General features: G+C 38.6%; 2 protein-coding genes across 3 annotated transcripts; one reads left to right on the plus strand and one right to left on the minus strand.

Moving 5' to 3' along the window:
* Positions 1–882: 882 nt before the first annotated feature.
* borcs6 (BLOC-1 related complex subunit 6) lies at positions 883–13,494 on the plus strand. The gene is made up of 7 exons (XM_023288768.3): positions 883–945; positions 3,110–3,705; positions 3,954–4,140; positions 4,892–5,074; positions 9,276–9,439; positions 9,901–9,984; positions 10,461–13,494. The coding sequence occupies exons 2-7, from the start codon at positions 3,121–3,123 to the stop codon at positions 10,584–10,586; spliced, it is 1,329 nt and encodes a 442-aa protein (XP_023144536.2). The 5' UTR covers positions 883–945; positions 3,110–3,120; the 3' UTR covers positions 10,587–13,494.
* Positions 13,435–50,398, minus strand: si:dkey-72l14.3 (Glyco_hydro_56 domain-containing protein). 2 transcript variants are annotated; one of them, XM_055012984.1, is made up of 7 exons: positions 50,268–50,398; positions 22,657–23,292; positions 20,206–20,454; positions 19,032–19,178; positions 17,292–17,378; positions 16,403–16,609; positions 13,435–15,351 (listed from the first exon to the last, which is right to left on the minus strand). In XM_055012984.1, exons 2-7 carry the CDS (start codon positions 23,233–23,235, stop codon positions 14,962–14,964), a joined length of 1,659 nt encoding a protein of 552 aa, XP_054868959.1. In that variant the 5' UTR covers positions 23,236–23,292; positions 50,268–50,398; the 3' UTR covers positions 13,435–14,961. The 2 variants fall into 2 exon arrangements, with proteins under 2 accessions (XP_054868959.1, XP_035812461.2); XM_035956568.2 differs by lacking the exon at positions 50,268–50,398 and adding an exon at positions 38,338–38,771.
* Between the last annotated feature and the right edge of the window lie 21,691 nt (positions 50,399–72,089).

The following is a 72,089-nucleotide window of genomic DNA, read 5'->3' on the forward strand; positions in this document are numbered from 1 at the left end:
ATGGTTATGGTGAATGTGATGGTTTCACAAAAAAGTGATAAAGCTGCCAGTGTGGAAAGACGATCACATCCTAATGTACTTATATAAACCCAATGTACATTTTTTTTTCCACTTAGGTTTGGTCACCTGAGATGGTACCAATATCTGGTCTGGCCCATGGATTAACATGCAGGATAAACTATTCTCATCTCACACAGCTTGGATGCTTCTAAAAACAAATTCAAGACCTACTTTTTTAGTCAGGCTTATAATTGATTTTATTTCATTTTTTAATTACTGTTGCTATTTTTAAGTGCTAAATGCATGCATTGATTTCTCTATTTATTTACTTACTTTCACATTTTGGTCTATTCAATGTATGATTTATTACTCTATTTCTCATTTTTATTTTATGTCATCAGGCTATTTACCTTATCATTTGTTTTAAATTGTATTCTTTCATTTTTTAAAATTAATTTTGACTTATTTTTTTAGTTTATCTATCTGTCTGTATTATATTTATTTATCTACATTTTATTTTGCTTTAATTCATTTTGTGTTTTCTCATTGCATGCTGTCCCATATAAATAAAGTTTATTCTGATCGAGCTTAATGGTTGATTGATTGATTGATGGATACATGAGTTAAATTATGCTCATGATCACAAAGTCATATAATGTTTCCCTTTATTTAAAACAAATTTGATTGTTTTAAATAAAGAATAACATCAATGACTTGTGGGCTAAAAACAAAGTAGAATAAATGTGTTTTTAATGGAACTTGTCATATTATATTATATTGTTATGTAGTTGAAAAAGAAGTTACCATCTATTGACATTTTTAAATAATAAAGTCCAACACACCTTGACTTCTGCAAGGCGGAACGGTTCTTTTTGGATTCGCGGGGAAGCATATTTTGGACGGACTCGGCTGTTGCTTACATCTTCCAGGATTGAAACTGGTCTGGTGAGTGTTTTCTTCGTTTAACTGACCTCTGTGTCCTTATTGTGCGAACCTATCAGTCGATACGTACGAATATTAGCATTAAAACCCGTTATTGAGCTGCCGCGTCAACAGTAAGAAGCGAGCCGTGAAAACATTCGTGATTTCGAGGCCCAGGCAGCTAACGTTAGCCGCTAGCATCATTCAACAACTGACAGCGAGCTAGCGAGGCGGCTAATAACAGCAGCAGAGCAACTTCCTCATCGCTCACAGACGCTTATTTATGTCTTTGTCCTTTTCTTGTTGTTGTACCTGTTGGACTATTTAGTTACTTGTTTTTCGTGGGTGTTGCTTCCTTAAAGCCTTAAAAATGCAAGCTTATGTTTACTGTTAACTTAGCTCAGTATGCGCTAGTGTTGCTGGTGTTAAGCCAAAGAGCCCTGGTATTACGTCATTTTAGCCTCAGGAGAAAATATCTGATCCAAGAGTGTCGCAACCAGCTGCTGTTTTGATCCAGTAGTCTTGCTGAAGATAGAAATAGCAGGTGTATAAGGATTTACTATATGTTATGGTCAGATTCAGTCTTCACTTATGGTGAAAACCCGTTTTCTTGTGTTTAGTTTGTTTATGCACTCTACTCGTAAAATATAAGATGGGAAGACCTGAATACACTTAGTACTCCCATTCCTTAAACCTTCCCTCTAGTAGATAATGCCCCAGCTTTATGAATTGTTAGAAATTTATTCAGTTTCCAAGTAGAAATTAAGGAACAAGTAGTCATTGCACATAAAGTGGCACAGTCTTCTTGCTACTTCCAGGTGAGTGATTTAGAATAAACAGCATCTTCACAGTCCACCAGGTTTGTTTACTTTCTGGAGCTGCTTCTGTTAACTCTAAAATGTCTCAGCCACAAGGAAAACACACCAAATGTTTTCCTGTTGGCTGCAAGAGTGAACAAAACAGTTCTGATGCACTCCCAGTGCCTTAGGAAATGAAAATGCAGACGATTACTTTTTAGTTTTGATGTTGATGTCCTCACAACAATTCCTTAGTGTTAGCTTGCTGTATGGCTAATGTTACCATTAGTTTTGACCATATACTCGCCGGTCAGAGCTCTGTGGAAACTGTAAAGCTGAAGGACGTTCAGAGATGGTGGAAGCCGTAAGTTTGATTTGAAACAAATAAACAAGTACCGTGTGGCTAACAGTGTTTTCATGTCAGCTGTTGTGCTTCAGTGCAACTTAAACTCAGCCGGTGTTTACAACTATTTGCTTCACTTTGTGCTCACATATACTGCACTTTAATACAGCTGAATCCCAAAAAATCGGTTGTCATTTACATATTTTCTTTTCCTGTCATCAGATAACAGAACAAGTATGAAATGATGACTGAAAGCAGCCTGTTAGCACTACACGTTAACCTGCAGTCACATCGTTGTTTCCAAGCTGCAGCTCTGCACCGCTAAACTAGTGATTTTATAACATTATATAACTATCTATATAACATTATCTGACAAACACGAGCTAAAAACAACAGTTGTGCAGTGAATTATAAAATGTGAAATGATTACAGAGAGAAAGTTCGAAGTGATAGAAAATCCTTGTCCCACACACTCATTCATGTCTGTATTGACTACTTTTGGTCAAATTTTTTGCTGCACAGCCTATGCAGAGAGAGTCTTCTTCCTGAAGGTGGCAAAGACAGCAGCAGCTACAGACACTAGAATAGTTCATTCACAACAGGGCTACAACCAGGCGTTATGCAGTCATGCTGAACTCTTACTATTGGATATTGAACCTCAAAAGTTAAAGGTACCGCCTGAAGTCTGTCCATTGCAATTAACAGTGAAAATTATGTAACTGCTTGGTTAGATTGTTGAGTTTGTTCACTTATTTTTCAATCCCATATTTCATGATTTTAGTCATGGACTATTCAAACTTCTGACTATATTTTTTCAGTCAAAGTACTAATTTAGCTGATAAACAAGCAAGGTAAATGGGTTAAAGCATGTTTATGTTTTCTAAAAAACAAAAGATAAGACAAAAGCATGAATGTGGTTACATTATTTCCTCCATTAGTGATAAACATAAAACACTTTTGATACATGGTTCAACCAACCAATTGGATTATGGGTTGGATTTCCAGAAGCAGGCTTCCAGTAATGTCCCTTCTTTTTTTTTTCCATCAGCAGGTGGAGGGATGAGTCTCTCCCCTGTGATTGGCACAGAAGTGCCAGAAACAGCCAATGGGGTTGTGACACCTGTTGCTCTGGAAAACAGTCCTCATGTTCCTGTCTCTGTGAAATGTGAGGGGAGCAGATTACCTGGTCCTGGGGAGGAGACAGTGGACAGGTCCCTCGGACACACGGAGAATCATGTTGACGGAGAAAACAGAGTGGACGATGGCAAAAACCACTTGTACACAGAGATGGATGTTAATTTTAGAATATCTAGTTTATCATTACAAGCCGAACTGCCCATCACTACTGTGACAAACACTGGAGATTCAGAATCCAAAGACACAGACATTTCCGAGGCCTCTAAGACTCTGGATCCCCCTGATGGAGTTCTTCTGTGGGACTCGGCACAGTGTGGACAGTCCAAAGACTCATCACAGTTTAGAAATAATGCCACTGCAGACAGACAGCTGACAGAAGCACACAGAGGCACAGACAGCCGGGAGGACGAGGAAGATGGCGAGAAGGAAAAACAAGATGAAGAGGATGATGAGAAGAATGAGAACAAGTGGAGGAATCAGCATGCGGGAAGGAGAGCAAAGGCAGAGGTTAGTGAACTATGTTTATTTTTCTGATGTTTCATGTCTATTAAGTTGTGTTTACCAAAAAATCAGCATTGGAGTTAGAAAAACACAGTTAGCAGATGTAATGAGAACAGTCTCTTCTAAAGCCATAACAGAGAAGATGATTATAGGGTGTCCAGGGAATAAACATGAAAGTTATTTGTCCAAATGTCTTACTTGATTTCTTGCTTCTCCTCTCTTTATTTTCTTCACTTCGTCACCTACGTCTACAGTCTTCCCGACACTACTCCTCCTCAGCCCCTGGTCCGAGTACCTCCTCCTCTTCCTCTCCTCCACCTCCTCTTCTTCCCTCAGACGACACCCCCTGCCCCCCTCACATTATGGCCCAGGTCTGGGTCCGCAACGTCCGGGGGATGCAAGACAGCAAGAGCCTGGACGAAATCAGCCAAGCGTGTGGAGGTAGATATCTGTCAAACATGTCTTTTTTGTAGTTTGGCTCTTTCCTCCTCTGTTTTCTTGTCTAAACTGACAGATATGTGTAAAACCTTGTTCACTAAAGCAGCAAAGCAAAATTAGTTGAAATTATAAGTGCCGCTTAGGGAGTAATTACTAGACTAGCTGCTGTTTTAATCACAAAGTCTGCACAACAGGCCTTCAGCACTGACAATTTAGTTAGAATTTTATCATAGCGGTGAAATAATTACTGCAACTTGTAAAAGACAAGAGAAAATGTCTTGTAAATTATTCAGTTCATGCCATTAATTATGTATTAAAATATGGCATTTTGAAGCTGCTAAAACGTCAAAATTCACACTACATGGTGCATAAGCTTTATATGTGAGGTCAACAGGTCATCACAACTAAATTATAACTCGACAATCCTTGAAAGAAGACAATTGTGAGGTGACAGACCTTTATCTTTGTCCTTACGAAGACAGATAGAGCTGGCTAGCTTGAAATGAGCAAACAGCAATTCCATTAAGAAAATGCAGTATGATTCTACCAAGACTTTCAAAGGAGAAAGCAGAAAATGGAGGTCACAGTGGTTTAGTATTTATTTCCAAAGCTGTATATGAAGGAGGACTCTCATATTTACACATACCATGCTGATACTAGCATTCTCTGCAGGTGCTTTAGTATTTATTTCCAAAGCAACAGCAGTAGGGCTCCCATATTTACATATACCATGCTGTTAATGCATTCTCTGCAGGTGGTTTAGGGGCACGAGGAGGAGGAAGAAGTGGCCAGTCAGAGGGCCGACGGGCCACCATCTCGTCTGCACTGGAACTAGAAGGAACAGTCAGCCATGAAGGAGACCTGACTAATTTTATCACCAAGAACCTGGAGCAGAAGATCAAAATGAGCTCCAAGCCCAGTTTGGACTGCAGTGACTGTGAGTACATCACTGCAATTCGTGATCCAGTTAGTTTCCCTTGACATTTTGACATAAACACAGATTTAGTGCAGGGATTGATCAATATTATTAGGGACGATACCGATTATTGGTAATCAAGAAAGTCCAATAATTGAAATTTGGAACCAAAATATATTAAATTTAATGTTTAACAGCATGTGTTGCCAGGAAACGTAAAATAGAAATAAGAGTGATTAAATTAGGGTGCTCTCTGTTTATGTGAGGTCAACTCAGATTGATGAGTTTGTTTCCTTCTGTTGTTGGTCTTTTTTTTTCTTTACAATTTTATCACTTTTATTGCCCACTAAGATCCACATCTTAGAGTTCTATTAATTATTGTTTTCCAGATTCTGTTTCAGGGTAATTTGTGGCTGCTTTCTAACCTTGCTGCTATCCGTTAGCATAGCCTTAGCCACTGTGAAAGAGGCTAATGTCCTGGTTTGTGGCAACAGCTTGTGTTTCTTGTTCAGTTTTTATTTCTGAGACCACAGAGTGACGACAGACAGAGAGAAGAGGCAGCATCAGACCTGAAATTGCGCATTTAATTTATCATTTATTGGTCAATAAATATACAGATACCAGTAATAGAAAAAATCGGCCACAAAGGCGATAATTGGTCTATCCCCCTTTAGGTAGAGAGTGTAAACCTGGTGAAATTGGGTTAACTTGTGCTGGAATGACTCAGCTGTCTTGTGTAGAAGCTTTTATTGTCGCTCGATATCAAGTAGAACCAAAGATGTCATGACTCAAGAGAACAGTTCCCTTCAGTTCAACTTCAACGGAGTGTATATTACTACCCACACATCTCTTCATACAGTCAACCAAGTGTGCTCTTTAGACATAACACAGAATCCCTGAAGCTCCACATATCTCCGTGACCCTGGCTATCGCCGACTGTGAAAGGAGTTGATTACTTCTTAGAGGCCTGTGTGTGGCCTTTGGAAATACCACTCTGATGACTTATCTTGTATAAGGCCATTGATGGAGTTAGAAATGATCCTTTGATCCACTGTCCACAGCTGAGAGGATGAGGCTCTCTCGTAAGTGTTTGTGCACAGAGGGAGCCTTTTTTCTGTGTTTGCATCAGGGAAAATATTTATATATATTTCACCTGCGATATTTATGTCTTTATCTTTATACTCAAGGGCCAGAAGGCTGTAACAGATGTTGTATTTGTAGAAGGAGGTGTCAGAAATACTATTTGAGCAGGAAGTAAAATTGTTGGAACTGCAATGAGAGATTGACAGATAGTTTTCCCCTGTAGATGCTAACAGGCTCGGTCAGCTGCAATTCATCATTTATGCATAGATGTGGTCATTCCAAGTCCATGAGAAGTAATGGAGAACTGGTGCGCTTACTTAAACAAATTAATTGCTGTGAACTGGTTTACATGAATCAAATAATACCTTGCAGTGTTCATACAATGCATCAGCATTGTGATTTATCACTTTTCTACTTCTGAGTGTAGTCTTTGATTCCTTTTGTGACTTGCTAGTGTGCAGTAGCTCCAGTTAGCATACTGTTTGGCACAAGACAATTTTCTTTTCGTTCATTTATCAGTTAATTAATGTTACTATTTGATTGTTTGTTGTGGCTGAGTAGGTTCAATAATCAAAATGACTCTTACAAGCCAAACATGTGAAACTGATACAGGAAAGGCTGATATATTTGGTCAATGAGGAAGTGCACTATGTAACTATGAATAGTGTAGACAAATGTAGAAATAAAAGCTATAAAATTCATCCACCCATTATCTGTACACCGCTTAATCCTCATTAGGGTCGTTGGGGGCTGGAGTCTATCCCAGCTGACTTAGGGTAAAGGCAGGGGACGCCCTGGACAGGTCACCAGTCTATCACATACAGAGACAAACAATTACACTTGCATACACACCTTCAGACAGTTTAGAGTTACCTATTAACCTCAGCATGTTTTTGGACTATGGGAGGAAGCCGGAGTACCCGGAGAAAACCCACGCATGCACAGGGAGAACATGCAAACTCCATGCAGAAAGATCCCGGGAAAGCCGGGACGCGAACCAGGGATCTTCTAGCTGCAAGCCGAAAGTGCTAACCACCAATCCACTGTGCAGCCCTGTAACATTCATGTTACCACATTTGAAGTTTTTAGCTCAGAGAGAGAAATCATTAATCATCTTTGATTGTTACAGAAATGTTTTTGTTTTCTCTGGCAAATATCAAAATACACCTAAGAGATCGGAGTTATAAAGAGAAATAGTAGTGAATGTAGGAGTGACTGTGAATATAATGTAAGCTGTAATTCTAGCACCAGTACGTAATAAACATTAAACATTCAGTTACTCAGGCAGTAGTGGCCCCGACAACAAACAAGTATCAAAATGCGCAACAAAAACAATTCTGATTGCTATTAGGCCTTGTTAAGCAGGTTTGGCAAAACAGTACTGTTTTTACTCATTTTTAGGGTCCGAGCACCAAAGATGTGAAGACCCTACTGAAACCCATGAGTTTCTTTTTCTTCTTGTTTTTTCTTGTCTTTTTTCAGACATTGAGGCATATTGATTGTTTTTAACCCATAGTTTCCCAGGTCATTATTTTTAACTGGTTGTCTTACAAAATTGACAGTTTGGGAAACATTTAAAAATAGGGGAGTTTGTGGTCAGAGAAACCATCCTTCAGACAAGCAAATTACAGATTTGCTCACAGAATCCTAACTAGATACCTCTCTTGGTGAGATTTTTTTAGCTGAATCATTTTCCTTTGCTCTCCCCATCTTCCCGCTTGTTCCTGGCTGATAAATCAGTCTGTGTTTGAAATGCTCGGCTGAAACTACAGGAGTTTCTGTCTGATTTATCTTCGTCTCTCTCTCGGCAGTCAAATCTGGTTTGGGATCAGTGTCTGGACTGATGTTTGGCTCTGATTATTTGGTAATGTGATAAGATAAAACTTTGTTAATCCTGAAAGAAATTCTTTGAAGGATTCACAGATCGAGTCTGAAACCTCCTGAACAGTTTGCAGTCTTATTGCCCTGATAATATCAAACGGAATTACAATCTGGATGGCTACGATTATTGTGCCGTCACTGGGAGCAGCAAATGTTGTCAAGCAACGCTACACATTCTAGCTCTTGAGGCTCATTTTGCTTTCTGATTTTGTTGTTTCTCACTGTGAGGTATTATCATAACAGCAAGTTGTTCCACCACAGACTCTCTTTGTTTACTTCCCTTTGAGATCACGTAAGGCAGTGATCTGACCCTTTTGGCACAAAAATATCAATAGTTTCCATAGTGTGTGATGCACCATTGTTTTCCATATTTGTACTGTGTGCATGTCTGAGATTAGAGAGAGGAATATCTGTTCAGTTTCTGCTTATGTGCATCATAATCCTCTAATCTGAGCCCGGCATAAGGAGACAGCAGAGATTCAACCCCAAGAACGGATATGTTTTCTGAAAGGTCATGAGCTATTTCAGAAAATAAATGATCTCTTTAAGCTCGGCATCTTGACCTCACGGAGCGTGTCCATTAGCGGCCGTCCGTCTTGTCAGATTTTCCAGGAATCGCTGCCCTGCGCTTAGAAACCTCTCCTGATGAGAGAGTCGACTCAACCGGCCACTCAATTTAAACCCAGGAACACAATCAATATAGCCTCTGTAGAAGCTCATTCCTTCTACCTGCAGATTCAATTAAGATGGATGACTCAGAGACTTTGCTTAAACTGGATGGATTTATTACCGAGGTCCTGCTGCAGCACGACAGGAAACTTTCCCAGAGATACAGACGCATCCACTGGCCCCATGGGTTGTGTGGATTCTAAGATTGAACAACGCAAGACACAAGGCTTCCTTAGGTTAAGTGCAGAATTTGTTTATGCACTTGCTTTTTTGAAGATGGGGAAATAATAATAATTTGTCACTAGCTGTTGTGTATATCATTTTTCTTTTGTCAGTTTTTTCTTTTTTTAACTGCTGTGCTGTGTCAAATTGTCAGTCAACAGAAAAATAATGGTCAGCTTATCCAGTCATTATCATTATTATTGCTCATGATAATCGCAAATGATATCAGTTCAAGCTTCTCAAGTTTGTGGATTCTTGTTTCTTTTACATTTTCTACATTACACTGTTAACATAGTCACCAAATTAATAAACTAGTAGCTGCAGCCCTACTGTTGTATATTCATCGTCTAATGTCTTTTCTCTCCAGCGGACTGTTCAGGTCCCATCTACCGAAGCCGGGGGTTGTCACGGAGACCGGCAGACATCCCACCCATTGATCCTACTGTCCTATTGGACCTCCAGAGACACACCCAGGAAGTGGCGCACAGCGTGGAGATGATGATGCGAAGCCTCAATGGAACCATCCAGAATGTGAGTCTTTGAAAGTGTCGATTCTGTTTTCAAATGACCCCAGTTTACATTATATTGTGTGTTTAGATTGATCATTTTATTGCAATTTGTGTAGTACAATTACTGTGCAATATCACAGTTTTTTGTACATGGAGAATAACCCTGTGCATTGTTGCTGTTTTCCACTTTTGGGAATCTGTACAAGATCTAGATTTCCTACAAATAGAAAAATCTATGCAATATCAACAGAACTTGCGTGTATTTTCTTATTTACTTTTATTTTTTTTTTGCTTATGTTCCCTACGGTTTTGTACTGTACCCTTTGCTGCTGTAACACTGCAAATTTCCCCACTGTGGGATTGATAAAGGATTATCTTGTTTTATGATATTGTATTGATGTTTATACATACATACATGTTGTTGTTGCTCACTTCTTTTGTTTCTCTTTGCACTACTGATTGATCTGTTGTCCGTTGATCTAGATGACGGCTCTCAGTGTGGGATACATTCAGACCTACAGAGACTCTGTTGACAGCCTGGGAGAGTCTGTAGACATGAGTATAAAGGTATAATGTGTGTTTTTCTGTATGTTTTTCTCATGTAAAGCATCATGTGCAGTAATTGTGGAAAATGTAGGAAATCATAAAACACTTTCACTACAAAACTGGTCATAAATTGATGATAGATGGACTTTTTTCATGTTTTTGTAAATTTATCTTAACTTTTCTACAACTTCTCGAAGAGGAATGTTGTTCTTGTTTGTTGAATATTGTATTATGATTATTAGATGAAAGAACTTGGGGAACAAGTGTAACAGAATGTGTTTTGTAGAAGACTTTTTGTACTACACTGAAACTAAATTATTAATGGTTTGCAGAAAACACACTATCACAAGCATGTTTTATGTCACCAAAGCCATCAAAGCCACAGTGGAAACTGTTTTCATAGTTTTTATTCTTGTCAAGTTTGCATTGTTTTGTCCTCCTCTGATATGTCTGAGTTCTATTTTAAAGCATCATCTTTTTAATTTTTGCTTCCACAGGGCATGTACACGCTGATGGCTCGCTGTGAGGAGTTGGATCGCTCCATGCAGCCCATTCACACCCTGGCGGCACAAATCCGCGACATCAAACGCACCCTGGACGCTCTGGAGGCCATCTGCAAGTAACCCCCACCCCCGCAAAAAAAACGTCCCGGCTGCAAAAATCTGACGTCGAGCACATCCCAAGCGAGGATGTCAGCAAGCAACTCCATCCGTCACCAGGTAGCACACACACACTCTGCAGCAAAGACTCGGTGCACCTCTGGAGTCCCAGAAACCATTGCTACTAGGCATGCTGGATGATTGGCGCTCATAGTTCCTCTATTCATCGTTTGAAGACGACCACGTTTGTGTTGTGAGACCTCAAATGAATCATGCTTAATTCGCTCTCGGGCTGAGTTTTTTCTTCGCTTTTTCAAAGCATTTCCTCTAATCAAGTTGTCAAGAAACATAATCTCATGAAATTAACCTCGTTTTGGAGTCACTTTTGCCCTGCACACAAACTGAGAAGATGACGGGATGGATACCCTCGTTTTTCCACGTTCACCGTCGAAGGAGTTTGTTATTACTCGTCCAGCCTGCTGGGTTCAGATTGCACTAACCTCTCCTGCCCACATGGGGGTGATGTTTCTGTCTCTGTCTCTGGAGGGGCAAGATAAACTGCTGAGAAGACAGTGACTTTTGCACAGGAACAGAAAGTCTATTTTTTAATCTTATGCAACAGATTGTTTCACTGCAGGCTAAATTAGGGGAGAGGAGCATCACGTGTGTCTGTGTGTCTTTTTTTATATGTTTATTTATTCAGTTTTCTCAGCATGCGATACTTGTTGAAAAACACTGTCTCTGTGTTACTGGGAACCGGCACAGTCAGTGAAGGGTACTATGTAATGAGCTCAGTCAGTACTGAAACTGTTTCACTCAGATTCTCTCACGTTGTCCATCAATTTAAATGAAGCTGTCAAGCTTTAAATCACAGGTTTTCTTTTTTTTTAATATAAACCAGCCATGACGTTTGAGCTGAAACCTCACTTTAATCTGCTGAGTCAGTCCAACCCAGGAAGAGAAAATAACTGGAAAAATATCTCATGTAGCATTCACAGAATAAATAGTACGATACTGAGAAGCTTCAGGATGACATCAGTCAGACTGGATATAGACCCTGATCTCCTGAGAAAATACAAAGTCCCAGAATCCAGAATCCATTTGAATTCTGATGATTGAGTTGCATCAGAGTTTATTATGGGAACAAAAACTCCTCTGCTTCCTCGAGCTGCACGCTGAAAGCTAAATTGTAACCACATTCCCTGGTTGTATGACTTCAAAGCGTGTTTTTAGATGGGACTAAAAATCTGCAAAGCGTTTCATCTGTGCTGCTAAAAAACACATCAGCCTGATAGCATTAGCTACCCAGCCGGGACTGAGTGAATAAGGTAAAATCCAAACACAGTTCACTCGACTTACAGGCCTCCGTATCTTGTAGTGAGAAATAACATCTTCAGGAAACACTGACTAAGGTCTCAGATCAGTTGTTTCAGTGTATCCTGGTCATGGCTGCAGTGAACGTGGCTATTTTGCTTCGAAATAAGTCACTTTAATAATTTAATTACCTTAAAATAACATTATTGTGCACGCTGTGATAACACACACGTCAAACTGAGAAATGACAAAGATTATCGAATTTAAAGAATCGATAAGGGATTACTTAAGTGAAGATTGTTGTCGAAGAAAAATGATGAAAACTCTTCACGGAAGGCAGATGAATTTATCCATCCAGACGGTTTTTAATTCATTAAGTGGATTGTGGTGGTTCAGTTTAAGTTCTGCCACTTTTTAAGAAATAATTTATGCAATAGAAGCGCTTAGTTTCAAAGCATGTTTTGAATCCATTAAGCCACTCTTGAAGCACCGTTATCGACTCTTTGCAAGCTGAGGGTTGAACTAAACATTATGAAGGAATTAGTTTGTGGATGTAGCAACTGGTTTTTTTTCTTGTGGAATTAGGTGATTTCTTCAAATTCCTCACTGAATGCATTTTTGGAAAACAAAATCCTTAAACTCACATTCAAATCAATGAAGGTTTCAGGACACAATCTTTGGATGTGAACTAAAGTGAGTATTGGTTGATGTACTTAATTATGAATGAGAATGGCTATTACTTTACCAACCATTAGTTCTCATCAGTGTCATTAAATCAAGTATAAATCATTATACTTGATTTAATAAAGACACTGTGGTATTGCATTCGTAGTAGATCATGGTACGTGTACTCGATTTCCACACAAATGCTTGTACCTATTACTTATGGCGGCCAATGTGTAATTTGTTTTATCTAATCCAACAACTGAAGTAATTTTTGGGATATTTGATCTCCAAAACATTGTGAGAGCAATACTGCAAGCAAAGTAAGTACACGTTTTAATTTTGGACATGTAATTGATGCTTAAATCTGATAGTAAATGTCAAATTTAGATGCAGCGTGACTCTTGACTGTCTCTAAATGAAACTCTGTACTCTTTCAAGATCACTGGCTTCACAAAAAATAGGTTATTCTGGCTGTTAGTGTAAAATCTGTTGTTTGTCTTCTTGTCAGTTTCCTTAACTTGCTAGGAAAAGTCTATGAAAATTGTTGGGAGAAAATTTAAACAGAAATGGAAGCATCATTAAGATCTAAAAGCTATGATATATATATACAAATATTTATGATCACCCTGAATCCTTTGTCCACAGCTAAAAGGATGTAAATGCTCTTTTGTAGGTGAATAAAATGTCCCAAAATTGGACATTTGGAAGCCATGGTAGGTGTTTTCAAAGTGAGAAATGATCCCTGAGATGAGAGATGAAGAGAAGAAATGTCATCTTCTTGTTCATAATATATATAAATGTATGATTGGTTCATTTTCTGTTGTACAATCAGATGCACCTGTGTACATACGATCTCTTTCTGTAACTGAAAATGATTTAGATACCCTTCGTCTTGAGTGTATATTTTATTGAAAAATAACAAATAAATTTACATGAGCTGCAAAAATACAAACTGTCTGATCATTGTGTTAACAGGACATAGAAGAAACGACACAGACTTGTAAAAATATCTAAACACATGCGGGTGTGGACCATGACGAAGTGAACTAGTACAATACTATGAGCCTTGCATCTAAATGGAATTCAGTCATCAGTAATTTTATTATTTACAAACGATGTAGTTTCATCAGAAGTCAGGCAGAGGGAGCCAGAGAACTGTGAAAAATTTGCTGCAGGTCAACAGATGGGCCTTTTGAAGATAGTTTTAACATTTGTGGTAAGTTTTTTAAAAAAAAAAAAAAGTGTTTTTCTTTTAAAGATGCAAAATTTGAAGATATTCTTTTTTTAAATTTTTTTGCATGTAACTGTAAACACCATCTTTCATCCTCTCCAGGACAGTTTTCAACAGAAAGCACTAACTTAAAACCAGTTAAAACTGCCTCCAAAGGATTTTTATTGTGTTGTATCGAGGTGTTAAGTTTCCAAACTAAGAAAGCAAATGTTTGTTTTTTTGTTTTATTTCAAAAGTAAATCCTTTCTTAGCTTTATAAATAAAATGGTCAAGTCTTAGTGACGCCATTTTTGTGGTTTATGTTGAGCTTCAGTTAAATAACTTGGACGTTTGTGACTGTAATTCTATCAAAGTTACTGCAGGGAAGTCAGTGTAATACAAGAAAAGGTAATATTTCACTTATTGGTTGGTCTGTTTCATGACCAAATGAAGAAATAAATCATTCAGTCAGTGTGCTGACATAGAATTGCACCATATTTAGTCTCAGTGGACCATGTTGCTTGTAAATTAGCTGAAACTTTGTGTAAAAATACAGTTAATTTCTGGCCAGTAACTTTTTAAGACAGATTAAAGGTTCAGTTTACCCAAATCACAAAAAAAAAACCCCATTTTTGTATTTTTTGCATTTGTGGAGTGGTAATCTTCTGTTGCCACTCACTTTGGATAATCTACAGATGTCACTATCAGTGATTTTATAGTTTTTTCAATGGAAATTCATTGTTGTTGTTTTTTCTTTTCTTTTGGTGAACTTGCCCTTCAACCTGACTCGTCTATGTACTAGAAAGAGAAACCAGAGTACGCTAGGTCTTAAAATGAAGAATTATTTCTCATATTACAAACATTTAACATAAAATAAAATGTGCAAAGACATACTTCACTGCAATTCCATCAATTTACAAGTCTTTGGTGAGGTTAGATGACTGATTTTTGTCATTTTATCATTTGTCTTTACAGAAAAAACAATATACAGTCAATAGAAATTGAAAAAAAAAGTGAAAACAAAGGGTTTTTCAATTGTCTTGGCACATCCAGCTCCAGACATAGGTTGTCGTCCTCCTTTATAGAATCTATTCAGATTGTGTTCAGCAACAAAGCAGTATACCTGCAGCTAGCAGGGATTCAGTGTCTGGCTCAAGGGCACTTCTTATACTCAGAGTTTCAATCTCCCAGGTGGCAGCTGGGATAGTTTTAAGGATCTAGGCAAAGGCTTGAAGTCACCAGCAGCAGCAAAGCAGTCCACACTGGGGCACTCAGTGGTTTGTTACCACCGTCTGTCGGTACTGAAGGCATTGGACTCCAAGTAGCAGGTGAACTACTTCCTCTAAATTCAGTCACAGAGGCACGTTTTGTTGCAGAAGCTATTGCAGAAGCTCTAGTAGCCAACACTGCAGCTTCAGAACTTTCTAGCACTGTCCTCCTGATAGACACTCCGTCTTTGGGGGACTGCTGGTCCGAGACGTCTCCGTCTGCAGTCTTGTACCACTGACACTGGAAGTCCTTCTTCCAGATCTCAACTGGATCCGGTTCGGCTGTTTTCGTGTCTGTGTTTGGCTGTTCTGTCACTTTTGCTGCCTCAGGCTTAGAGGAAAGATAAAAATTAATGTTAACTTTAGCAAAAAAAAAAAAAAAAAAGCTGCATTTATTTTCAGAGGAAATGTTTGACAAAGTATGATATCAGTCTGAATCTGGTGATGTGACTGAAACTCAGAAAGAAAAGTCTTTTTTTTTTATTGTGTTCTACAGTCAAAGCAATATTTCTACTTTATGACATGATTTTTACCAAAGCTCCATTCAGAAATGTGCAAAATGTGATATGTAACACAGTTTTCCAATGTTCAATGGTGGAAAATCAAACTCTACTGGGTTCTCTGCTGCATCTCAACCACAGTTTTCCTTTTTCTTTCTTACTGTGTGAAGACAGAAGATCCTCAGGTGACAGGATTCCCTGCTGTTTTTTCCCTTTTTACAAAAAAATAAAGCATGCCTCGATGTCTTGCCGCAAAATTAGTTTTTACTGTTTCTAAACTTCCACACAGAGAGAGCATAAGTTGGAATCTTGTGTCTCTCTTGCGTCACCACGTCCACACAGACTTTGTAAAAAAAACTGTTTCCTAGCAGACAAATCAGACGTGATTAGAGATATTCTCAAGGAATTTTCATTTTTTTCAGCAAATTGTAGAAAGCTCATTTGTCTCACCAGTCTCCTATATGTTTATTAATCTTGCTGCAAACAAGATTTCACTGTGATTTCTGAACAGTTTGTTCTTAAAATATAGGTTCAAGATAATTTTTTACATAAATCTAGGTGAACACATCCAATGTGTTCAATTTATATGAGTGAGAACAGATTAAATATTATCCAAATAGTTATTTCAGTGCCTTTTTAAAAAAAAAAAAGAAATAAAAAATTTCAACACAAACTGATCCCTTAAAGACTTTTTTCAGGGCAGTTGTGTTAGACCATGGTAGTTTTCGCTGTATTTAGCTAATTAACCAGAAACTCCTCAGTTTAGATTTGACCTGTTTTCTCTTCCATGAGACTTGGTCACTACATGTACAATACATAAGCAGACCTTATCAATTAAACACACAGAAATCTTGAAAATTGCCTAAAATTGCATTTTCTCACCTTTTCTGTCACCTTTTCCGTTACCTTCTCCGGTGCTGTGGGTGGAGGTGGTAGATGGAGGTATGTGGAGCTCTCTGGGTTTTGTCGGACGCATCGACCCTTCCCCTGGCAAAGGGAGACTGAGCAGAGTCGGGTTGCCGTGGTGATGTTGATGGAGTAGGGTCCCAGGACTTTACGGACGAACTCTGACAGGTCCTGACACTCTCTCTGAGAAGCAAACGGTTTGATGATAAAAAGAACAGTGGAACTGGACGATAGTGTGATGGATGAAGCTCAGAGAGGAGACATTATCATGATCTCCTATTTAATGACAGAAGATGTGAGTTAATTTCCTCTGCGGAGAACTGAATTTAGTGCTGCGTGCATAAATTTTTATATTATTGGGAAATTCTCTTGTCTGTTTCCAAGTTCCTCCCTCTCAAGCTCTTTCAACCAATTAGAATCCTCCAGCTGTGATTATTGAAGGATACAGGAGTCCCTCTGCATGTTTCCTTTATAAACTAATATTTTTCATCAGCAGTGCGGTGCTTTTATCACAGGTGAAAAAAATGGTCGTACATATGAATATGAGTGGCCAGATAAACTCTGCACTACAGGTATATACAGTGCTGTGAAAAAGAAATTGCACTTGCTGTCCAAAAAAATGTGATTAGCCACAGTTAATTCATGATTTAACAAGGGGGGCAATTACATTTTCACACAGGGCCAGGTAGCTTTGAATAGTTTTTTTTTCTTCATAAATAAAATCATCATTTAAAAACTGTATTTTGTGTTTACTTGGGTTATCTTTGTCTGATATTTACATTTGTTTGATGATCTTGAACATTACAGTGGGGAAAATATGTAGTATATAAAGTATATGCACGTTATGTAAGCATAAAGTCATTACCTCGGTCTTCGTTTCACTTTTCTCCCAGAAGACGACTCCTGCTGTTCCCATGGCAGCACTTTCTCCAATGGTGCTGACCAGGTCGGACTGTACAGAGAAAATACAAAATGAAAGAAAAAAAAAACAAAAAAAGAGAAAAACAGTTCCAACCTTTAATTGTTCTCTTTTACAAGTAACATTAAACTATAGATAGACAGACTATAGATAGATAGACTATAGATAGACAGATAAATAGATAGACTATATTTAACATTGGTTCCCTAAAATGAGTTAATATCGTTTAAAAAAATAGTGAACAACATTTCAAAGGACTCAAATGTTTTCAAGAGTCAGTAAAAATGACTCAGAATTTACCCAAAGTGACTCAGAAATTGTCAAAAATGACTCAGAACTTGTTGAGATTGACATACGTTAAAAAAGAAGAAAAAAAGACTCAAGAGTCGTGCAAAACAACAAACCCTTTCAACGATGTCAAAGGATGAGTCACAAAATCACTCGGAATTTACCCAAAGTGACTCTGACTTTGTCCAAATTGACATACATTTTCTAAAAAAAGACTAAAAAAAAAAAAGTCTTAAAATGTACTGTTGTGTTTGCAAATTGTCTGTGTTAGGTTAAATAAATACAAAATCTATACAAATTCAAGAAAAAAATATATAAATTTGCAAGTTCGCTGTGGTCAAATTGTACTTATTTACTGTGTTAAATAACAAAAATGTTGTTTAATTGACATTTACCATTAATACAAAATCATGTATATTGGTAACAAAATCAGTTACCTAAAAGTAGTTATCTTTTTAATAATAGTTAACATTTAAAATGGTTCCAATGTTTATGCAAAGTCAGTAAATACTGTCAAACATGACTCAGAATTTACCCAGAGTGACTCAGAAATTGTCAAAAATGACTCCAAATTTGTCCAAATTGATATACATTTTTTTTAAATTAAAAATAAAAAAAGAACTGAAGATATGTCCAAAATAACAAAACCCTGTACACAACGGCTCAGAATTACTCCATAATGACAAAAAAAATGGTCTTAAAATGTACTATTACTTTGCAAATTGTCTCTGTTGGGTTAAATAAATACAATTTCTACAAAAATTAAAGAAAAAATATAAATATGCAAGTTCACTGTGTTCAAATTGTCAAATCAAGTACGTTAAGGATTAAAATATCACAAAACTGTATATAAAGTCATTATAAAAAAGTGTTTTGCGATAGATAGATAGATAGATAGATAGATAGATAGATAGATAGATAGATAGAGAGTCTACTTCTGCCCTTCTTTATTTTTTTGTTGTTTTATTTTTGATCCTTTTGTAAAAGACGGGCTGCATTCCATTCCAAAGCTCCCTCTGACTGGAATAATCTGCCTCCGTCTGTAAGATCTATCACCCTATTTTTTTCACTGCTTAGGGTCATTGTTGTGTTCTCATCTTGGATCAACCTGTTCATGTTTTTAACTTGCGTGTGCTTTCAATTTTTAGCTCATTAGGGCTTGAAATAATTGGAAATCAAGCTGCTTCAGTTGCTGATGCAATTCTGCGTCTCTGTAACTGATTTTTTCTTCAGTAGCTGAGGTCGATGAGTGAAGGTGAGCTGTCTGTGTTTTTGTAGCGTTTGTTATATAATCATGTGTTTTATGTTTCCTTTTCAACATTTCTAAGTTGCAATTCATTTGTACCCCCCCCGAATCAGACACTAGATATATAATTCTTATCATATGTAATTTCTTACCTGTGATAACAGAGTATTAGTCGATGTGTAGACGCTCTTGACCAAAGGAAATACAGGAAGATCAAACTCTGTTCCGGCCAGAGACGAGACTCGAAGTGCTTCTTTTATTTGACTCAATAAATAACGCTCGGCTCCGGCGGTTCCACTCTGTAGGAAAGACGACATGCAGCACACATTCTTACAACGGAAGTAGGTAAACAACAATAATCTGAGTTATCTTTTTTTTAAGCTCAGTCCACAGGGTTTTTCTTGTGTGTACATCAGAAGGTTTCACAGCAGCCTGAGCAGTTGAAACTGGGTTGCCTTTGTCTGAAAACGTAAAGTCTTAAAGCCAATTCATGCCTTACATATCAGCAAGGGTAGACAAGTCTGGAAGGGTTAAGGTGAGGACTGTCTATGCTGCAAACATGATGACAGCACATGTGTCAGGAAAACAAATACTGCTCAAAACAAATGTGTGTTTAGAGAAGAGACCATACAAAGACATTCTCTGGCATCCACATCTTTATAGTTATCATTTAAAGACTTGTATTTACAGTAGTTGCTGCAGGACTTTGGAAGTGATTTGATTTGTTCATGCTTTCCGTCCTGTGCGATGTTCGTCCACTGTGCTCAAGACATTTTAGGAATAGTTGTGGGTCATTCCATGTGAAATCAACATATTTTAAGAAAATTTCCCACCTGACCCTCTCAGATTTTTCTAAATTTTTACATACTTATAGAACATTATATATGATGGAAAAATCCAAAATTGCAAGGCTTAATTGTAAAGAGTTCAAAAGTTATGACCATTTGAAGTAGGTAGGGGGTACCCTAAAATTGCGACCAAAATTAAGACTTGAAATTTTCCGCTATTTTCAGGCTTCTATAACTTCTGAACAAAAAGAGCTAGAAGTCTGAAATTTTCAGGGAGAACATGCCAACTCCATGCAGAAGGGTCCCGGGAAAGCCGGGACGCAAACCAGGGATCTTCTCGCTGCAAGACGAAAGTGCTAACCACTACACCACTGTGCAGCCCAGTCAGGGAGTTGTTTTCATTAATTTACTATTTGTAATGATATTTTCTTAGTTTTGATGCCCCCTGTATGGATTATACTCTATTCTCTTATTGTAGCTTGAAGATATGAGTGGGCATGAACAGTAAGTACGAGCAAATATAATTAAAGGTCCCCACCTGCAGCTTCTCCAGGGTGAGTAGAGGGTAAAGGGCAGAGCTTCTCTTCCACAGCCACAGAAGCTCGTCATTCAGGCCCATCTCTGCAGCAGGGCACTGGCCGGTGTAGTTGGCTAACGTGGTTTGGGTGGGGTTGCTGTTGTAGCAGCTGGGGTAAGGAGACATTCCCCACAATGCTTTGGGCCGTAACCTTTTGACCTCCCGGAGAGTCTCCGTCATTACTGACTGGGCTGCTGCCTCGAAGTCCACCTGCAACAAGATAAGCAGATATTTTAGGTATTTTCAGTTTGTGATCAAGCTACTTTTTGTCCGTTGATTTGGCAGGGGGGGCATCGCCGAAATAACACAGTGTTAGCATTAGCATGGATATCTCCATCAAACATGGGCGAAGCGAAGCGTAACGTTAGAGTTGGTAGGTCCGCGTGATACAGCCAGCCAACTGGCCAATCAAAAGTAACGCTGACCCTAGAGATGCCTGCAGTCCACAAGACTGTGATATACCAATGCTTAATGATGGTAAAGCGGGGAGGAGAGGAGGTATTCCGAGTATTCGGATCTCACAATTAATATTCAGATATTTGGGTCCAGCCCTAATGCCGAGATGATATAGTTTGGCAAAAGTTTCTGTTGTGGAAGTTCAGCGAGGGTTAGGGTTAGTCGAGAGAGTATGAGGAGGCAGACGTAGACACACTGGAGACTCAGATGACATATTTGCTGTAGAAGTTCATCGATGTCTAGAGAATGAGGAAGCAGGTTGTGAGTAAGGTTTACTGACATCAGGAGAATTGACACCAACAGAGCAGCAGCTCATGCAAGCAATGGCAGCATCAGTTCTGAGGGTTCTCTCTGATCTTCGGGTGTATATTATAATTGGGAGAGGAGTCATATTAAGATTACAGACCAATATGGAGTCAACTCATCTGCTAAATCATGTCAGAAAAGACAATATCTAACCTGGACCAGAAGAGAGAGTCCTGGCATATCTTCCCCCAACAGCGTCTGACTGTCGGAAGATAATTTGGGATAATGTCAGCTAAGAGCTGCAAGGAAATACCTTAGAAAGGGGAAAGAGTAATTTTTCATTCACAGTTTCAACTGGATTAACAATAATTTTACTAGTTTTGGTTTTCTTACTGGTCAGTTTAACAGATTAGTAAATAGCATTGTGACTTTCCATAGTCTTCACTAGTAGCCTGATAACCTGATTATAAGGCTCCAGCTAATAGTCTGACATAACTTCTAATGTCCCGAACAAGACCAACTTGTTGTTAAAACACGTTATGCACATATAGTCAGCCAATTGATGAGATTTTTTTTAGCCATTAAAAAGAGCCAGACAACTTGCTTCCTACTGGTTCTACTCATTAAGCTAAGCTGCTGGTTGTGACCTTATATTTACTTCACAGCCAGATAACAATTTCTGAATATGTATATATTGATATGAATGTAAGTATAATTTAAATACATATAAGTAGATGAATGATATATGCATACATTGTGTACATGTACTTGTTTGCATATTTAAGCAGAAGATCAAAGTTTCTGAGAGATATTTCCAAACTGGACAAATTTACTGTTTTCTTTTTGCCTTTGAACGGAGCCTGACTTTGTGTTTCCTGCTGTTTCTAGTCTTTATGCTAAGCTAAGCTAAACAACTGCTGGTCGTAGTACCTAAATGATATATGCATATGTGCTGTGATAGAAGATTTTGTGCATATTACTCAACTCAACTTTTAGCATAAAATGATCCCCTTAAACCACAAGTCAAGTAGATTTCTATCATGTTGTTTAGATTCATATCATGAATCCACTTCATCTTGTTTACAATGTTTTTTTTTTTTTGTTTTTTTTATAATCAAAGCTCATAGATCATTTTTTTTTAATTTGTAGGGAAGCCAGTGAACAAATTAGTAGTCTGTAGAGGATATTTCCAAACTGGCTAAATTTACTGAATGACATCAAAATATAGTTTTCTTTTTTTTCACTGTTTAGTGAAGCTTTGATGTAGAAACTTCTGCAGAAAATCCTGCTTAGTCATGGTGAGTCACCACATAAAGTACAGCAATAGCACTTGTGTTTTTATTTTATCCTGCCTGCCACATTGCTTCTTCATTTTCCTGACTAATTTTTCCTCCTTTGGTACATCTTTAAAGGTGCTCTCGTCACAGCTTGGAAATATTGCCAGTTCAATTACAATGCCTTGGTGTAATGACCAAAAGGGACCGTTGGGGGGTTATTAGTGACCGCATTCCTTTTACATTTTCCATCAAAGATTTTCACTTGAGAGGATCCTGGCATCTTGCATGTTTTCCCCCCATCTGCCTGCAGCTTTGAAAGTTTTCCCTCTATCAATGCTCCCTCAACCTTTACCTTATGCTGCTTTCCTTTTCATGCACGGCTTCCTATTTTCTCTCATCATTATTTAGACTTTCATTTTTTAGCTTTTCCTACCTGTGACCACTTCTCCACCTCTTCTGAGGTCCAGCTAGGGAAGAAAGACCTCATCAAGTTCCTCGACGCCTCCTGATACGTTGCCTGCTTCTCCTGGTTCCTCGACCACTGAGGGACCCACTCTGCCCAACGCAGCACCCCCAGCCCCAGGTACCTCGGTGCGGGTAGAGCCGCCTCCACGTCCTGCTGTGTCTTTTGGAGGTGGCTGTCCAGGCGAGTGTGCTGCGGCAGCCCCCCATTGACTGGTGTGTCTTCGTCCACAAAATATGGATAATTCCCCAACGTGTCCTCATAAAAGACGGCTACACGGCCTTCACGTTCCATCCCAAAAGACTTGGGATCTGGCCGACCGGAGCACGAAGAGTCACGGATGCCCCAGAAGATAATGAAAGGCTGTCCAGACAGAAGAGGAGGTCGGGCTGGCCGGGGTGGACCGGCCGTACAGAGGCTGGTGAAGGCAGCAAGTAAAAGGAAGAGGAGGGTGACTGATGAAGATGCTAAGTGAATTCTGAGGCTGCACAGTGTCAGTTTGGGTTCTGGATGTGGATCTGGATGTGACCGGGGTTTGGTCCACGCCATTGAAGCGGCCGCCTCTCAGGCTCTCACCACTTCAGACCCTCGGAGCCGATCATGTTCCTGGAAAACACAGCAGACGACAAACATTCAAACTACATTTTCTTGCTTTGCACTAATTGGAGCCACTTTAAGCTTGAAGAAAAGCCTTTATTTAAACTATTAAGAACCATTTTTGTGGAAGATCCTGAGCAACCATTATGCTGTCCTCTGGAAGTCCTCTGATTTTGTTTGCTATTGCTTTAATCTTGTCTTATACTGTGTGCTGAAATGCCCCCAGTATAGTCAGGAACAACTGCAAGCTAGTAAACATGCATGTAAACAGTGCTGGATTTGGCTTTGCAAATCCACTTTGCATGTTTGTTAAAGCTCAAGGGTACACACAATAAGTTCTGGTGCAAATGTAAACTTTTGTTTTGTGCATGAGGAAAGTCCACAGGGCTGCTTTAGAGAAACCCACCCACTGTCCACCCACAGTTGTGTTCAATTATGCAGTTTATTCTCAAGACTGCGTGGGACTGTGCAGTCTTTCTGACATCTCCTTCTATCCTCTGTTAAATTTACTGCACCTGTTAGACACCTTTATTATTATTTTTAGTGTGTGAAGTTCAGTGGCTTGACATGTTTTGCAGCAATGCTCTCACAGCTTTCACATGATCCAGGGTCCAGTTGGCACAAATAACTGACAGACCATCCAATTTCAATACTGTGGTTACAACACTGGATCTCAACTGAGCACATAAAGAAATGAGTTTCTTAGATAAATGATAGACAACATAATAGAAGTTCCAAACATGATTTTAAAAAAATAAAATAAAATCTTTTGTAAATATTATTCCTGTCAGCCAGTTTTCTATAAGTTTTGTTCCAATGGTTGAATTAGCCACTAAAAACTCCTCTCTGTGTATCAAAGTTGCAGTTTTAGAAGTGTTTCTTTATAAACAATCAATTTCTGGAATAAAACGGTTTAAATTTGACCCCACAACATGACACAGAAAGTCGGAATAGTCATACAGAAAGTCAGAATAATGATGCAGAAAGTCAGAATAATGATATAGAAAGTCAGAAAAATGATGCAGAAAGTCAGAATAATGATATAGAAAGTCAGAATAATTATGCAAAAAGTCAGAAATATGATACAGAAAGTCAGAATAATTATGCAAAAAGTCAGAATAATGATACAGAACGTGAGAATAATGATACAGAAAGTCAGAATAATGATGCAGAACGTGAGAATAATGATACAGAAAGTCAGAATAATGATGCAGAACGTGAGAATAATGATACAGAAAGTCAGAATAACAATACAGAAAGTTGGAATAATGATGCAGAAAGTTCTTTAGGTTTGTTTAGCTTCAAGGTGAAAATGCTAAACCATGACATTGGCTGCTTATTTTGCTCATGATCTGTCTTCTATCACCATATGGGCATGTTAACAATGCAGAAAACCTGTTTTTCACTGGAGGGCTTCTTTAAATATTGTAAAATTGTGAGACAAATATCTACAATCATTTTATTTTTGTAGATTTGTTCATACCCTAAATGTAGTATTGAGCTGAATGAATAATGAAGTAGGGGATGTGTTCTGCAATATTAGTTGTAGCTCTGCCAATTTCTCTCTCAAAGCATAATTTCCTGACACTGAGCAGTTGAAAATGTTGGCAGGTTGGTTCTAAAGAGGTAGACTGCAATTTAAACCCAATTTAATCTGATACCCAGTCATTTGTTTTATCTTCATGTCACTAAACAGCTTCATTCGGGGCAATAAAACTACTTTTCACTGCACTTTTCCCTTCCTGTAGTCTCAAACTGGGGAAGCCAATGTGAAAACATGTTGATATGTTTTGTTTCCCATTTATTGAGACGCTATTGCTTAACACAATCACATTTCTAACACTGTTTGCTTACAATTAACTTCATGAGACACTTTCAATTGAGAGTGTGACCACTGTTTGACTCAACTTAGCTAATTTGAATCATAATGAGGAGCTAATGTGTGCACCAAATTATCCAGTCGGTTCAAACGGTGAGAGAAAACTGAGATCAAATGTACGTTTAGTCCAGTATGACACTAAAACACACTTTTTTAAAAATACAGACTTTTAAAAATCTAATTGCCTTGTTGTTTGAGATCCACTGCAGTTTAGATTCTACATCTCAGAGCTGCAGAATTTTACATTCAGTTGATTCATAAAATGCAACACATGTTTGGAGTAAATTGAAACAAATGCAAGAAAAACAAGTCACTTGCATCTTTACCATGCTGCCCACATATGAATAATTTAATTTAATAAGAGGCAGGAAATCTGAGAGACGAGCACTTTGAAGATAATTGCTGCTTTTTGCTTCCTGCTGTTTCGTGTTCATGAAGCTTTTGACTGTTTTTTGGACATGAGTCGAGAAATTATGGACTTTTTTTTTTAACCTTGTTCATCTTCGTTTGTTTGTTCTTTTGTTTATTTTTTCCTTTTTTTAAAATACGTGCATATTTATGTAGGTTTGTGCATATGCCTCTTTCTGTATTATTTTCGTTACTCACTAGTTCAATAATTCTGTTGGCTTATCTGAAAACCCAATAAGCCAAGTGTTTAAAAAAAGAAGTTATGGACAACACACAAATAAAGTTTTTACTCAGTAATTAAAGAAAAAACTAAAATTCTGCATCCTCAGGCATATTTCTAACATGGAAAAAAAAAAGGAAAACCAACGTAATTCTTCAAAATGTACACAGTTTTATGATTGTTAATTTTAGAAAAACAACCAACCCACAGCTACTTTTGACCAAGTTCCAAACATTAGTTTTAATTTTTTAAAAAGTGTCACGTAAATATCCTGTCAGCCAGTTGGCATTTAGTTTGTTTCCGATAATTGAGTTAATCACTAAAATCTCATCTCTCTATATTAAAATGTCTTAATTTAGTTGTGGACAACACACAAATACAGACAGAACTAGTGAAGGTTTTACTCAGTAATAAAAAGAAACTAAAATGCTTCATCCTCAAGTGTATTTCCAACATGTCAAAACATGAAAAACAACATAATTCCCCAAAATGTGCACAGTTTTATGTCTATTACAGCTTGTTTTGACCAAGTTCCAAACATGAGTTTTATAAAAAGTCTCACATAAATATCCTTTCTGTGAACTAGTTGTCTTTTGATGGTTGAATAAACCACTAAAATGTCATCTCCGTTCATTAAAGTTTAACAATTTAATTATTGACAGCACACAAATACACACAAATCTATTGAAGTTTTTTTTTTGTTTTCACTCAACAATAAAAAATTAAAATGCTGCATCCTGAGGTGTATTTCTAACATGTACAAACATAAAAGAATGTGACATGAGAACAGCATCTCCTTTTCACAATGCTGCAACGAAACATACTTTTGAGCATTTATGGTGTATTTTTCACTTAACTAATAGAATATTTTACACTTTATTGTGCATTTTTGTACTTTATTTTTCTTCTTATTAGATTTATTTTTAGGCTAATTTATTTGTATTTGCAGTGTAGTCACTTTACTCTTTCTGCTTGAAGCCCTCTTGGGGATCAAGTAGGTATTTCTATTCTATTTTATAATGTGGCCATAAAATAAGGCCTGATTAGGGCGACATTTGTTCAGCTGGTGGGGAAACACATTGCACTGTTGCTGCCCAGCTTCACTGAAACACTTTTGTTCAGCAGGTAGCACAAGATAAAGAAAAAGTGGAAACTCTTTTTAAATGATGTGTAGCTGCTCTGTGTAGGCGGTTAAACTGAATATGACAGGAGACTCTGCATGGCTTTAGAAAGAAAATAGCACAGGAGAAACAGAAGACCACTTTGTTCAAATGAAAACTTATAAAAGGAACCCGTACCTTCATTAACTATGCGAAGTGACTCAAAAGAGACGCGTGTTTCATCATCATCAAAGACTAATTTAACCAGCGGACCAAAAAACTGACGGTATTTCTGGTGTAAAGTCGTGTAACTTTGTGAAACCCATGAAGTCCAGTGGTGCTATTAGCTGCACTGTGGTTTTCAGCCTGTATTTGATGGAATTTTCTGGACAGACTTTTGCATGTTTATTCATGATGGACACGATTTAAAGGGTTATCCTCGGTTGCGTTGCATCTGGAAGCGTGTTCCCTTCTCATGTGTTCAGATTTGACTGAGCTGACCCAGGCTCTGCCGGACAGGATTTTGGGGTTAAAGAGGTAACTTCGAGCTTAATCATAGATTTCCAGACTTAAGGCGGAGGTTCACGTCTTGCCATTGCCACGGCAACGGTTCTGGGCAGGTTGCGTTCAAGATAACCATTCGATTGGTATAAAAATACTACATACAGACCAGTTAATTCTCTTCGTATAATGGTGCCAGCATGTGTAGAAGATACCACCGTGACAGTGTAAGGAAGACGAGAGATTTTATTTTTTTTTTTTATTTCCCTGATAGTAAAAATAACTTCAAGAGATGAAGATTCTTAGAGGAGGAAACTCCAGTTGTCTTTTTTCTGTTGCATTTCATTGTAGAATAGGCTACTGTGTAGGTTAATAATCCTAAACCAGAGACGTTTTAAAGCACTGAAGCCTTGTTCTTGTTGAATTTGTTGACATGTATGTGACTGAATCTGGATCTTGGACAATGTTTCAACCATCAGGGGTTTTATGGTGGACATTGAGCTCTCTGTTTCTAGGGTTAGGTTCTACCTGCCCAAAGAGTTTAGCCCTAATAGGTTTTGGAGAACAGCTGCAGTCAAGGAAACTCCCCTAGCTTCGGACTGCCTTCATCCAGATGCCTCTTATTCTAATAGTGAACCTAGCTGAGTAGTCTATTTAGTCAAGTTACTCCGCTAGTCACGTCTCTTTATAGCAGCGGTCCTCTAAATAGATTTGGTCCTCGGTAATTTCTAGGTTTAGATTTAGAGGTTAGGAAAAAACCCCAGGGAAAAGTTTATAGTTCTATATTACTTCTTGACAGGAACAACCCTTAAGAACCATCAACATCTCATGCACACAATCACCCAACTTTTTACTACCATCAGATCTCAGCTACAAAAGGATAGATAGTAAAGGCAACAATAGTTTAACAGGTCAAAGATAAGAACAGTTCATAGTATATTTGTGTAGGTATATCGTTTTATACTGAATGCTCTTTAACTGCTTCACAGTGAGAAAATGTTATGAACTAACTAATAGAGTGATGAGCACTTTTCATGTCACAGATTTGCAAGAAAGCCTACCTGCCTATTTGAATTATGTTTTTATATTTGCCCTTTAAATGCTCCTAACCACAAGGGCAGCTGAAAGAAAGACCCTACACTGTCTTACATGCCGTAACAACAGACTGCATGTACATATTAAATTGAAAAGTTTGGAAGCAGAGTGGTCTAACCAACTTTCTGCAGTGTTTGAGAAAAATGGGTTCAAAGTTTTGTGTTTTCAAGAATGGTCAAACATTCAAAGCGCCGCTGTAACGCTATATCTGGGTTGTGGGTTAAACCGCTCTGCTTCTAACCCCCTCATCTACTCATGCCTTCATAATAAATCTGTTAATCAGAATCAGACATACTATAATGATCACAGAGGGGAAATTTACTTTTGTTATAGTTTTCCATTTAAAGACTTAAAAAGATGATGCAGATTTGCTACTATTCTGTGTACTATTCTTCTTGTGTCCTACAGTTGGGTACATTATCTAGCATGCCTCATCTGCACATGTGAAAGGCAGACATAGTCTTTATTATTGCTTTATTTTTAGCCTTATTGTATGTATTTTCACTGTAATTTCACTGTATTATTTATCTTTCTCCAGGCCTCATTTGTGTCCATTCGCTGTAACGTCTAAGTTTTCTTAGTGAGGGACCTGTGAAGTTTATCTTATCGTATCTTAAGAGTTTATCTTATTTCATCTTTGACACTCATGTTTTCATCCTGATCTGGTGTTTTCTGTCACTGTGTTTGTCCTCTGATTTACCTTTTTCTGTAAGAAAACAAAGACATGACCACTACTTGGTATTTTAAAGTAGATTGTGAATTATCGTTGTTAGCATATGTTGTGCATTTCAGGAAATCTCTAATCTTTCTTTTCTTTTAAAACATACTAACTAATGCAACCATGAGCCCCATATAGAGACACTTTACTCCCTGCAGACATTTTAAAATGTCACAAGCAGGAAAATGCACAGTTGTAATAACAAAAATAAAATATAAGATGGCAAACATCCCATTTGTGGATTTATAACTGCACAAACAAATTTTAAAAATACTACAATAAATCAGCTCAAATAAAAGAAATGTTAAAATCATAAATTTAGGAAGGAAAAATAGATATATAACTGTCCAGATAAGCATTTTAAATTTCAAATCAGATAATAAATCAGATATCAAAAATATTACAAAACAAATTGAAAAAAATTTCACACACAACTAAATAACCCACCTCCTGCATCATGTTTACACCATCATAAATGACCACGTGTTATAAGACAAATTAGTTTACACATTATCAGATTATTATTATTACTAACACCAGGCAAAAACTCTCATCTGGATATAAATTGTTTGAAAATGAAAACTTATTATTCTGTTTCTAGTGAGAGTGAAGCCAGAAAACATCGATATTTCCTGGTTACTGTATGTTGAACTTGCTTTGTAGTGCATTTCCTTAATTTTATCACAGTATAGGTGCAAAATATGTTTTTATTGAAAGTGTTGAAGCTATTTCACCTCAACTTTTGTCATTTTCAAAGATGTCCCTGTACATCCATGCTGGCAGTAAAAAAAACTGTGTCCATATTATGAGTTGAACATGCAGATGCACCTTATCTGCATGTCATTACCTGGGAATGGAGATGCACCCATAGTTCTGGCTTGTATTTTAACTTGAAGAATATTATCCTTCCATAAAATATTCCCTCATTAGGTGTTTTAAAGAGTTTTGTTCAACATTTAACTGGACGTTTATCTCCCACTGATGACGGGATTATTAGTGAAAACGTCTCACTCATTTATTCATTTTTTTCTTTTTGCTGTTGTAATGTTTTCCGTCACATTTAGCTCCACTGTGTCATCTCACGCTCCCATTCGTCTGGTGTTAACAAGGCGCTGTAGCATTTATATGTCCTCCAACTTATTTGTCCTCCGCGAGGAATCTGTGTCATATTTCGGTGAAAAAGGTCCAACGATTGCTTGTTAGCAGCCGCAAACTCCTCTGAGGAGCACCGATCACTGCATGCTCACTAACTAGCCATTAAAAAGGGTAAAAGTCCCACTATGTGAGGAGTGTCAGCTGCAGGACAAAGTTAAAATCTAAATGCCACTGGATATCCTGTAACATTTAACATCAAACCTGCAAATAAATACGCAAGGAGGTGACAGAAGAGGCACTTCAGCGCCTCTCTTTAGCCTATGGAAGACTGATTTTATTACCCTTTCTGATTATATTATTAAATTCTGTGCTGGAAATATGGAAACTATGACACCACTAATCAGAAATATAAATGTAACGTCAATGCTGTAAGTGCTGATGATGCATGAAGTGCTCAAACGCAGAAATTTTACAGCTATGATTTGAGATAAAGCAAATGTTGAGGTTGGTTTAGTTTATTTCATTTAAATTTTGATATAATGTAGCATTGAAACATGGTAACTAATGCAACCATGTGCCCCATTATGGACACATTTCTTTCCCTAGCAGACATTTTGAAATGTCACAAGCAGGAAAATGCACAATTGTAATGACAAAAATACAACATAACATGGCAAACATCCCATTTGTGGATTTATAACTGCACAGAAATGAAAAATAATAAGAAGAATAAAGAGCCTATAATAAATCAGCTCAAATAAAAGAATTGTTAAAATAATACATTTATGAAAGAAAAAAACTGTCCAGGTACACATTTTTAAATTTCAAAATCAGATAATAAATCAGATAAAACAGCTGTAATTGATCAAAAATATTACAAAACAAATAAAAAAATATTTCACACTGGATTTAGTTAGATAATAGATCCAATAACTAGCAATTAATATGCTAAAGCAACCGAGTTGTAAGAATATACTTGAAGAAATACTGCTAGTAATTAAAAAATATTTTTAAAAACTACAAAGATGTAATAAAACCTTCATTTATTCCATTTTTAAGGTGGCTTACTGTCATCGATCACTGAAAAAATGAATGGCACTGATTCGTTTTAGTAGTTTTACTTTGTGGGCTGTAACAAGTTGAATTGTGTGCTTTAAAAAAATCTATTCTCATTTAAAAACTGCAGCCTTTTTTCTCTAACACTTCATAATACTCAGGCAACTTACTGCAGCAGCTTCAGCTTAATTTGTGTGTTCTTTGTGAAATTAGTTCAAAATCCTGATAAACACTCAAGTAGAAAGCTGTTAGATTGAATTTCAGCATTTCAGAACTTAACCTCGATGTTTTCTCAGCTTTATACCAATAAAACTGTGTTGCATAGAAATAAAAATAGATTCCAGCAGAGTAGCAAATTTCTAGTAATCAATCGGACTGATTTTAAGCATTTAACTGGTGCTGACAGGAGCTGAAGAAGCTTCCAGACCTCCAACTTTATAAGCCACTAATTCCAAGAAGGTCAGAGGTTACGTCCTGCACAGTGTCGCAGGAATCTGTTTCTAGATCAACAATATGTGCACAAAAGTAAAAGAAAACACAAGTAGTAGATGCATTAGATGCTTGTTTGAATTATTTTAAATCAGGATAAAGTGAAATAAGCTGATTTATTAGTGCTGTTTAATTGTGTTTCTAGATTTAACATTGTGATTTAAAATACATTTTAGGACTCTGTTTTATTATTTATTTATTATTTATAATAAAAAAAATCTGTTTTATCCTCAAATTACAACAACATGAAGCTGCTACAAGTGTAAATAATAATTTATAAAGGATATTTTGTACTTATATGTGAAATTATTCTCTTTTAAAAATATATATATATTAACAAAAAATAACTGGCTAATTGCAATGTAGTTTTTAGGTTTTTCAAATGTATAAATTTATGGTTTTGTTACTATTAATTTAGCCATAGAGTTAACCTCAGAAGAAGGATTTTATTTATTTTTAATATAAAATAATCTTTTGTCCCCGCACTTTTGCAATCTAATTTTAGCGTAGTCATCGGTTTTACTGAAATTCATTAAGTAGTTCTCTGGGGGTTTTTTTTTGTTTTTTTTAGCTTAAGCTGACTGGGTTTCATGACATATCTGTAGTAAATTACCGTAAATCTACTGGTTTCCTGTTTGTACAGTGTAATTTGTCAATACTGGGTAATAGAAAAGTACTATTGGAGTATTTTTTTCTTCCTTAAATTCATATCTTACGTCCTCTTATGTCTTGGACATGCTCACTTCTTACCACAGTTGGTATTGCCTTGGATTCCTGTATTTACAAGGTAATTTCAAGCCTATAATATAAAAAAAAATATTATAAAAACATCATCGCAATGGTGAAAAACTGAGAGCAGTCACATAAAGAATTGTTTTACTGTCATTTCAACTTCTCATAAACTCCATCTTTTTCCAACGTGACTCTAATCTGGTTTTTCCTTTGTTTATTCCAGCAGCTGTAAACCTGTCACACTGTCCATAATCCCTCGTGTTCAGCTGCAGTGGAAGTTGGTGTTGAACATGACAACTAAATAATCTGTTCAGATTAAGACTCTGCTCTGTGTTTACTCTTTTGTCTGGATCATCCTAAAGTCTGCTTCTGCACAGCTCCAAGTAGAGAAAAGCACCTCTTCTCTTGTAATCTCTAAAGTGTCCACATATGTTTTACAGCACAGTTCAGAGGTAATGTGTAGAAATGAATGAAATAAATAAGATATTGTAGGAAAAAAATGTTGATTAAAGTCACTTTTGGTTGATTGTTAAGAGCAGATTTAATTAATAATGAGTTAATTTCACTAAACGTACCAGTAACTCACTTCATTCTTCTGCCCTTCAGCCAAAGAAGGAATTAATGAATTCATAAATGCAGCATTTCTGATTATTTTCTAATGTGCTTCGTTTTCATCTCACACTTCATTTGTCGGCTCTTCTCCCATGAAAGCCACCACGCTGGGCCAATTATGCACGTAAAACTGTTATTTTAACCTGCTGGGACCCTGATTTGATCTTGTCGTTATTAAATAATGCTACAAAATAAAGCAACAATCATGGGAAAAATACCCTCAACAACAAGACAAATCTGGTTGTAATCTAAGAATTAGACCTCAGGGTTGCGTTTAATAAGCTGACAACTGAAAAGCTTCCAGCCTCAGTGGCTGCTGCTCACTGTGTTTGACAACAAAATGTTGGCAGAAAGTATAATTTCCATGCATCTTGTTGCAAAATGCAACTGCAACAGGTGAACAGGAACTGGAGCACACTGCTTGGTTTTAGTGTGTTCAGTGAAATTTGTGCATCAGAAAACCTTCCTGTGACATTTCCCCCCCCCCAAACTTTTCAAGACTAAAATGAAAGGAAATTCCCTTCTGTTTCAGACGTGCAGCCTTTAAGAGGTTCCTCGCTGTGAGTGAGTTCAGACATTATTCTGCCTCCGTATGTTCTCTGGATGTACTGTCCGAGCTGTTCTGGTTCACCGCTGATCAGTTAACGGAGAGGAAAAGCCGGCAGCAGCCACACCTGAGATTAGAAACGTCACTCCTACTCCGAGGACTTAGAGTACATTTAGAAAAGTGTCCCCACAGCCTAGAATGCACTTCAGCAACTCTGTGTGTCGTTTTTCAGTTTTATCATCTGAGAAATATTTCCCAGACAGAGATCGACACCAACATGTCATTTGGGAATCATGCTGATTCAGTTTACAAAAAAGCACAGCAGCGCCTTCACCTGCTGAGGGAACTGAAGACTTTTAATGTCTGCAGAGGCATTTAACCCTGGTTTATACCTCACTCATTGAATCCATCCTCACTTTCAACATTTCATCCTGGTACAGCTCCCTCTCCACTAAACAAAAAACAAAACTCTCCCGTATTGTCAATCAGTCCAGCAAAATCATTAGTTCACCACAAACTCATATCTCTGAACTGTTTAACCGCTGTGTGATCAGGAAATCCTCCCTGATCCCAGAAGACCTCTCTCACCCCTTCATCACTGCTTCCAGTTACTGCCATCAGGCAGACATTAAAAAGTCCTACTGGCCCACAAAAACGTCTACAAAAAATCCTTTATTCCCACTGAAATAACCACCCTGAACAAAATAACATAAGACACTGAGCACTATATATATATATATTTATTTATTTTTGTCAGCTGCTGTTTCTTTTTAACATTTCTTTTAGACATCTACTTTGCAAACCTGTGATTTCAGTGTTTTTATGTGTTGTATTTTATTGTTGGAGCCTGTCAAAGAAGAATTTCTGTCACCATTTGGGGCAGACAATAAAGTCTATCTATCTATCTATCTGTCTGTCTGTCTGTCTGTCTGTCTGTCTGTCTGTCTGTCTGTCTGTCTGTCTGTCTGTCTGTCTGTCTGTCTGTCTGTCTGTCTGTCTATCTATCTATCTATCTATCTATCTATCTATCTATCTATCTATCTATCTATCTATCTATCTATCTATCTATCTATCTATCTATCTATCTACATCCTGTTTCTGCAGCAGTGATAAGAAGCAGCAGTTTTCCTGAGCAGAGATACATATGTACATGTTTACTGCACTGTTAGGAAAATAAGAGGATTTGTGAGTCCCCAAGTGGTGAAAACCATATGCAGAAATATCCCCAGTTCAATTTCAGCACTTGTTTTTGCATGTTTTCTATCTCTCCTTATTTTCTGTAAAGATCTGCAGTCACTAAAGGCCTGCAGCGGCTGATATTACAACAACTAGAGGAATCCCAAACAGTAAAGTTCCCAAATTCTACTATGAAACTACATATTTGCACCAAAAATGAGAACAGTGTGAGCCTGTCTGTTAAGTTGACATCAGGTTAAGATTTCCTCATGAAGTTCCCTCTGAGCTTTCACCCCTTACCTCTCGCTGACCTGAATTTTGACGCTGTATTTTGAATGGAATCCGTCCATTTTGGATTTTTAAAGCTGGAATCTGGGACTGTAACGTTAACTGACAAGGGCAGGGGACTCTCTGTATTTTACAGTGTACTGGAGCTTTAAATCTGGTTTCTGCGGCGATAATATGATGTATTTTAATCTTAAATGATTTGTTTGGCAGAGCTAAAGAGATGAATAGCTGCAGAAACGGGAAAAGAGTAAACTACAGCAACAAGGAATATAATAAAAAAAACTTGTCCAAGAAAACTTTTTGTGGCTAGAGATAGAAAAGAAAGTAGGATTACAGTCATACGTTCGTCATAAACATGCATCAACAGCATTTGTATAATTACTCTCAGGTTTAAATTGCACATTTTTGGAAGCTGCAGGCCCTCATTTAGACATTTCAAGGTGCTGCAGCAACAAAAGCAGCAGCAGCAGCAGCTAATCCATTATATAAAACACTGTTTTGTTTTTTAGTAAAACATCAGGAATGGGTATTAAAAGGTTAACAGCCCCCAGAGATGGAATCCTAATTATCTTCAGCTCCCCCCCTGATCTTATACAACAGAATTAATTTCATGTCATCCTGTGTTTCAATCAGTGGCCCTAATTATCATAATTATTAAGCTGTAAACTCCGAGCTTCGGTCCTGATATTGGTGACTTGTTGTGATGCAATTACAGATAAAATAGAGAACAAAAGTGTGTGGTTCTGGTGATATTTTTTATCTAATTCAGTAATAAAACACCAAAAACTGCAGCGCCAAAAATACCTCTCATGTTGAATCAAACCTTGCTAATAAACATCACAGGTAAACACATGATAAGATTTGTGTAAATCAGTTTTTTATGTTCATTTTATGTCCAATGAAGACATATTTTACATTATTACAACAGTTTTTTGTATCGTCATTTATCATTTGTTTGCACTCCAGCATCCACTAATGCTGTTATATATAGTTAAATACTCTATTAAATGCTTAAAAGTGCTATAAATTTCAATATTGCATGTTATAAACCATTATATGCGTGGAAATGAATTCATATGCTGCATAAAAATGCTAAAAAATAAAGTTTTATCAGTTTACAGATAAGATGTTCACCGTTATATTACATCTCACAGGTGTTGCTGGCTGTAATAGAGACACTATTTCAAGTGTTTCTGAAATGTTTTGTATATATCAGTCAACACACTTTATGCATTCACACCTGTAACTAATCAGATGTGTCGGTCAGATCTTATGACAATATTTATTTTTTAAATTACTGAACTAACTCTGTCAGTGTTAACCTCAATGTTTACATCTTTGTCTTAATTATTAAATAAATTAAGAGATTTATGGCACATTCTTCTACTGAGAGGAACTTATACAGTTATAGCCTTATGACTTTTAAAAGGAACCAGTCAAAATACTGTTAAAAATATCAATTATGCACTTTGAAAACTTTATTCATGACTTGAAACTATTCATCAATCTCAATTTTGAAGAAATAAATCTTCAGATCATAGGTTTGATTTTAATTGTATAATTTTTAGTAGTTTTGCTCTTCAAGATGGATTTGACATACAGAATTATTAATTTATAAATGAATTAATTCATTAAAATCTAGGAGTCCTAACATTCATGTGGCCTCTTTCTGGCACTGAATGGAGATTAGCGGCCTAATCAGTAAATGGCAACCAACAGTTTTTATTGTCACTACTTGTACTATTTTCTACAATATACATGAAATTTCCACTTTTTTAAAGGAATAACCATGTTATTTTTGCTTTGTGTCGCCTCGCTAGTTTACAAAGAACACATTTTTTGCCCACAACTCCAATTTCATGGATGATTCTAAGAAAATCTGCGAAAAAAATGTGAAATGAAAGTCGCTCCTGTCACGAATACAACAGGAGAACACCAGAATACTGTTGTGTTCAGTCTAAATGTTTTTCAAATTGGACGTATTATTCAAAATACTTTGCTGAATGTACAGAATTATTATTTTTTTAAATTACTGGCTTCATTACTTAAATATAACAGAATATAAAATTGTAAACAAATACAGTTTTTGTAGTTAATATTTGTACTATTTTCTACGATATACATGAAATTTCCACTTTTCTGAAGCCTTTTCTTTAACGGAATAACAGTGTTATTACTCCTCCAAGGAGGCAGAGTCTCGGCAGAGTTATGTGACGATCTGCGTTGGTTTGTCCGTCTGTCTGTCTGTCTGTCTGTTCGCAACATTATTAAAAAACGGATAAACGGATTTGGATGAAATTTTCAGGGAAAGTCAGAAATGACACAGGGACCAAGTGGTTCGATTTTGGCAGTGATGCGGCTTATAGTGTGGATCCAAGAATTTTTTCAAGAGTTCAACTGTTGGAAATCATACAGTGACTGACCAGCCTTGGCAGAGTACTGCGCTCTCTGAGTGCTTTTCTTCTTTTTACTTTGCGTTTACAAAGAGCAGAATTTTTGCCCCCAGCTCCGATTTCTTGTACGAGTCTCAGAGAATCAGTGAATAAAATGTGAAATTTTTCAAGTCATGATTACAAGAGAACATCAGAATACTGTTGTGTTCAGTCCAAATGTTTTTCAAATTGGACGTATTATTCAAAATACTTTGCTGAATGTACAGAATTATTATTTTTTTTAAATTACTGGCTTCATTACTTAAATATAACAGAATATAAAATTGTAAACAAATACAGTTTTTGTAGTTAATATTTGTACTATTTTCTACGATATACATGAAATTTCCACTTTTCTGATGCTTTTTTTTATGAATAACAATGTTATTTTTACGTTGTGTTGCCTGGCTAGTTTACAAAGAGTAGAAGTTTTTTGCCCACAACTCCAATTTCTTGTATGATTCTGACAGAATCAGCGAATAAAATGTGAAACGACAGTTTCTCCTGTCATGAATACAAGAGGAGAATACGAGTACACTGTTGTTTAGTCCAAGTATGTTTAAATTGGAGGTATTATTTGAAATACTTTACAGAATGTACAGAAATTCTCTTTTTTAAAAATTATTGTCTTCATTACTTTACTTCAGTATAACAGAATATAAAATTGCAAACAAATATTCACTAACTTCCTCCAAATGAAACTTACCAAGGCCAACATAGTTCCTGTATTTACTCCCCACAGCCTGGACAACGTCTGAGTTTCTGCTGCTAAAATGTTTTAATCCTCTGTCCTCTGTTGTATTCTTTAGTCTCCCAGATAGAAAAACCAAGAAATCCTGCAGGATTTGAGAGGGCATAGATGAGCTGTGCATGTATAACATGCGACAAGAAGGAGGCCGACGAGAGAAAGAGGGAGAAAGTGAGGGAGGGAACGAAGGAGATAAAGAGACAAGAATAGACGAGAGAGATGAAAGGTGTCGGGGAGACGGGGAGAGGGCGGAAAAATGAGGAGCAAAGGATAGAAAAAAAGGCTAAAAAAAGAAAGCCAGAGGGAGATAGAAGAGGCATCGGAGGTCCGTCTAGGAGATAGAAGGATGTGAGGGCAGCGCTCAGCGTTGGTGTGTACGTGGACGGTCTGACCTCACCTTCACAGCCGGGCTAAGCTGCCTTCCTGAGAGGAGGTAAGCAGGGTCAGAGTCGACCACGGCGGCTCACATGACCATCAACTCTGATTGTAATCCCATAATCCTCTGCTGTGCCACTGCTGTTCTCGGCTAAACAAACACCCGAGCTGTGGAGGATCACACCCGCCTTCCTTCCTCTTCCTGAATCCTTTGTCTCCCTTCATCCTCCTTCTCTTCTTCCTCACCTGTCTGCTCCTTTACTTGTGATTTCTCTAATCTCATCTTCGTTCTCCCTCTCTAATTCCATCTCCTCCTAAAGTTGTTTTCTCCACACTTGACCTCTTGTTGTTCTTTCCTTTGAGGATTTAGCAGCAACAGAAAACGTCTGGGTTGGAGTGAAACTGCAAATATATCTCTTCTCTTTGTTTGCTTCTTCTCATGCTCATATGTTGTTCCCATTTATTCTAAACACCCAATAACCTTTTGCACAAGGCAGTCATTGCCATTTTCAAAATGCTGCTATATTGTTTTTTGTTTTTTTTTAACTTCCACTACCTTTCAAAAATTTGGGGTCACCAAGGCAATTTCATGTTTTCCGTAAAAGCTCACACGTTTATTCATGTGCTAACATAATTGCAGAAGGGTTTTCTACTCATCAGTTAGCCTTTCAACATGATTAGCTATCACAGTGTAACATTTGATCACAGAAAGGATGGTTGCTGGAAATGTTCCTATGTACCTCTATGGAGATATTCCATTAAAAATGAGCCGTTTCCAGCTAGAATAGTCATTTACCACATTAACAATGTCTAGACTGTATTTCTGATTAATTTAATGTTATCTTCATTGACAAAAAATGTTTTTCTTTCAAAAATAAGGACATTTCTAAGTGACCCCAAATTTTTTGAATGGTTGTGTATATTACACTACATTTTTTTTTACATTCTATTAGTGCTGTCAAACGATTACAATTTTTAAAATCAGATTAATCACAGGGTTGCTGTGGATTAATTTTGATTTAATCACAATTAAATACCATTAATTTTTTTTCTAAATTAATCGCATTTCATTTTGCATGCGCAAACAAACTCAAGAAAAAAGGGAATATATATGCATGTATATATATGCATGTAAGGTGTTTATTAACACCTTTAAAGGTTCATGTTAGAATCCCAGACTACCACATGCTTCCCGTTAATGTGGAACTTTAAGCTGGAAGTGCTTCAGTGAAAAGAAAGCTCTTTCCTGCAGTGTGCATATTACTGGATGTCGGTCGACTGTTTCATCTTGGGGGTTTTTTGTACTCAAATTTCCCACCGAGAGGGCCAACATGCTGTTTAGTAGAGCCCAACCAATATGGATTTTTTGAGGCTGATTCCAATATTTGGCAGAAAAAAATTCTGGTAACTGATTAATCAGCTGATTAATTTAAAAATACATAATGAATAAAATAACTTCTTTTTTGGTCCCTTAACAGTTACAACAACGAGGATATGAATTACAGGCAGAACGTTTTACTGTTTTGCTTTTTTGTTTCCTTTACTATTTGTTTAACTTTACAACAGAGATCAATTTTCAAGTACAAAAACATGCAACAAAGCATCAGTCCTCTGGGAAATTATATAACATTTAAAAAGAGTCAATCTATAAATGAGTTATGAAATACATCTGGTCTGGTACTTCTTGTTGCTGCAGATTAGAAGAAAGTTAGAAAGAAAGTTTTTTATTTATATATATATATATATATATATATATATATATAAATCTATATATGTGTGTGTGTATATATATATAAATCTATATATGTGTGTGTGTGTGTGTGTGTTTATATTAACTATACATATATGTACACTATATTGCCAAAAGTATTGGCTCACCCATCCAAATAATGAGAATCAGGTGTTCCAATCACTTCCATGGCCACAGGTGTATAAAATCAAGCACCTAGGCATGCAGACTGCTTTTACAAACATTTGTGAAAGAATGGGTCGCTCTCAGGAGCTCAGTGAATTCCAGCGTGGAACTGTGATAGGATGCCACTTGTGCAACAAATCCAGTCGTGACATTTCCTCACTCCTAAATATTCCACAGTCAACTGTCAGCTGTATTATAAGAAAGTGGAAGTGTGTGGGAACAACAGCAACTCAGCCACCAAGTGGTAGGCCACGTAAACTGATGGAGCGGGGTCAGTGGATGCTGAGGCGCATAGTGCCAAGAGTGTCGCCAACTTTCTGCAGAGTCAGTCGCTACAGACCTTCAAACTTCATGTGGCCTTCAGAGTAGCTCAAGAACAGTGCTTCAGCAGAGAGCTTCATGGAATGGGTTTCCATGGCCGAGCAGCTGCATCCAAGCCATACATCACCAAGTGCAATGCAAAGCGTGGGATGCAGTGGTGTAAAGCAGCCACCACTGGACTCTAGAGCAGTGGAGACGCCTTCTCTGGAGTGACGAATCGCGCTTCTCCATCTGGCAATCTGATGGACCAGTCTGGGTTTGGCGGTTGCCAGGAGAACCATACTTGTTGGACTGCATTGTGCCAAGTGTAAAGTTTGGTGGAGGGGGGATTATGGTGTGGGCTTGTTTTTCAGGAGCTGGGCTTGGCCCCTTAGTTCCAGTGAAAGGAACTCTGAATGCTTCAGCATACCAAGACATTTTGGACAATTCCATGCTCCCAACTTTATGGGAACAGTTTGGAGCTGGTCCTTCCTCTTCCAACATGACTGTGCACCAGTGCACAAAGCAAGGTCCATAAAGACATGGATGACAGAGTCTGGTGTGGATGAACTTGACTGGCCTGCACAGAGTCCTGACCTCAACCTGATAGAACACCTTTGGGATGAATTAGAGTGGAGACTGAGAGCCAGGCCTTCTGGTCCAACATCAGTGTGTGACCTCACAAATGCACTTCTGGAAGAATGGTCTAAAGTTCCCATAAACACACTCCTAAACCTTGTGGACAGCCTTCCCAGAAGAGTTGAAGCTGTTAGAGCTGCAAAGGGTGGACTGACATCATATTGAACCTTATGGATTAGGAATGGGATGTCACTTACGTTCATATGTGAGTCAAGGCAGGTGAGCGAATACTTTTGGCAATATAGTGTGTATATATATATATATATATATATATATATATATATATATATATATATACACACACACACACACACACACACACACACACACACACACACACACACACACATATATATATATGCTGTACATAAGCAACATAATGAGTGAAGTTACTGGTAAAACATTATTTCTGCAGCCCTCTGATGCCCATTAATGTTAAATCACATTTTCTCTACTCCATTATTTTCTTTGCCATGAAGTCAGGAGTCATATGACCCAAAATAAAAACCAGAGACGCCTTTTTCAGATGTAAAACATGTCGTCTTTGACAGAGTTGCATTTTAAATATATAATGGTCACAAATAGTCTGACACTAATGTTCCTCCATTACAACACACAGTGAGTTGCTGTTACAGCCTGGGTCACATTCTAGTATTTAAGATAAAGTAAAACTAAGAGTGACATCATGACGGTTGCTGAAGACAGACAGTAATGTTTATCATTTGACTCTAAGTTTTTGTCTTCACTGAAATGGGAGACATGTTGAGTCATTGTTAATTTCACAACATGGTTTTAAACTTACCTGTCAGCTCAGCCCACTCCTGTAATGTTGCCTGGCTGTAGCTGAAACAGCGCAAGGACATCATTCTGTTCCAACACTTAACAGCATTTACTGTTATTTATAGATATTAAGAATATATCGGTGTTTAATCGGCAAAACTCCGGCCAATGATGATTATTTTGAAATGGGCTATAATCTGTGGAGTTGCTTGGTTCTGCCACTACCGGATCAATTGCCCATTTGCGCATCCGCGACGGCATACGCGACGGCATACGCGACGGCAAGTCTACTTGGACAAACTGCCCGAAATGCGTTGCCAGAGACGTTACAGGGATTTTGAGTCATTCTGTGCTGCAGATGCGTTAATTACGTTAAAATTTTTAGTCAGATTATTCATGATGATGGATTAATCTGCGTTAACGCATTCATTTTGACAGCCCTCATTGTACATATTGTACGTAGTGTGATATTTTATACATATATTTTTTGATGTAATTTTTTTACCAGTCCGATGGCAAGCAAATGCACCAAAATCTTATGCAAATCTGCACCAACTAGTGTATGTAATGAATGACAATTAAGTTGCTATTCTATTCTATTCAATTCTATTCTATTCTATTCTATTCTATTCTATTCTACTGGTGTCTCTGTAAAGACAAAAATCTGGCATCCAAGGTGAAAAACAAGTGAAAATTGGTGAAAAATTGTGAAAATGTCATCAAATATCAGTAAAATAATTACAGTTTTAGCAAAATGGTGTAATTTCATAGTCACACATTCTAAACGTGTGAATGAATGAATGAATGAATGAATGAATGAATGAATGAATGAAATACTGAGTTTTGATGTGTACATTATGCAGAAATTTTTGGTTTTGTTTTTGCAGTCAAAATGAGAATGATTAGAATTTTAATAAATTCACTGAAATTTTACTAGATATCTAATTTAGTAAAAAATAAACAATCTGTAAAATATCTATTTACAAAAAATATGCTCCATTTTTTTAGTACTTAAAATTCATCATTTTTCTTTAAAAAAAAAAAAAAGAATACCTGAAAAAGATAATCAATATTTTTGCTGATATAAATACAACAAGGACTGAGTAATTACCCAGTCAAATGTTTAAGAACAAATTACAAATACATATTTTTTTTTGTCTTTCTTATCCAGATGTATTCTTTCAAATAATGGCAAGTATTTGTATTATAGCAATGTATTTCCTGAATTTAAATACAGTAATAATGTTGTAATTTATTTCAAAATGCTGTAAAAAAGAATGAATTACTATTTGTTAAAAAAAGAAAAAAAAGAAAAAAGAGATATTTGATGTGGCTGTTTTTCTATACAGTGAAAATATAAATTAATACATCTCTCTGTGATTTAACTAGATATTAGTAATACAATAATGTAAAGTAGATATCTGTAATTTAACAAAACAGGAAAAATCAGTAAAATATCAATTTCAAAAAATACGCTCCATTTTTTTAGTCCTTAAAATTAGTTATTTTTCTTTCAAATAAAAAAGAATACCTGAAAAAATTAACCAATATTTTTGCTGATATAAATATAGTAAAGATTATGTAATTCTGCAGTCAGATGTTTTCGAAAAAATTTCTATCTGTAGAAATACATACTTAGTTTTTTTTTAGTCCTTCTTATATATTGTTTTCTTTTAAATAATGGCAAATATCTGTAAAATAGCAATGTTTTTTGCTGATTTAAATGCAGTAAAAATGTTGTACTTTTATTTCTAAACATTGTAAAATAATTACCATTTGTAAAAATACAGATATTTGATATGGAGATTATATAGAGTTTTGGACTGTTTTTATACAGTGAAAATATAAATGAATACATCTCTCTATGATTTTACCAGAAATTATAAGTAATTTAATAAAATGGGGAAAATCTATAAAATAATGGTTAAAACATTTTATTTTGTCCTTAATACACATCCATTTTCTTTCAAACTCTGGAAAACGCTTGTAAAATAATATTTTGTGCCGATTTAAATTCAGTAAAAACAGGTCGAACACTGTGAAAGAATGTATTACTGTTTGTAAGTTATATTATTTTCTGTGATTTAGTAGATATTATCGGTAATTTAATAAAAATGCTGAAAATCTGTAAAATATCAGTAAAATGCTTTTTAAAAATACAGTTAAAACTGTTGAAAACTTTAATGTGAGAGTTTTACAGCAACGTTTCAGAAAAATTACTTAAAAAAGTTACTAGCCATCTAAACTGATTGAATTTAAATGGAAAAGTATTTTCTGCTGCATTGTGTATCACTAATCCATTTCAGATAAACCTATTTTTTGCTATTTATGTCATTGTTTTACTGTTTCAAAGACAACAACCATAGGGGAAAAAGGGGATTGTATTCAACATTACAAAAGAAACTTTGTGCAAAAAAATTCAATGCATTTTAAAAGAGCATTTCCTATTCCAGTGACAGAAGTATTGCACAAATATTGACCAAACTGTCAAAAATGAACACTGATAGTACCATATTATCCTAGCAGAACTCTTCGCTCTCAGACTGCAGGCTTACTTGTTGTTCCTAGAATCTCTAAAAGTAGAATGGGAGGCAGAGCCTTCAGTTATCAGGCGCCTCTCCTGTGGAACCAGCTCCCAGTTTGGGTTCGGGAGGCGGACACCCTCTCTATTTTTAACACCAGGCTTAAAACCTTCCTTTTTGACAAAGCTTATAGTTAGGGCTGACTGGGGGACCCTGACGGGGTGAGCTGGTGTTTTCATTTGCACAACTGACTTCCCCTCTTGACGTCCCTTTAGTTTGCCCCTAGTTATGCTGCTATAGGCCTAGACTGCTGGGGAACCTCTCTTGATGCACTGAGCCCTTCTCTAACTACCTATGTATTTACTATATATACCATTATTGCATTACATTCACTCTGTTTCTTTCTGTGTCCCTGGTCCCAGAGCTGGATGCTTCAGATGTGTGGTTGTTCTCCCACCTCCAGCTGCACATTCCCACCAATCTACTCTGCATTGCACTTACTATACTTGATTTGCTCATCTACATATTTTTGAATTTACCACCAGCTATATATGTAGTATATTTAATGCCAGAGCTGTACACCATAGCAGTAAACTATAATTAGTTTCCATGTTAGTTGTACTTTGCATGAATCATCTGTCTTATCATGCATGTATTATACTGTGCGTTTTATGGTCCTTGTGTCCCCCCCCACCTCTACCCCTCTACCTCTATCCCTCTACCTCTATCCCTCCATCTCTATCCCTCTACCTCTATCCCTCTACCCCTCTGTCTCTCTATCTCTACCTCCATCCCTCTATCTCTACCTCTCTACCTCTTCTGTCCCTCTCAACCCGCCCGGCCAGCAGGCAGATGGGTCCCCCCACATTAGAGCCGGGTTCTGCTCAAGGTTTTTTTCCCTGTTAAAAGGGTGTTTTCCTGCCACTGTCGCCTTTTGGCTTGCTCTGGGGGTCAGGCATATGGGTTCTGTAAAGCATCTTGAGACAATTTGACTGTAACTGGCACTATATAAATAAAACTGAATTGAATTGAATTGAATTGAATTGAATTGAATTGTTTAAGCAGGGTATCCCTCAGATTGTGAGTTCATTGGCAACTGAGATTCTTCCTCGGCTGTACCACAGAAAACCTACCCAGGAATTGGCCGATTCTATAACCCTGAGAGCATTTACAACCCATCTTCATTCCAGATCTGGACCATATACTGCCGCATGTAACCTTTGTTCTAAACCTGCAGTGATTAAAGCCTATGGATGGTACTGAACTCATCACCCTGGTAACCCAACAGATGGAGGAAAAGCTTCAAACTGGGAGTAAAAAGGTTGTGTTTTAACCCAAAATGTGATATTTTCTTTAACTTTACCACATTAGTTTGGGGCTAAGAAGCATCTAACACTGTTGTGTCAACCAGAGTGTGATACTTCCATAAATTTAACCATGTGATGGTTAAGCATGTAGTATAACCAATACAGGAAATGTCAATTACGTCCAAGACAGAATTTCTAACAGTATATCACTATTGGTTTCAATAGTGATATTGCCTCCCGTTGCCTCTAATATTTCCATCCCAGCCCTTTATTTAGGCTCTATACCGTTCACATTCCATCTCTCTCTTTTAAGTTAGCTGTCATTTTTTCCATTAGAGCTGTGGCTGCACACAATAGCTAATAACCTGCTCAAAGAATAACACCTGTGCTCTGCTGCTTTTTCTATAAATTCTCTCCCTCTTTTTTTAACATTTTTTTCCTGCTTCTCCTCGCTTCTGTTTCTGTGGATTCAGTGTGAAGCCATTTATTAAAATGAATGACTCTCATAATATCTGCTGCATCCATTCAGGAAACATGTTTATTTTATCATCCCTCCATCTTTGCTTCTGCCTATTTTGTTGGAGTTTGCAGTAGTTAATGTTAGATAATCTGCTTTTTTTCTTTAAAAAAAAACAAACAAAAAAAAACATTTAGCAGATTAGTATTTAATTCTGCAACATATTCACAGCATATTTAGTTGAAAGAAAACAAATCCATCTGCAAACTCTTTCTAACACCATGATTTATTGCACTTAAAATGCTACATATTGAATATTCTCTTATATATATGAGCATTTCTTGTGCATATTGATTGTAAAAAGACACTTTAGTGGGGATCAGTGCTTTGCTCACAGCATCTAACTCATGGCTGCTCTTACAATTTACAACCTCACTTTTTTTCCCCCCTTATTCTTCTTTATTCCCACTGAGGTCTTCTTCACTAAAAATACATGCATCATACCGCAGGGAGTTCAGGATAAAAGCATCGCCGCATGCCATACTGTGTATCTGGACGTCTGGATCATGTTCTTGTGCATTTTCCAATTCCCTAGTTGTTGCACAGACTCAATCTCCCCTTGCATGCAATTAAGACATGCAGCTATAGTATTGCATCTATTCCAGATATACTGCAATAAGCTATGTGCTTACATTTGTGAATCTGTGTTCATATTCATTTCTATGGGTTTAATTAGACTCTTAAAATCACTTTCTGATCTGATTATTGATGTGAAAAAGCTGTAAGGTTAGTATTTCAACCAAGAGCAGCTCAGCAGCAACAAACAAAGACCTCGAGGTTCACTTTATATCAGATTACAGTTTATAAATATAAATTATTGCGTATGAGTTAAGAATTTGCCCCTAATTTCCGATTATTGTTGCCTGGTCTTGTAGTGCTTTAGTGTGTTAAAAGACCTTTATTATTTTAGTTTCTGCTGTGCTTGTGTGTTTTCTATTTAAAGTAATTCACATCTAGAAAAGCAAATTCAGCTAATTATTGTTTTCTTTGTATATCAGTCTTTTACAACTTGAACAAAAGATTCAAACCTTTCTTTTTAGAACACAATACAGTACATTCTTGTTATACTGTGAGGATTTTCACATTATTACCTGTATTTTAATGATGAAAACAATAGGTAAATTGAAGAAAGTTTGTGCATTTATTTAGCAATTTATATTTATTCACTGTGCAGGTTTTAACATTTTAGATTATTCTTTCCAAATGTGCATCTCAGTTACTTTAAGTGGAAGATTCTGTAATGTTTTTGTTTGTTTGAGCAACAGCCTAAATTGAGCAAAGATTCAATTTAAAATCATAGGTTAAAAAATGTGCAAATATTCACTCCAACTTCATTTTTTTGGTTTATTTTTCTTTTTAAAACAGACAAATGATGAAGCAAACGTGCCAATTTATTTTCTGTAACTGAATAATCTTTTAATTTCTAGGTTACCGGATGTTGTCTGGGTTTACTGGGAGTCTGACAAAACTATTTATTTATTTATTTATTGTGTTTTATCTATGACATAAATCATGCACTTAAATTTCAATCAATCCTTGCTAACTATATTAAGCAAAATTCATGTTTTCATGCTTGAAACTGTCATTTACAGGTGAAATATTTGAGCACTACACGTGATTGAAACTGATTGATTTCTTACATTTCACATATTTTAAAATCACCTGTCTGTATATTATATAGTGCAATAGATATGTAATTACTTTCACAAGTTTCTAAATGGGACATGTGAGGAAAAAAAGGACGATTTAAGCAAACACGAGCAACTCCCTTTGCGTATTTGTGGGTGTGGTTGTGTGAGATTATGTTGTTTTCGGATTGTATGTGTAAATTAACATGCATATCAGTTGCATTCATGTTCGTGAGCTTAATACATCGGTGTGTCTTTATGCAAATCTTTGCATGTACTGTTTGTCATTTTGTGGCTTTGTGAACCAGAGCTATGTTGCAACAGAGTTTGTCTTCGGTCCAGTTAATCTGCAAATGAGAGTCAATTGCATGTTTATCCCTTTTTGGAGCTTTTTTTTGGTTTACATATGTGCAACATACTGGGAAGCACGGTAGACGTGTTTTCGCTCGTACAGCAAGTTGTTCATGTGTTTATCATGTTGGCCTGAATAAGTCTTACGCCCTCGACAAGGTGGAGCAGACGGAGCCCTCAAAGTACACGGATTAAACAAAGGTCACCAAAAATACCTTCAGGTTAAACGCACACAGACCATCGCAGACGCACACACGCCAGCACTCCAGTCAGATTATATGTATTCAATACCCTCACGTCACCTGCTTTGCTCTGAGGTCATGTTTCCTTGGAAACAAATCAGCAAGCGGATGAAGGTGACGATGGTGAGCTCGAAAGCCGGTGTATTCAGAAAGAAACAAGACACACTGGGAGCAGATAAGGAATCAGATAAGACGCTAGGAGGCCAATAAGGAGCTGGGAGGTGGATTTGTGCAGGTTTTTTCGACCATTAAATCAACTGACATGTTGCCAGACGATGACTTATAAACATTTGGGATTGTATGTGGGTTTTTGGCTCGATTTACGTTTGTTTAATTGTGACATGTAAACTATAGAGTTGCTGAGCTGCAACCTGTTCGCCAAGTGGTTTTAGTGTGGCATTTGTTTGCTCCTGGAAGCCAGACACAGACTGAGTTCCCCATCAATTTCTGGCATCTGTTTTGCCTTCTGTATGTCATTGATAAAGCACTGAAGTCATTAGGAGTCTGGCCATATAACATAGAGGGACGCTGGGTTTAAGTCCTCCAAATGCATGTAGACTGAGGGGATGCAAAAGATGTCAGATTGGGTTTATGTCAACCCAGAGTGTTCACCGTCCAGTGGCAGAAAAACACAATCTGCCTCCCAAACAGGGCTGTAGACATTTCATTCAGACATTCATAAATTATAGAAAAAATGTCAAATATGTGAACTCAGACAAAAAAGAAGTTGTCAGTATGGGGTTTGATTTTGTGTCTCATCAGAAATTACTTTGCTTTTTTAATTGACAACAGTAAACAACGACATTTTCTGGCACTGCACTAAAAATGTATGAACTTTTGAACCTCCTCCTTTTTTCGTATCCAAGTTGTAGTTGCTTGTGAAATGTGAGTTGATATTCTGTATCCCAAAATCCGAAACAGCACAGCACGGAAACAGTTCAGCACTGAAGAGACCCATTGAAAGCCTTGGCTCTCTTAATGCCAGGGTATGCAAGATTGTAGAAACGGCAAGAGAAAGCTAGATTTTTAAAGCATGCAACTTTTAAAAAGAAAACCTAATAAAACACCCCCTCCCGTCAGGTCTCCCTCCAAACCCCAAAAGACATGAACGTGCACTGGCTGAGTGGTACTAATCCACCAGCATTGGTGGGGAGACAAATGTGGCGCACTGGAAGTACCTTAAGTCCAAAAACACACAAATAGGCTAAAACACCCAGTTCAAAACCAATAAAGATTTACAGACATTAAATGTCACCAAAAGACATTTTCTCAGAACTAGGCCACAATGCAGATAGGTGGTGAATGAACTTACCTTAAAGAAACTGGAGCAGGACAGAGACTACGAAGAGTATTAAAGGAAATACCAGTAGAAGCAACCATCTGCTTTAGGAGAAACTGTAAAACTTTCCTGCCGTTCTTGTGCTTTCTGCTCGCAAGTTCAAGAATTGTGGCCGACTTGAGCATGGTGCAAGGACAGAGTGCATGCTGGTAGGCAGGTATATAGTTGGACAGGCAGGTAGGCCGTCCAATCGTTTAATCAGGCCTTGATGCAGTGATTGGACAGGGTTTATACAGGTCCATGACTATGCAACAAAACTGATTTTTTTTCTTTCTTATCAGAACACTTGATTTATTGATTTCTGTGTCTGGAATACATTGCATGGCTTTAAGGGAGTTATGGGCATATAAGAGATATTCACCTCCCCTTTAAGTTTCCCACATTTATTGCTTTTCATTTTATAATCGTGGTCAACATACTTTGACTTTCATGTCAAAGTGAACACGGGTTTCTTCAAAGTGATGACAGCTAATTAAAAATATAAAATGTGTAATAGGTGATTGCATAAGTACTGAACTTCTTGAAGTCAGTATTTAATGGATGCACCTTTGGCCACAATTACAGCACCGAGCCTGTGTGGATAGACCTTAATCAGCCTTGCACATTCGAAAACTGCAATTTGCCTTGTTTTTCTTCGCGAAATTGTCGGTTTACACAGAGATTATGAGTCAACAGCCCTTTTAAAGTCTGGCAAGCAAATTCTCTATTGGACTGAAGTCTGGGACTGACTCAGCCACTCCAGAACATTCACCTTGTTGTCTTTAAACAATTTCTGTGTAGCTTGGGCTGTTTGCTTTGGGTCATTGTCTTCATGGGGAACAGATCTTCTCCCAAATAACAATTGTCTTACAGACTCCATCAGGTTGTCCTCCAGGATTTCTCTATACTTTGCTACATTTATTTTACCTTCTACCTTTACAAGCCTTTCAGAACCGGCTGCTGAGAAGTATCCCCACACCATGATGCTGTCACCACCATGCTTTACACCATGATGCTGTCACCACCATGCTTTACATCATGATGCTGCCACCACCATGCTTATTAATAGTGTATCAGTGAATAACATGCAAACACAATGTGTAATGTGTCAAACATAGCATCTACTCTGATGGCCAAAAAGCTCAATTTTGGTGTCATCTGACCAAAGAACCTTCTTCCAGTTGACTTCAGAGTCTCCCACAAGCCTTCCAATGAACTCCAAATTTAACATCAGCTTTTTTTTTTTTTTTTAAAGAGTGGCTTTCTCTTTGCCACTCTTTCATAAAGTTTTGACTGGTGAAGAACAACCAAGAATTTTTATTACGGCTGTCAAAATTTACGTGATAATGCGGATTAATCCATCAACATGATTAATCTGATTAAAAATTTTAATGCAATTAACCCATCTGCAGCGCAGAATGACTCAAAATCACTGAAACATCTCTGGCAGCACATTTTGGACAGTTTGCCCAGGTAAACTTATCGTCACGCATGCGCAAATGGGCAGTTGATCCAACCTATAGTGGCAGAACCATACTGATAATAAAGACGTGCTTGCTGCTGTACCATGTGCTCCAAAAAAAATCATGTACGCATCGAGTGGCAAAAAATGCTGTCATGTCAGGAATCAAACCCCGGTCAGAGAACTGCTGTCCGCTCTGAAACTCACAACTTGTTTGCCGGGAGCAACAGCCACCGCTGAGGTATCGGCAACAGACTGACCGGGTTTGTGATTTAAAAATATGCGTGCACGTTCATTGCAGAACACGACTTGTCATTCACCAGATCTCAGCCACTCATTAATCTGTATAAAAAGTTGGCTGAAGAAAAAAATGCTTTGTCAAAACTGTCCGTGTCAAATCAGCATGCTGGTTACATAAATACACATGGAATAGCACCAGCATTTAAGAAAAGTCTTTCTGAACAGCTCAAAAATTGTGTGTTTTCATTGAATATTGATGAAGCCACTAGCCAGAGAATGAACAAAATTCTTAATGTGCTTGTTCGTTTTTTTGATGATGATGCAGCCAGAGTAACTAGAAAGCAGAAAAGTGAACATTGCCAATGCCTCAACACTAACGGAAGAAGTAAAAGATGTCAGAAAGAAACAAGACATAGATAGGAAAAAGTAAAGATTCAGCTTTCCAGTTCTGGTAGCACCGTTAATGTTTTTTTTTTTTTTAAATTGAACTATAGTTGTCTGTAGTGAACTGCATTTGTTTATTTTCTATTTTCTTATTGATTCCTAATTATTTAAGTTACCAGTTCTTGGAGCACTTTAATGTTTTTTGTTGTTGTTATTTGAACTGAATTATAGTTTGCTGTTATAACCTATATTTTTCATGTATTGATTTATTTTTTGCACATTAACTGTTCACATAGTTGTATTTCAGAATAAATACTACAAATGGTGCAAATATTGTTAAAAGGGGAATCAATGTCCTTTTTCCATCTCTTTTACTGATTGGTTGCTAAATAATGTTTTTGCACCATGTTGTAGTCAGATGGAGTACCTACCACAACCTACTGACTTTTTTTGGTATTGCTATAATCTATAGTCTGAGTTTGTGAAGGCAGATGTCTTATTTTTTTACTAGGTAGCTAGATTGTACCCCAACCTTAAAACAAAAAAGTTCAGGCTCAGGAATATTTTCACTTTAAGGCCTGTAAACAGCACGCTGTCCCTCTCGGTGGGAAATTTGAATGCAAAACAACCCAAGACGGAACTGTTGACCGACATACAGTAATATGCACACTCTGCAGGAAGGAGTTTTCTTTTCGACAAAGCACAGGTGTTTATTAGACATGTTAAATGGATATATATTCCCTTCTTTCTCAAGTATGTTTGCTCATGCAAAATGAAACATGATTAATCTAGATTTAAAATGAATGCTATTTAATCTTGATTAATCAAAATGAATCCACAGAAACCCTGTGATTAATCTGATTAAAATTTTTAATCATTTGACAGCACTAGTTTTTATATGAACAGTCTTTGTTCATATAAACAGTATTTTGTGGAAATCTGTTTTCACTTTGACATGAAAGAGTCTTTTTTTTGCTAAATTCTCATTTAAAGAGCCAAACGGCATGCACCATAATTCAAATATTAAAAAGCAGTAAGAGGAAAACTTAAAAAGTGGCCAGTAGTTTATATGGGCAGTGGAGGAAACCTCTAATAATTGTGTAATATGATGTAATTTTGAATATTTTGATTGTGATTTTCACACAGTGTGAATCTCCTCTGAAACACTCGTTCATTACAGATACTCACTTCCGTTCTGGTGAGCTTCTCAGTGCGAACAGAGTGTTCGATGATGAGCAGCCACTTCAGTGCTGTGATTGTAGTGAGAGGTGATTGCAGGGCTTGAATCCAGCTGTTAGACCTCAATCCTTCACCCTGCCATTAATGGATGTCAGTTCAGCACTTTCCAACATGCAGTTTGCGAGAAATAAAAAGACAGTTTTAAGTTGCTTTTCATTCATCTATTCTCCTCAAATCAGCGAGCAATGGGATTTCAAGTGAAAAATGTAATATTTTTTATCATCATTTGATCTACTGCATGACAAATGAAAGAAAAATACCAAATAAACAAGTGGAAAATTATATTGAATACAGATTCTTTCACACAGATACATTGGCTGATACAATTATTCCGTTAGCATGCAGTTGTGTTCTGTGGCCGGTATAAAAGTCTGAGCAGGACCAGTTGATCAAGATTTTGTGGTACACTAGTAAGACGGTTTGTTGTTGGGGCATGATGGCAGGAGCTTCAGCCATGAAGACAAGCTGGTGTTTTGACTGGAACAGTGACTAAAGCGGCATCTGGATTTAGATCTATGGGAAAGAAATGGGTAAATTGGGTCAGAAATTGTGTTCAGCAGCACCCATTCGATGACCATGATGGTTGTGCATTAGTGCGATATGCAAGGTTCCATTAGTGGGAAGGGTCGATGCAAATCAATACAAGGTTGTTCTGAGTGATCGCCTTCATCCCATGTGGAAACAGTTCTGACTTGTAGAGAGTCACATAAGTGGTTCAGTGATTGGTTTGATGGAAACGATGTGAGTCAGATGCTATGGCGTTCACAATCACCAGATCTCAACCCATCTGAACACCTATTTTGTGTCAAGGAAAAATTACTCTTGCCTTTCTAAGGTCAAAATGGCCTTCAGACAGACAGACACAGCAAGAGATTAGACATTGTCTATTCTGATGTTACTAAGCAGGCTAGTTATTTCCACGTTGGTCTGTAATCTAAATGTGACCTTCTCCCAACTACAATATTTACCCAAAGATCAGAGAGAATCCTCAGAACTGTTGCTGGCATCGATCGCATGAACTGCTGCTCTGTTGGTGTCACTCCTCCTGATATCAGTAAATCTCACTCACAGCCTAAGACATTTGAGTCTTCACTGTGTCCCTCAGTGTCTGCTTCCTCAATCTCTCGACCTTGCTGACCTTCCGCAACATTTTGGACATTTTAGGCAGCTTTCCATCTGCATCATCAAAAAACACTAATTGAGGGAAAATCTTCTGGAAGAATAGTGTTTATCCTTCCAAAATAGTTGAGGAGACTTGGAGAATCAGTGCCAAGTTGCTCTGAAGCTGGTTTTGGTGACTTGTAATGGTCTAGACGTCTTTACTAAAGACATTTCATGTTGGTTTTTCCATTCATATCTTATTGCTTTTCTACTTTTGTAAACTCTATAAACTGCTAATATTGGTTTTATACTTTTTAGGCACTTATTATGTTGTCATTTAGTGTTTTCTGAGTAATATCTGGCACAAGAACTTCCTTTGCGATTCTTAGTTTCATCTTATCTGATCTTACATTATCTTATGTTAGCTTAGCTGATCTTAATTTCTTTCCAATCTGTATACTATATTGCAGCTTTGGAGATGATTATTAGACCACTGTGACCACTGTTATCTGCTTCTTTCCTCTGGTTCTTGGTGGAGCCACAGTGCATTTTATCCTTAAGATTGTAACAGATGCTGTTTTGCTGATTCCAAGCCAATCAGCAATGGCTTTCTCACTGGCTGCCGTTTTGGCGTCTCACAGTTCTCTTCTCTGAGACATTGTTGAGGGATAGTTTAGTTTGGATTATATTTTGACTTATGCACACACACAAAAATGGCGACTCAAAGCACACTTTTGGCCATCTAGTGAACATTTTGAAATTTTTGCACATCATATTTTAAACATAATTTATTGAATAATTAAGATATAAGACCTTTTTCATGTCTTTTAGATGATTCTGTCATTATTTAATCACTATGATAAGATTAAATTAAGTTATCAATGGTGAAGGCCTGTTGTTGACTTAATTATGATGTAACTAAATCAGCGAGTGATCTAACAATAATTGAAAGAAATTCTATATATACTTTCAACCTGTCGGCTTTTACAGAATTCTCTGCACTCAATTGCAGAGTTTTTCAAGTCTTTTTCAGATACAGTATGAATACGTCTGAGTCACTGTTTCATGAAGTCATGAATGGAATCCTCCTTGAACATTACAAAACATTTCTGTAAAACTTCCAGCAGAGCTTCAGAACCGAATGCTGTTACATAAATACAAAGACATGTTATATATATTGTTATATTCGTATTGTTGTTGTATTGATGTCGCCACAATGATCATTAGACCATGAGTCAGGCTTACAATATGAATACCCAAAGCTGCATGTGAGCAAGGAGGTATTAACTAAGAGCTATAACCTGACCTGTTGTTATGTTGAGCGTTTTAGTGTCTGAAGTTTGGACAGTGTTAAAGTCTGGACTAATAGAGAGCAGAATTCTGTATTTGGTCCAATAAACGATGGCACTGATGTGAAAATGAAAATTTATCACTGATGTAAGTGTTAATTAGATGAGTGAGAAGTGGTGACAAGCATCCCCGACACTGACTGTGATCATTAATTAAGCTGTGGAGACCAACAGTAATTGAACTGTAATATTTTAGAAACCATTACCAAGGCAAGCTGCGAACACTCTTCATCTTCTAGATGATTATTTTCCAGCTCAGCAGTCTTGTGTCAGGTCCCATATATCGCTCCGTCCATAATGCTGCTGTCATGATTAAATAGAGCCATTGTGGAACATCTGTGCCATGTCTGAATGCCAGAGAGCCATTGTATTAACAGAGAAAGCCACTAATGGTACTGATTTCCTGTCTGAAAAAGGCCAATTATTCACATCAGCTCGCTCTTGAGTATGTAGGCCACTGTATATGTCACATACATATAGTTCTTATAAAAGGTTTTCACCCTCCTTTTCACTTTTGCTGCTTTTCAACATTGAATGATGGTCAAAATAATTTGGCTTTTTTGACAAGAATTTACAAAGAAAAGGCTCTTTAATGTTAAAAGTTTACAAAGTGTTGGCAATTAAATTAAAATGTAAAATAAGTGATTTCATAAGTATTCGCCGCCTTTAAAGTGGCTCACCTAATGCTAAAAGTTACACAGTGAAATTTTGATCATCTGAGGCAGTGAATGTGTCTTAGGTGATTGTAGTATAAAGACACCTGTATCTGGAATGTCTGGTCACTGTTGAATCAGTACTCCTAGATGTAACTACACCATGAAGACTGATGGACACTCCAAGAAACTCTGTGAAAAGGTTTTTGAAAAGCATGAGTTGGGATGGATCCAGGAAATTTCTAAGTCACTGACTATCTCTTGGAGTAGAGCTAAATCTTATTTAAGAAAGAAGTCGAAAATCTGTCTAGAATAGGTTTATCCTCGAAAAATTAGTGACCGAGCAAGAAAGAGGCTAGTGAGGGAGGCCACCAAGACACCTATGACTCCACTGAAGGTTCAGCAGCTGAAAAGATAATATTAAATACTCGTTTAGACTTTGCTAGAAGTCATGTCTGAGACTCTGAACTTAACTAGAAGAAAGTTCTTTGGTCTGATAAGACTAAAATTGAGCTTTTTGGATGCCGTCTTTGATGGACACCAAACACTTTACATTAATTACAAACACAACAGTCCTATTATGAAGCATGGTGGTGGCAGCATCATCCTGTGAGGATACTTCACAGCAGCAGGCCCTGGAAAGCTTCTTAAGGTAGAAGGTTAAATAAATGCATGAATGCAGCAAAGTATAGGGGAATCCTGGAGGACAACCTGATACAGTCTGTAAAAGAACTGTGAATTGGGAGAAGAATTGTTTTCCAGCAATACAATAAGCCGGAGTAAACAGTCAAAGCTTATACGGAAATGGTTGATGTTCTTGGGTGGACAACTCAGAGCCCAGAAATAAATCCAACCTAGATTTGTGGCGGAACTTGAAATTAGTTGTTGACTCATAATCCCAGTGCAATCTGACAGAGTTTTGTCACTTTAAAATTGTAATGTTCAGATGTGCAAAGACTTAATGCTGTAATTGCAGCCAAGGACACATCTACTAAATCATTTATTTTAAATTTTGTTTGCAATTAATTGACATCACTTTGTAGAAATTTGTTTTCACATTGACATGAAAGAGGGTTTTTTTTTGTAAATTTTGTGAATTCTTGTCTAAGAAGCCAAATAATCGTAAGTGATTTAATGTTGAGAAGAAGATTTTTCTATTGTCAATTTCTCTATATATCCATCACATACAGAAGAACCGAAAAGACATTTCTCTCTCACCTTTGTATTAGTGCCATAGATTTTTTAAATAAAAAAAGATCAAATACAGTATGAATAAGATAAAGTAAAAATGAATAAATATATAAATATCAACCTGTGTACAATGGTGGTATTGCTATATATCGTGAAAATTTGTATTGTTATTTTATTAAAAATCAATTAAAGAGAAACTTTTTATAGCAGAGCAGTAAAGTAAAAACTGATGATATTCGTCATGATCAGGTTGAAATATTGCATTGGAGTGATCTCATTGCATGGGCTCCCTCTGATGGCCAGAGAGAGAGAGAGAGAGAGAGAGAGAGAGAGAGAGAGAGAGAGAGAGAGAGAGACAGCAAATAATAGAAGAGGGACACAAAGCAGAGTGAGTGGTATTACAGTTTGGCTGACGTTGCGACTCTGAACTAAAAGATTTGCAGTGTGAAAGCACCTCTATTGTGCTTTTTAGTGTGACAGTATCCAGCAGGAATGTGAAGCTAACTGGTCTTTTTTACACACAATAGACTCCATCGAGTTCAGCGGGGACACCATCCGCAGAGTTTAGAGCTGATGTATGATTTTAAAAAAAGAAGAAAAAAGGAAAAGAGGGGAAACTGCAGCTCATGCATTATCTCAAACCAGCAAGAATCAAGATGTGGAGAAAAATCACAACAAACTGCACTGACAACAGTGAAACGTCAGTTTTGTAACAAATTTATTCTGCTTTAAGTGGGCCTGCTTTCAAATAAAATCTTCATTAATTCAAGGTTGGTTTGGAGGGAGAAGGAAAAGCTTTCCTTTCAATTTACCTTGAATTAAACTGGAATTCTGAACGAATAAAGGAAAAAATGATAGTTTGAAGGTAAAAATTTTAACTCCTAAGCCTTGATGAGTTAAATTTACTTGTTGGAGATAATTTTGTCATGTATTATGTTGGAAAAGATGCATTTTAAATGTGTGTGTGTCTGTGAAATGAGTTTTTTTTTCTTGCAAAGAGTTGGATAGGGAAAAAAAAGCTCTTGACACTGTTTGAACTGGTCCGTTAATCCTCGGCACTCTTCAGGTGGCTCGTCCCCATGGAAGCAGTGTGTGCGTTACTGTGTGTGCGTTACTGTGTGTGTTTAGTGGAAGGAGGTCAATAATTGGAGAGAAGGAATGTCGGATTGTGTTGGGTTGTGTTTGTGCGTCGCTGTCGCAAAGGTAGGCCTGCTGTGGAGCTGAATGACAATGAAGGCGGATGTGGACACGCTGTGCAACCGGAACAGAAAGAGCCAAAGACGAGAAAAAAAAAGGGAAAAAATGAAAATGAGGGGATGGTAGGAGAGATGTAGGGCTGGAGGAAGGCAGTGGAAGAGAGGGAAGACAAAGAAATGAGGGAGGAAGAAACCGTTGATTGATTTAGAGGAGGGAAAGCAAGAAGAAGAAGGAGGAGTTAGCAAAATGTTCTTTGATCTCTGTCTCGTTTAAAGGGGGAAAAAAGGAATTACAATGTGTGTGTGCAAGCATCCGTCCAATAGGCCTCCATCCCGGTTTGTCAAATGCTCAACTGAAGTAAAGTGTGTGTGTTCTTACATGTACTGCATGTGTGTGTTGAGGCCTAGACGGATGTTTTCTAAGCTCAGCAGCCGTGTCGGGGAAAAAAAAGAGAGAGAGAAGAGAGAGTGGTAGGTGTAAGAGGGAATAGAGGCTGGAAAAAAAAGCGTGTCCCAGGAATTTACAAATGAAAAGAGAAGGTTTTTCTCTTAATGCGATTAAATTTTTCCATTTCACCGCTTCCCCGGCCGACAGTTTCAGCTCTTTAGGAGCACAGAGCTGCAACGCAACGCTGTCTTCAAGATGGGCCGGCGGGGGGCGGCGGGCTGGTGGTGGCGGTCGGGGGTAAACAGGAGGGAGAGAAAAGAAAAGGCTGGCAGAAAACGTTACTTTTCGTAAACCACTTTGGCAGCGGTTCGTCTGGTTTACAGTCGTGCCAGTGCGGCGGTTCAAGCTGAGAAATTAAATTGAGAATGTGACAGACAAGGACATGCAGACAGACACAGAGAGGAAAAAAATACAAAAGGATTAACAGCGGATAGACCGAGCATGTTTAGAGTGAATGTGAGGCAAGCTTTTTTTCCTTTCAGGCTGCTTACATCATTTTATTCATTAAAACGGGTGAAGACTGAGCGGATTGAAGTTGTGGAGTTTAGTTTTGCTTTATTTGATGGAATAAGAAAAGTGGAACTATCACAGATACACTTCAGGGTTTATGTCAAGGCTGAGAAAATGCATTTTCTGACAGGATTCTGCAGCAGTGAGGTAACAACCACCATCATATCAGTCAGTGTTATTTAATTTGTTAAGTCATGCTTGTTTCTCGGTGCTGGTTTAATGTCATCATGCTAACATGCTTCATATACACCAGGTTTTATACACTGCCGTTCAAAAGTTTGGGATCACCCAGGCAATTTCATGTTTTCCATGAAAACACACACTTTTATTCATACACTAACATAATTGTACCATGGTTTTCTAATCATCAATTAACCTTTCAACACCATTAGCTAACACAATGTAGCATTAGAACACAGGAGTGATGGTTGCTGGAAATGTTCCTCTGTACCCCTATGGAGATATTCCATTAAAAATCTGCTGTTTTCAGCTAGAATAGTCATTTACCACATTAACAATGTGCTCCTACAGCATTAGCATTAGCATGGATTTCTCCGTCTTCGCATTTTGTCTTCTGTTTTCAAACATGGGTGATGTGAAGCATGACATCAGAGTTGGTAGGTCCACGTGATACAGCCAGCCACTTTCCAATCAAAAGTAACACTGACCCCAGAGGTGACTGCAGTCCACAAGACTGTGATAAACCAATTCTTAATGATGGTAAAGCAGCTACGTGGTGGCGCTGACAATGTGGGAGGCGGCATTCCGGGTATTCAGATCTCAAAATTAATATTCAGATACCACCACAATGACAGAATATTCAAATATTTGGATATTCGGATCCAGCCCTACTGGATACCATGAAGATCGGTACAAAATTACAGGACACAGTTTCTGAACCAAAATGGTGGACTCACTGTGACCCAGAACTGCTGTCAGTCTCCAAGTCATTTAGGATTATATTCTGGATGTTTATTTAAAGATTCTTGACTTGTGGAAGCTGCTACATCTGGCAAAACCTCACTGTCAGGGCTCCCTCCTCCGTTCCTGCCTCAGTCCCTACCTGATCTCTTTTTCCTTCTCTCTCCCTCTCACTCTCCCTCTCCCTCTGTTGCCGGGCGGAGCTGTTTTCCACAGCTGCCGCCCGTTACTAATTACTTGTCATCCACAGAACTCCGGGCAGCTGCGGTACGACACACCTGAGAATCATCCTCGCAATAAAAGCCGGTCTCACTCTCCACACCCTGCCAGATCGTAATCTCTGCTTCTGCAGTCAGTTGCTCTAGCCATTACTGCATGTATCTTGTCTTAATCAAGAAATCTGTAGTAATCCTGTTTTTCTTGTCTAGACCGTCGACCCTGCTGCCCGGATTCCTCCAGCCCAGTCCATCCTCCACCTCTCCCGGAATTCCCCCTCCGTCTGCTCCTGGAACACCCTGCCTGTTGCCCCCCTGGAACCGGAGCCTCCTGCCCGCTCTCTGCCGCCGACTCACCCCATCCCGGACGCCCACCAAGCTGCTGATTCCCGGTACAGTCACCCCCCCTCCCACCGCTCCCGGCACTCCCCTTTAATTTATTCAATGGATCCACATCACTCTTTAGCTTCCCTTCGCTTCTAATCCTGAGTTCTCCCTTTTGTACAATAAATCCGTTTTCAGTTCCAGTTCTGCCTCCTCTGTGTGCTCTCTGCTCAGGTTCACCCTCTCCTCGCAGCCTAACAGTACGATCTGGCCAAAAGAAATGAACCCGGAGAGCACACAGCGGGGCCCTGAACGCCCCACGGCCCCCGCTAACTTGCTCCAGGCTGTAACCAGCCAGGGGACGCTTCTCTGGCAGCATAGCCAGGCACTAAAAGAGTTAACTACTTCAAATCAGAACATGACTAACCAGTCGAACGCACTTACTGACCAGATGACCCAGGTTTCCGCCGCGCTCGCCCAACTCACTACTGCTCCCGCTCCCGTAGCTCCTCCACAACCGGTCCCAGTCCCCAACCCCGTAGACGTTAATCCTGCACCCCCCACCACCCGAGAACCCTATGTACCAACTCCTGAGCGTTATGGGGGGGACAAGGAACCTGCCAGGCCTTTTTAATGCAGGTTTCATTAGTGTTTGATTTACAGTGTCCTCAAGGGGGTGGTGCGTGACTGGGGATCGGCGGTTTGGGCAGCACGAAATCCCATCTGCAACTCCTATGCCGCCTTCGTCCAAGAGATGAAGAAGGTTTTCGATCATCCTGTCCGGGGACAAGACACTGGGAAGCGGCTCTACTCCCTGCTCCAAGGAGCTCGCAGTGCCGCTGAGTACGCAGTGGACTTCTGGACACTCGCGGCGGAGAGCGGCTGGAATGATGCCGCCCTGCAGGAGGCCTTCCAGCGGGGGCTCAACGAAGTGATAAAGGATGAGTTGGCAATGCGAGACGACTCCCTGAGCCTGGATGCCCTGATCGACCTCACAATCCGGCTGGATAACCGCATCCGGGAACGCTGCCGGGAGAAGGGGTTCCGAGTCCTCCAGTCCTCCCAGTCCCGCCCCTTGGTTCAGTCATGCCCCTGCCCGCGCAGCGCCAGTCCCGGACCCAGTCCACTTCCCCGTCCGCTCCCCCTTCTTTGTCCACCGCCCCCCGCTGCTCCCCCAGTCCTGGCAGAGGAGGAGCCGATGCAGCTTGGCCGAGCCCACCTCTCTGACGAGGAGAAGGCACAACGCTGCAGGAGGAATGCCTGCCTCTACTGCGGGGAGGTCGGCCACTACGCGGCAGGCTACCCAGCCAAGCAGGGAAAAGCCTGGGCTCGCCAGTGAGTGGGCGAGTCCTGGTGAGCCAGACCTCTGTTTCCTCCCCCCTTCTACAACTACGGGCCGCTGCCACCTTAACCTGGGGGGACCAACAGCTCACTGTCTCTGCTCTCATGGACTCAGGGGCAGAGGGGAGCTTTATCGACGAGTCCCTTGTCCTCCAGCTGAAGATCCCCATGGAGCTGCTCCCGAACCCACCGTCTGCCTGCGCCCTGAACGGTCGGCGGCTGGCCCAGGTCCACCTCCGGACCGTCCCCATCACCATCCTCCTGTCAGGTAATCATCAGGAACAATTATCATTTTGCATTCTCCAGAATCTCCACACCCCCTAGTTCTTGGCTTCCCCTGGCTCCAACTCCATAATCCACATATAGACTGGAGCCAGGGGAAAATCCGGACTTGGAGTACAAACTGTCACAAGACCTGCCTCCACTCCGCTCCAGCCCCCGGTAATCCAGTCTCTGTTGCCCGGCCCAAGCCCATTGACCTGTCCAGCATTCCCCCGGAGTATCTTGACCTAGCGCAGGTTTTCGATAAGGATCAGGCCCTGTCCCTCCCTCCTCACCGCCCCTATGATTGCGCCATTGAGCTACAAAAGGATGCCTCCCTGCCCAGCGGGAGGCTCTATAACCTATCCAAGCCAGAGCACGCAGCCATGGAGGAATATGTCTGGGACTCGCTGGCTGCTGGACTAATCCGCCCGTCCTCCTCCCCCGTCGGAGCCGGATTCTTCTTCGTGGGAAAAAAAGACGGCGGACTCCATCCCTGCATAGATTACTAGGGGCTGAATAAGGTTACCATAAAAACAAGTATCCTCTCCCTCTCATCAACTCGGCGTTCACCCCCCTGCATGGAGCCACCGTTTTCTCTAAACTTGACCTCAGGAACGCCTACCACCTGGTTCGTATCAGGGAGGGGGACGAGTGGAATACCCCGCTCGGGCGTCACGAATACCTCGTAATGTCCTTCAGCCTCACCAACGCCCCCGCCGTCTTCCAACACCTGGTAAACAACATGCTCCGGGATTTCCTGAACCGGTTTACCTTTGTATACCTTGACGACATCCTGATCTTCTCCTGCAGCCTGGAGGAGCACCGTCAGCACGTGCGTCAAGTTCTGGAATGCCTTCTCTGGAATCAACTGTTCATCAAGGCCAAGAAGTGCGAGTTTCACGTGCCAACAGTCTCTTTCCTGGGTTATATCATCTCTGTGGGGGAGATCAGGATGGATCCCTCCAAGGTAGCGGCAGTGGAGGAGTGGCCGCAGCCCAAGGACCGTAGGCAGCTGCAGCGGTTCCTCGGGTTCGCCAACTTCTACCGCTGCTTCATCAAGGAGTACAGCCACATAGCAGCCTCCCTGACAGCCCTCACCTCTACCACCCGGAGATTCTGTTGGACCCCAGAGGCGGGGGCAGCCTTCCGTGAGCTTAAGACCCGTTTCACCACTGCACCCGTACTTATTCAACCGGACCCTAATTTACAATTCATCGTGGCGGTGGATGCCTCGGATACCGGAGTGGGGGCGGTGCTTTCCCAGCGGGCGCCCAGAGATGATATATTACATCCATGTGCTTTCTACTCTCGGAAGTTGTCGGCTGCAGAGAGGAATTACGATATTGGAAACCAGGAACTCCTGGCTGTCAAGTTGGTGTTGGAGGAGTGGAGACACTGGCTGGAGGGGGCCGAACAACCTTTCCTGGTCTGGACCGATCATAGAAACCTTCAGTATATTCAATCTGCCAAGCGGCTTAACCCCCGGCAAGCCAGGGGGGCCCTCTTCTTCGATCGGTTTAACTTCTCCCTGTCTTACCGGCCCGGATCCAGGAACGTTAAACCAGACGCCCTGTCACGCATCCATGCTAAAGGAGAGACCCAAGAAACCCTCACAATTGTTTTAAGGTGATCACCTCCAGGTACTATTAAAGCCCTTTAACGGTGAGAACACATCAGTAAATCAATGTTACTTCAGAGCATCGTTAATCCTCTGAGCCTCAAAAACTACTGGCACCATTAAAAGGCATACTATGTTCTAAAAACAATTTTTAAAAAAATCTAAATTACAAGAGCTAGAAACTGTGAAACAGTCCTTGAACTCATATGTGACTTGTGGTTGAGGAAACTGAAAAAACTTTGGGTAATCTAATTCACTTTGTACTATATGCTTAATTTAAAAAAAAAAAAAAAAGTTTGCACATCAGATTCTGTAAAAAACTGTTATATTTGGTGTGCATACGGTATATGTTGTGTATCTATCGTAGTACTTTAGTTTCAGCCATAAAATTTGCACCAAAATGTAGAACCACTGCTAGAATATCTGCAGAGATGCAGCAGCTTCACCTTATGTGAGTGAAACTGTGCAGACTGTACATGTGGCACAGAAAATCAAATGTATAAACCTGGTTATGAGGAAAGACTTTATGAGTCTGACTTTCTGGATGGAGGCTGAAGTATAAACTTGCCATTGGCCGTTCATGTCATTTCTCCTTCCCTTCCACAGTAGATGTGTTAGCGTTTTCAAAGCCCCCCTCACTACGGGAAGCAACAAAAACAACCTTCAGGCTAACAACCTACCACACTGAATATTTCAAGTTTGCTGAGGATTTGGATCGTGCAGTGAGAAGCACTGCAAGTTATTTTTGTGGAATTCCACATTTTAGTTGTCGTCTCTCTGCATGCAAATTTTTATTACCAACATTTCCACCATCACTATTTTGAGGGAACACAGAAGCTTTATCCTTCACTTAGCTCATCCAAGATGGTTGTGATTGGTTTAAATGAATACAAACAGACCAGTGAATGTTTTTTTGTTTCGTTTTGTTTTTTTACTCCTCCAGCAGAAGATACTGAGGTGCAGTCAGACCATTATGTTCCACAGAACAGGCTTGCACAGTGAGACTATCCACACCCTTATATTTCATGATTTAAAGAGTGGTATTTGAAGTAGTCGCTGGACTTTGGATGTGCTTTGATTTGCGCCTGCTTTTCATGGATAGAGCCCATCCACACTGAGAAAATCTAAATTCTCCAGAAATCCTGTGCCTTGTCCACCTGCTGTGCTGAGCATACTTCGGGAATAATAACACCTTCTACAGCTGAATCTGAAACCAGCTGCTGTTTCCTGTAAAAAGTGCAAAGTCACAGCCTTTCAGAAACATCCACAGGAGCCTCGTGTTGTTCTGTGTTCAGTGTGAGAGACGGTGCACGTATCTGCGATCCGTCTGCCCACTGGGATGCAGAAACCATGAATTAGCCTTAATGGTGTGCTTCAGTTGGGAACACCGTGGCTTTTCCATACATCACTGCTCAGTTGGGTTTTCGCAGAGGATGTATTGGATTTTCACTCCCACCAAACGGGAGCAAAACAGCAGAATGTTGCACACCACTGGGAGGAAGCACGACACTGGAAAGACATTTTCACGTTGAATACACTCTCAACTGGGTATAAACACACAATAAAGCGAACCAAACCACTGACCAAAGAAGACAAACTGCGTAGGTGTGATTGCACTTGAAGAACAGATCAGTCGCGTGAAAAAGAAGAACCCACTCGGATGATTTTTAAAAATTCACCACAGTTCTGATCTGGTTTTAACTGGCTTCTGCGCAGCTACTGTTGTGTGCTAACACCCCAGATCTGAGGCAGACTTTGGGGTGAGATGAGGTCTCTGATATATATTCACACCAGACACAAAAAAAGGGTTGCGAGAGAAGACTAGCCCAGCAGAGAAACACCAGTTTTTTCGGTGGAAGCTGATCTGTGAGATTTTCGAGAGGCAGTTCAGCTTTTAAGACAGCGGCACTCGAGACGGAGGCGAGCGATGCCCCATCTGTGTGTTTGATGGAGAGGCTCGGCAGCGGCACTCTCAAAGCAGGCACGACACAACTTTCTGACAGACGCTACTCGCTGGCAGCAGTTTAATGTAATTTGTTGAAGTGTTCTCGGATTGATGTATGCTGAGTGGATGACAAATTTAAGAAGCGTGTCGGGGGACTGTGGAACGGTGCATCTGCATTTTTCAAACTAATTCACGATCAAGAATAAAACTTTCCATTGAAAGTAGCCACGGTCAATTTTAGAAGGGAGGAATATTTAGCAGAAAGAGTGAAATAAACAGTCTTATGCTTGGCTCTTATAAAGTAGCATCAACCCTCCAGAGTGCCAGTTTGCCAGTTTCCCTTCTACCCTGCTGCTATTTGCAGTTTTGGTCGCAGTGCCCATCTCTGTTGTCAGACAGAAAGCACTTATCTGTGAACAATACAGCCGTCTTTTTCTTCTTCTTCTTCTTTTTTTACCCAAAAGGTCACACAGGAGAACTGCCTGATGCATCTGTGAGAACTCCAGCCGACATAGAAATGTAGTTATTTTAAGATATTTAAGATTTGCTGGATGAATTATCGGTCTAGTCGATAAATGTGGCCGATATTTAGCATTTTTACAATTGTTGGTATTGGTGTGTTTATTGACTAATTAATTGTTGATGAATTAATTGAGCTACTTCAGGTCTGATTCACCTTCCTCTCTCTATCTGTCGTCACTCTGTGGTCTCAGAAACCAAAAACTGAACAAGAAACACAAACCAGGAAATTAGTCTCACTCACAGTGTCTAAGGCGATGATAACGGCTTGCGGCTAAGTACGAAGGCAGCCACAGATTAACTTAAAACAGAGTCTGGAAAACAATAATTAATAATGCTTTAAGATCTAGACCTTAGTGGGCAATAAAAGTGATAAAATTATGAAATATTATGAAAACGGAGAAGAACAGCAGACGTGACTGTATCAAAACCTAAGGAGAGGGTCCTAATATAATCGCTTTTGTTTCTATTTTACATATTCAGTTATAGCTGCCCTTATTAATGCCTACTTATGAATGACAGGTTCTTTGCTATAACAAGCTGTTAAAACATTACATTTAATGTATATTGGCACCAGGCTTTCTTAGTTACCAATAATCAGCATCGTTATCGGCCCTGTGAACCCATGTCAGTCGATCCTAATGCTCCATGACTTGTCATATGTTGACCTCACGTTTCTTCCTGTGGAGCTTAAACTGAATTGATCGAGACTCATTCCTGGCATTCTGTGACACAAGAAGCCAATAAACAAATATTGAGCTGTTTCTGGTCTGTAGTAAACTCTGTGCCCCTTCCTGGTTACAGTCACCATTTTTCATATCAGCAATGGATCCACTTGTGTGGAGACAGAAAACATCCAACTCGGGCCAACAAATTTACTGTTGTCATTTGTGCTGTTTTTTCACAGCAGACGTCAATTATAGGCTCTAAAACCTACTAGACGATAGTTAATAGTGACAACAAACTGCAGGAAGTACTACTAGTATTGGGGGTTTTTTTATGATGTAGTGCAAACTGTAGAATAAATCCACATAGTGTTGCAGTAATTGAGGTATCTACAGTGGGATTTGTTTAACATGATATGTAAATGTATTCATTTACTTTCATAATTGCTGTGTTAGGTGCGTGAGTAACGGAGCCCTTAATGAACACTTTCAGATGTGAAAATTAAACATGTCCACTGGTTTGAACCCAGTTGTTGGCAACAAAACACAGAATCCACAGACATGAAGAAGAGTCAATTCCATGCGGGTGCAGAAGAAGAAGAAGAAGAAGCAAAATGTCGCCTGAGACTTTGGCAGCATTTAAATGCTTTGTTGCTCTTTACTGTTTTTTTTTTTTTTTTTTGCCCAAAGTCCCACAACTCCGTAATTAAAAACCGTCCGACCTGGTGCCAGGATGCAGAGTGGCTCTCATTCGCCCACACTTTAGCCTTTGTAGTATTACACTGCAGCCACATTTCTGCTCCAAAGTTCTGCTCAGCGTGTTGCTCAGTAACTTGTGTCTCGGTGCCAGCTGGCCGGCTGCAGATTCACAACCTCCATGGGGATGTTGTGAGTCTGCAGCCAAACTTGTTGGGCCCAGAGAGAACACTGCAGCAGACCTGGCTGCCTCCAGAAGTGTGTGTTTGTTGTGTATGTGTGTGGTTGCTTTAGGTGCACAACTCTTGCAGCTGTATTGGAAATATTAAAAGTATTTTGGCTTGCTGCTGCTAAATAACAGTAAGTAAAGTGCAGCTGTGTTGAGTAAACTCTATTTAGGTGTTTTTGAGTGGATTTTCTCTGCATGTATGCATGAGAGCTGAATGCTTAAATATATAGAACAAATAAACAAATAAAACCTTCACATCTATGTTGCATTTGGTTAAAAATCATATTTTCCACGCTTTATGCTTCTAAATCATACGACTCTAAATGAATACAGCCAAGGATGAGTGGTGTTACACAAAAATTGAACAAAATGTCCTTGCAATTTAATACAGCCTTGTTTTTGTTGAGGTGTACACAGATGATAAATCAGCTTTCAGACTATCTTTACAGCTTTGTGGAGCTCAAATGCATAACGTGAGTCATTACCTCCTGAAGAAAAACCTCACTTTGTGCTTTCTTTTTTATGTTTGCAGCAGTACATTTCAGCAAAAAAACAACAACAAAAAAAAAAAAACAACACAAAATTGCATTTAAATTACAAGGTCTTTCCTTTTTTTGTATCATCTGTTATTCTCTGGCCCCCGGAGGCTTTTCCATGCCCACTTTTTTGGCATCTCTGTCCACCAGAGTGTAACAGTGCAGCCATCCAGCCAATGAACCAGGAAGCCAGCTATCCTGCCTGCCTGCCAGCTCTCTGTGCTCTCAGGCCGGCAGACGGTGGGGAACGGGGCTGGCTTCTGGAAGCTAATGGTTCATGCCCTCCTCCCAGGGCTGAAAATGGACTGGAATGTTGTTTACCTCAAACACAGCAGGCTGCCACACGGGGGGAAAAAAAGATCAAAATACAAGAATCTCCAGTCTGAGACTCAGGTAATCTTCTCAAAGGGTTGAAACTTGGTGAAGTAAAACAATCTCATTGATGCTTTTAGATAAACTACAGTTTGTCTGACTCTGGAGCTGTTTCTTTAGAGACAAAACAAAAGCAAACCGAGTGTGACAGCAGCAGAAAAGATCTAAGTCTGGGCACTTTGTCGTCTTTGACTTATCCGAACAGCGCGAGAATGAGAAGAACAATCCCTCTGAATTAACGCACCCTTTATATTTACTCCTTTGTCGATCTGAAGTTAAAATCGCGGCGCCTCAAATGACACAAACGTCAGAACTTTTGATTGGCTGAAAAAAAATGTCTTTAATTGTAATGCTGACATATTTCCTCTTTGTCTGAGGGCCAGGTGGAGCCATCATGGCACCATAAATGACCAGAATTCCTGACTTTCCTTTTGTTTCAAAGAATGCCGACATTCATTCATCGATGTGCTGAACACTTCACAGTATCTGTCACTGAAGACAGGGGGTGTCACCCCAGAAACCATCTCGGCGCCACGAGAAACATTACATTCGAGCAACTTGTCCAAAATGTAATTGAAGGTGCCTTAAACAGCATTAAACACCAACTGAGGCATTTTGAGGAGGACTGTAGATGTCTGTGTTGATGTATTTAATGCCTTTCAGTGTCTATCATGCGGTGGAACCACTGTATTCACAGATGGGGCCCGATGTGCCATTGAGAGCCCAGATCGACACTGAATGGAGGAACAATAAAGGTGAAGTAGGCGGTCCATTCACGTCCTTTCAATGGGTCTTTCACAGCACGCACAAGGGTTTGAGTTCGCTGATGAATTGTGTCAAAAAGGCCAAAGGTTGTTTGTTGGACCACAGAGTTGCGTGTCAGAGCAAGGTCAAGGTCAAGGGCTGCAGAGTTCAAGTTTAAACCTTTGTTGGTGTCTTAGGTTTAGATCAGGGACTCATTTTAGTTCAGGGGCCACATGCAGCCCAATCTGATCTCAAGTGACAAGTACAATCATAGCATAATAGCCTAGAAATAACCACAACTCCAAATGTTTCCCTTTGTTTTAGTGCAAAAAAAGTACATTCTGAAGATGTTCACATTCAGTTAACTATCTTTATTTTGAACAATCTGAAGTTTCATAAGAAAAATAAGTGGAAATTCAACAATATTATGCCTCAGTTTATGATTTACACATGTGCAACTTGCAGATCACAGTTTATCTACAAAGGCACAAAACAGTCAGTCATAGGTTGCTGGAACTGAACAATATTTTACTTAAAGATCAAACCAACTTTTCAAGATCTAGAAGTTATTTTTTATTTACATTCATTTCCACATCTGTGTAGTAATCCTGACCACCTGAACTGATGCAGCAAACAAACTAAATGGAAACTATTACGGAAGAAGGTCAAGTTATCTCCCTGCCTTGTAAATGTAAAAATAATACACATAAACTATACATCAAAGATGTGGCAGTACAATGGAGAAACTTTAAAATAGCAGTTACGTTTATTGAACAATGTGATCTCTGTAATTTTTACACTCCGTGGGCCGGATTGGACCCTCTGGCGGTCCAGTTTTGGCCCTTATGTTGGGCTATATGTTTGACACTCCTGGTTTAGATCAGACAAAATCTTGTTTCAGTGAAGCATCAAACCTCTGTTGAAGTCATATTTGCACATTTATTTATCAGATATGCATCTATGGACTATATTATTCATATTTCAGGTAATCTGAATTGTTCAAACAGCCGAGCTGGAGTTGATGCACGATGAGTCTGCCGTACAGACCACCGATCTTGATCCTGGTAAGTTTGATTTCTCAAACACCCTGCTGTTAGCCTACTGTGAATATGCCAGCTACAATAGTTCCACTTCAATGTTATGAATGTTACGCCAGCTATGGTATGGACACAGGATCAGTGATCAGAGATTGACTATTGTTTGCTATCCAGTGAGCTGCTTGTAAGCTACCAAAGCTATGAAACAACTCCTTATTAAACCTGGGAAAAGCAACAGCAATATTTCATTACAAGACCTCTATTCAAGACCTCCCATGTTTTTACGCAACGTCCCATTAATCATATTACTGAAATATATGGTAATCATTGAAATTTCCCTTGAAGATCCAATAAACTGTTTGCTAACATTATCATTAATACAAGTCTAAAACTGATTCAAATGATCAAACTAACACTAAGATTTGTTTAGACTATGCAGACATCAACATGATCAATATGCTATCATTTGGCTTATCCTAAAATTAAAACTGAATGTTTACTTTAGGTTAACTGTGTTTATGAATATAGAAAGTAATTACTAACAACTAGCACCTTTTTGGGTGCTTTTATGCAGGAAAAGGGAAGCGGGATGCTACTGTGGATCTGCTGCAGTATCT

Source organism: Amphiprion ocellaris, chromosome 8 (assembly GCF_022539595.1).
Source record: "Amphiprion ocellaris isolate individual 3 ecotype Okinawa chromosome 8, ASM2253959v1, whole genome shotgun sequence".
Classification (NCBI taxonomy): domain Eukaryota; kingdom Metazoa; phylum Chordata; class Actinopteri; family Pomacentridae; genus Amphiprion; species Amphiprion ocellaris.

Coding starts and splice junctions, on each gene's coding strand:
- borcs6 (XM_023288768.3), top strand. CDS start 3,121: ATGAGTCTCTCCCCTGTGATTGGCACAGAAGTGCCAGAAACAGCCAAT. Junction 3,706..3,953: donor GAAGGAGAGCAAAGGCAGAG/GTTAGTGAACTA, acceptor CTACGTCTACAG/TCTTCCCGACACTACTCCTC. Junction 5,075..9,275: donor CAGTTTGGACTGCAGTGACT/GTGAGTACATCA, acceptor TTTTCTCTCCAG/CGGACTGTTCAGGTCCCATC.
- si:dkey-72l14.3 (XM_055012984.1), bottom strand. CDS start 23,235: ATGGCGTGGACCAAACCCCGGTCACATCCAGATCCACATCCAGAACCC. Junction 16,610..17,291: donor AAAGTGAAACGAAGACCGAG/GTAATGACTTTA, acceptor TTTGCTTCTCAG/AGAGAGTGTCAGGACCTGTC. Junction 15,352..16,402: donor CGGAAAAGGTGACAGAAAAG/GTGAGAAAATGC, acceptor CTTTCCTCTAAG/CCTGAGGCAGCAAAAGTGAC.